Source organism: Dipodomys spectabilis, unplaced genomic scaffold, assembly GCF_019054845.1.
Source record: "Dipodomys spectabilis isolate Male_0828 unplaced genomic scaffold, ASM1905484v1 ptg000335l, whole genome shotgun sequence".
NCBI classification, from domain to species: Eukaryota; Metazoa; Chordata; class Mammalia; order Rodentia; family Heteromyidae; genus Dipodomys; species Dipodomys spectabilis.
The window spans coordinates 2,331,027-2,402,745 of record NW_024871012.1 but is presented as its reverse complement, the minus strand read 5'-3'; the positions used below and the strand labels follow the sequence as shown (position 1 = coordinate 2,402,745).

Below are 71,719 nucleotides of genomic sequence, written 5' to 3'. Positions count from 1 at the left end.
TAACTTGAAGTATTATTGGTGTCCTGTATCTTATAAGGATTTATGTGGCAAAGGCAGAGCAATTTATCTCAAATAATAATTTACAAAAAAAAAAAACTTTCCTCAGCCATAGAGAAGGCTGAATTTGCATGAGCTCACCCAGTAATGATGCTGAAAAGCATTAACCTCAGAGATACGGTGGGAAGAGGTTTTGGGGCTCGGCATCAGGGTCCTCAATCATAAAATTAAATATCCCTCTACAAACTCAGTTATATCCTACTCCATGATGCCCGTCTGCAGTATTCCATGGTCTGCAAGCAGGTTTGTGCCTTGAAAGGGCCTCGATTGCCCTGAATGCACTCTGCAGCAGAAAATCGCTTTACGGGAGACAGACACACACACACCATAGCACACTGCTGTCCAGGCCCTACTGGAGGCTCTTGGTGAGAAGTTGCTTTTCCCTACCGTGTAGTGAGATTCGCCCCACCGAGCACTGCGGCTGTACCCACGCACATACGAACAAGGCCCGTCCTCGACTGGGTTATCAGAGAAAGTGAGGGGTAAAAGGAACTCACCAGAGACGGCGAGGGTGTCAGGCAGCAGCTACCCAAGACAGTGTGCGTGCTGAGTGCTCGCAAACCCCAGCTCGCCCCTCTGACAGGGAGACACAGCTGAAGCCAGTACTCCTGTGGAGACGCGCCGCCTGGATTGCTTGTTTACAACGCCATCTCCCAAACCCCGAACACCTGGAGATGCGGGTCAGATGCGCTTCAGGTGATGTCTTCTCCCCTCCGCTCACCGGCCCACCTCCCATTTCTAGTTTCAGGCCTGGAGCGTGACGGGTGTGTTTAACTCTGCCTGTGAGCTAGTCCTGATAAACCTCACGGTATTGACAGCGTCACAACCATATTCCCTAGAGGAAAGAGGCGCACTGGCCACAGCGGCATCAGTCACTCTGGGTTGTCTTCAGCCTTAATAAGTGATTCGGGTGGTTCTTATTGTCCCGACCCGCAGGACTTCAACCAGGGCAGTGAACCTAAGCGAGAAGGAATGAAGGGACAAGAGACACGAAGAAGGACAGCAAGACAAGGATTCTGATCAAGCTGCCAATTTTTATTTTTCACACAAGGGTATTTATATGCTTGGACTTAGGGCGTGGTGCAAAGGTGGTCGTTAAGTAGATTTAGGGCAGGGTGAAAAGGTGGTCGTTAGTAGCTGCAGGGTGTTTACTTTAAGGCGTGGTGAAAAGGTGGGATTCTGTAAACTCAGGCTCAGGTTGTTCCAGTGAGATAGTTAAGCCTATCAAGTTTGAGGGACTTAACTTTTGGCTCCCAACATCTCCCCCTTTCTTATTTAGAAAATTGACCATCAGTTGTTGGTGCTCTTTTTGAGGGGGTGACAGAGGCTCTGTTCCTCTAAGGGCCCAGGGTTTTTCTCCGCTCCGAGCGAGCGTCCTCACTCGGGGAGGGGAATTTTACAGGCCTTGGCATGTTTTTTGAGGAGACGGCTTGTGGGTATGCATGCCAACCGTCATGCACCAGAGCTTGCCACTCAGGGGTCTTGGGTTTTGGGATCTCGCGGATCCATCCCCCTGCAGTCTTACCTGCACCCTTGATTAGAGCATTTTTTCTTCCTCCCATAGGTGCATCCTCCCCCAAGCGGAGGGGCCTATAGGAGGAGGGGCGAACCTATCCCTTATGGCAATAGGTCTTGCCCGTTGAATGGTCAGGAGTTAGGAATAAGGAGGGTTTTCTAAATAAGAAAAAAAAAGGGAGGGCTGTTTCCCACTGGAACAAGCTCATGGCAAAACACTAATTAAAAGCCTGGGGTCAATCCTAGATCTCGATGCTGCGGTCTGCCATATCAAGGCGTCTGCCATATCAAGGCGATGGTGATGAACCTGTATGGGCTTAGAAGCCAAGAGATTAATCTGTTATTTAATAAATTTAAACAGGATGGTCCATGTCTGGAGTTCTAGCTGCATCTGCAAGAGAAAAGGCATCATCCTCGGGGGGAAGGCTTCCCCTGGGTTGTGGTAAGCCATTCACCTGTTTTATCAGGCGTTCAGGCAGCCACCTTGGGGCCGCTTGTTCTTGATCTAAAATACAGGCTGAACCTCGCCCCCAGATAAGAACAGGATCTGGGCCCTTCCATTTGCCTGTAAGGGGGTCTCGCCACATGACAGACGGGCGGGCAGAACTGGAAGATGGGTGCCAATGCCTGTCAGCTGCCGAGTGGCCTTCATTGTCTAGAGTTAGAAAATTAAGGGCGAACAATGTATGACTAAGGCGATCCCTAGGAGTGGAAAATGAAAAGGCAGAGGCTTTGAGGCGAGTAAGCCAGGTTTTTAGGGTGTGGTGGGCTCGTTCTACAATGCCCTGACCTTGGGGGTTATAGGGAATCCCAGTAGTATGACAAATCTGGAAAATAGCACAAAACTGTTTAAACTTGGCACTGGTATAGGCTGGGCCATTGTCTGTCTTTATGTGGGCTGGTTTTCCCATTACAGAAAAGGCTAGAACAAGGTGAGAGAGAACATCTTTGGCAGTTTCTCCTGAGTGTGGTGAAGCAAAAACAAACCCGCTAAATGTGTCTATGGAGACATGTATATATCTTGTTTTTCCAAATTCAGGAAAATGGGTAACATCCATTTGCCAGATTTGATTGGGTAGCAGTCCACGGGGGTTAACACCCAGATGTTGTACAGGAAGGGAGACCACACAGGCAGGGCATGCCTTTACTATCTCCCGTGCTTGTTGTCTAGTAATTTTACAAAGCAATCGAAGGCTCTGGGAGTTTAGATGGTGGAGATTATGTAATTCTGTAGCCTTTTGGACAGACCCAACAAAAACCGGAAAAATGGAACGAGTGGCCGCATCAGCTTGAGCGTTACCCTGTGTAAGAGGGCCAGGGAGATCAGAATGTGCCCTAATGTGTCCCAGAAAAAACGGATGTCTCCTGGCCTGAATTAGCTGTTGAAGCTGAGTAAATAAAAATGCCGCATTGGAAGAAGTTTTAATTGCGGGCGAAATTTCTAGCAAGGGAACAGAATGAGCAATGTAAGCACTATCTGTATAAATATTAATAGGCTTATCGAAAAACGTCATAAAAACCTGTGTTATAGCAAATAACTCCACAAGCTGGGCTGATTGGTAAGGGGCATCAAAGGTGGTGGTATGGTTGTTAACAACAAAGGCTGCACGGCCATTGCTTGAGCCATCTGTAAAGACAGTGAGGGCTTGAGGAATGGGAGCCTTTTGAGTAACCTTGGGAAAAACAAATGGATGTAGCTGGGCGAAGTGTAAAAGGGGATCATTGGGGAGATGATTATCAATTAGTCCTAAAAATCCTGACAGGGCGATGCCCCATTCATCCCCAGTCTGAAGTAAAAATTGAGTCTGGTCTTTGGTGTATGGAATTAAAATGGTATCAGGGTCCTTGCCGAAATATTGTCGAGAAAGCAAGCGACCTTTGATAATGATAGAGGCTACCTGGGCAGGGTAAACAGCAATAACCTTGGGGGATGTGGTGGGTAAATGGACCCAAAGCAGGGGGCTGCCCTTATTATTGGAGTGGGGAATCTGTTGCCAAAACAATCCTGTGGGTGTATGAGGGGTATGTAAAATAATTAAGACCAGAGGAAGATTATAGGAAATCTGTGTAACAAACTGCTGGGCAATGGCCTCAGTAACTTGGGTTAAAGCATTTCGAGCATTGGGAGTAAGCTTGCGAAGAGAGGAGGGGTCAGAATCCCCTTTTAAAATCTCATTAAGAGGCAAAAGCACGCTGGTGGGCAACCTTAGGTATGGCCTAAGCCATTGAATATCTCCAAGCAGCTTTTGAAAATCATTAAGGGTGTGAAGATGGTCTAAACGAAGTTGAATTTGAGGAACCCGAATTTGATTATTTTGGAGTTCTAGACCCAAATAAGTATAGGGATCCTGTGTTTGAACTTTATCGGGGGCAACCTGTAGTCCCAGGGCAGTAAAGGCTTTATAAAGGTCTAAATAGCAGTTTCTAAGTTCGTGGGTGTCAGGTGCAGCAAGCAACAAGTCATCCATATAATGTAACATATAGACGCGCTGCCATCGTTTTCTCACAGGGTCCACTGCCTGGGCAACATATTTTTGACAAAGGCTAGGGCTATTAGCCATACCTTGAGGAAGTACCTTCCATTGAAATCTTTGCATGGGGCCTTGAAAGTTAATGCGAGGAAGGCTAAAGGCAAAATAGGGTCTGTCCTCAGGATGTAGGGGAATGGTAAAAAAACAATCTTTTAAATCAATAACCATTTTGTAATAATCCCTGGGAATAGCCACCGGTGTGGGAATGCCTGGCTGCAGCGCTCCCATTGGGCGCATAGCTTTATTAACAGCGCGTAGATCTTGTAAAAGGCGCCATTTGCCTGATTTTTTCTTTATAACAAAAATAGGAGTATTCCATGGTGAAGTAGAGGGCTCTATATGGCCTGCCACCAACTGTTCCTGTACTAACATGGAGGCTGCCTCCAATTTTTCTTGGCTAAGGGGCCACCCACACAGGGGTTTGGGATTCCCAAATGATTTTATCTGCATGGGGCACAGGAGGGTCAGGGGCCGATACTAAAAATCCGAATACCCAAACCCATGTTTATCTGTTTTTTGGGTAGCTTGGATGGGCTCAATGATTCCTTCTCCTGATTTTCCAAGACCCGTACCAGGGACAAAATCCATACGGAGCATTTGATGTGTAACCACAGAATTGGGACTAGCAAGGATAACTTTCATCTGGGTCAAGATATCGCGACCCCATAGGTTAACAGGGAGGTCAGGAACAACAAAAGGAGTAACAGTTCCCTTATTGCCCTCTTTGTCAGTCCAATTAAGAACCCTGGAGCTTACCAAAGGGTTTTTTGACTGCCCTATGCCTTTAAGGTCAGTTAGGGACGGGGTAAGAGGCCAACTTGGTGGCCAATATTTTTGGGAAATAATTGTGGCATCTGCACCAGTATCCAAAATTCCCTGAAACTCCTTTCCTTCAATTCGCAGGGTGAGGGTGGGTCTTTTTTGAGTGATAGGCTGAACCCAATACGCATCAGAAGACCCCAAAGAAGCAGTTCCTCGCGGTGTGGTCTGAGCAGTGGAAGAACCCCCTGAATTTAATGGGAGCAGTATCAATTGTGCAAGCCTAGTTCCAGCTGGAATAGCTGCAATCCCATTAATGGCCGTGGCCAAAATTTTTATTTCTCCTGTATAATCATTATCAATAATACCAGGAAAAACTTGGACACCTTGTAAGGTAGCAGAGGCTCTTCCAAGAATAAGGGCACACATATGAGACGGAGGGGGTCCCAGGGTCCCAGTGGGTATTATTTGAGGTCCTTGTATAGAGTCTAGTACTGTGTCGGTGGCGGCACAGAGGTCCAGTCCTGCACTGCCTGGGGTTGCCCGCTGGAGGGAGGCAATTGTGGAGAGAGGTGGGGGGCTTGTGTAGGACTGGGAGTTTGGGAGGGGACAAACCCTATTGCCCCTGGGCTTGTCTTGGGGATGGTCGGGGCCAGGGGCTGGCCCCGAGGGAAGTTTCCCGAAAACCGAGAGAGAATGGGCTGTCCAAGGGCATTTGTTTTGGATCTACATTCATTGGCCCAATGACGGCCCTTACCACATTTGGGACAAAGAGTGGCAGGGAGTGGTCTACCTGTAGCTTGGGAGGGCATTGCCCCTTGGCTTTGTTTGCCGAAGGGACATTCACGTGCAAAGTGACCAGGTTGTTTACAATTAAAGCAAGTATGCGAGCTGGGGACTGAACCTTGAAATGCCTTGGTAAAGGCAGCACCTATGGCGAGCCCCATGGTGTGAGCGGTTCCTACTCCAGCACAAAGCCTGACGAACTCAGAGAGGTCACCCTTGTTTTTATGTGGTCGGAGGACATCTTGACATGCCGGATTAGCATTTTCAAAGGCAAGATGTTTAACAAAGGCACTTTCACTTTCACTTGGCCCAAGAAGCCTTTCTGCAGCCAAGTTAAGCCGCGAGACAAAGTCACTGTAGGGTTCCTCTGGCCCCTGTCTAACCTTTGCCAGGGAAGTAGTAGCCGATCCCTTTTGAGGGAGACGCTTCCAAGCATAAAGGCCAGCGTTTTGAATTTGTGCCAAAAGTCCAGTAGGAAAGCGCGCCTGTTTAGCATTGGTATCAAAGGGCGCATTACCCAAAAGTTTAGTATAGGTCCAGGTTTTTGAAGATGTTTTAGCCAAATTTTTTTGCGCGGTCTCTCTACATTGTTCCTTAAAGTCCGCATTCCATAAAACAAAATCACCCCCACTAAGGGTGGCATGGGCCAGAAACTTCCAATCATTAGGGGTGAGCCAGCGCGCACTTTGGTTTTCTAACAAGGCTAACGTATAAGGGGCAGTCGGGCCATATTGGGCACATGCATTTTTAAGCTTTTCAACAAACCGGAGGCTAAGCCTCTTATACTCTTGTTGGCCTTTTCCCTGGGTGGGTTGTTCCTCTTCATCCCCAGTATCCTGCTCTTCATCCTCCTTTTCCTCCTCTTCTGATTCATCCTCCTCACCCTCTGAGGCCCTATCTGTCTGGCTCCGAGTTACTGGAAAGGCGAGAACTGATTGATGGCCTGATCTAACCTTAATTTTATCAGGCGTTTTTGGCGTATCGGCCAAGGCCAGTATGCGGAGTTCATAATCAAGGGACCGCAGTTCTTTTAAAAGTTGAAGGTGTTCTCGCCTATGTTGAAGAGTCTCGCGTAAAGGTGCCAGGTTAGGTAAAAGGGGGGGAGAAAAAACATCTGGAGGGGCAGTGGGCCCTTGAAAGGCCGGATTACAAAAGGAAGGGATTTTCAGTAAATTGACCAGCAGTTATATCTAATACAACTGATGGGCAAGCCGCGGGGGGGGGGGGGGGGGGTGGCGGGGGGGGGGGGGGCCGAGAGGCATTTTGGAGAACCTCCTCTCCTGTTTTTACAAGTTTTAAAATTCCACTATCAAATAGAGAACATTTTAAAATGTCATTAATCAAATTCCAATAGGAAAAGGCCGTAGCAGGAACCTTTTCTGAACCAAAGGTTTCATAATAATCTTTTAAACAATCTCCTACTCTTTGCCAGCTTTTTGCATCTATGATTCCTACAAGTCCTCTATGAATGAGAAAAATAATTCTAAATCCTTCTTCTTAACCCGCGTTCCTCGTGTCTTGAAGGCCTCCCTGAGGTCTGACAGAAATAGATCATGTGATGATATTGCTTGTCCCATAGTGGGTCACTCACCATGCGCCGTCCCCACTCTCCTCCTGGATCTGTCTCTCGGCGGGGTCTGTCGAGGCGATCTCGCGATCTCGGACTGTACTTGGCCAAGTTTTCCTGGAAGACGGCGTTCCTTCCTCAGTCAGAGGCTCGAGCCCCACGTTGGGCGCCAGTTGTCCCGACCCGCAGGACTTCAACCAGGGCAGTGAACCTAAGCGAGAAGGAATGAAGGGACAAGAGACACGAAGAAGGACAGCAAGACAAGGATTCTGATCAAGCTGCCAATTTTTATTTTTCACACAAGGGTATTTATATGCTTGGACTTAGGGCGTGGTGCAAAGGTGGTCGTTAAGTAGATTTAGGGCAGGGTGAAAAGGTGGTCGTTAGTAGCTGCAGGGTGTTTACTTTAAGGCGTGGTGAAAAGGTGGGATTCTGTAAACTCAGGCTCAGGTTGTTCCAGTGAGATAGTTAAGCCTATCAAGTTTGAGGGACTTAACTTTTGGCTCCCAACACTTATCACCAGGGAATTGTGGGAAAGGCCTCCACAGAGGTCCGCAGGGTAAAGGGCCAGAGAGTGGCTTCCATTTTGTGAGCCACAAGGTCTCTATCACGACTGCTCGACTTCCAGCCTGGAGCAGTTGGCAATGAGGGGCCTGGGTGTAATCCAGGACTTTATTCTGCAAAGCAAGTGGCTGAGGTCCTAGTGTGCCACGTTCAAGAAGACATCCCTGCTTGTTGGTCTCTCTCCATCAGTCAGCTGGTCTATATAAGCATCAAGGGATGAAGTCAAGGTGAGTCCTTCCTTCGCGCTTCAGGTAGCAACACTTTGGAAGTGAGATCCCTGTTTGTGAACTCCACAAGCCATCACACAACTGCACTGGGCCATTAGCAAGCCAGGCACAAGCTGAGGGACGCCAATGCACGATGGTGATGTGGATGGTGAGCACAGTTCTTCTGTTCTCGTTTTTGTACCTGCTCAGGGGTTTGACCTCTCAGGGCCTGGGACCTGTACCTCCATCCCTGAGCTCCTTTTGCTCTCGGCTAGAGCTTTACCACTAAAGCCACTGCTTGACTTCACTTTTCTTTTAGTACTTTATTAGAGACAAGATTCTCAGGGTGGGGGGGAGTGAGGGGAGGAAGGAAAGTAGGAGAAAAATGAGGGAGGGAGTAACAAGTTTGACAAGAAGTGTACTCTTACTACCTTATGTATGTAACTGGAACCCCTCTGTACATCATCTTGACATAAAATTTAAAAAAATAATAAAATCCATCAGATTAAAAAAAAACACTCACAGATATTCCTGCCCAGACTAGCTTTGAACCACAATCCTCAGATCTCAGCCTCCTTCGTAACTAGGATTATAGGGCACCCCACAGGTAATGAGAATCCTCAAATGTCCTCAGGATGACCTCCAACATGACCTTCCTAGTGCTGACCCATCTTCCTTCAATTAACCACTTAAAGTGATCACAATTGCTCGCTTAAACTTGGGTGTAGAGGTCAACAGACAAATCAGAGAGCAGCAAGTAGGAGTGAGAGTCAGTGTTGGTCTCTATTCAGAAGTCTCTCTTAGGGAGTTAGAATTAAAGACAGACTTGAGACAAGAAATGTGACTGACTGAGAAGTAATGAATGAATGCTGCCTCACCTGCTAAGTACGTGGCTATTTTCTGCAAGGAAAAGGCAAAGGAAAGCAGGCAGGCCTGGAGCTTTTAAAAAAATAGCTATCACAAAGGTGATGTACAGAGGAGCTGCAGTTATAGAAGTCAGGTAATCAGTGCATTTCTTTTTGAACAGTGCCATCTCCTCCCTCATTTTCCCCCAGTTTTTCCTTCCCAACACCCCTCTCTCCCACAGGTGTGTAGTTCATTGTCTCCAGTGAGTATCATGCTGAATTAGTTCATCCTTTGGCTCACTGTTTCTGTGTCTTCCCCTTCCCCTCCCCAAATCAGATAAACCTACTGGACAAAAGGTACAGAAATCAAAGACAGCCACAAAGAAGACAAAGAAAAGAAGATGCAAAATAACATAAACCCTCGTGTTTGCATTTCCTGGAACTCATTCCGTCTGCTCTCCGAAGTTAAGCGGGCTGGGCCTGCGGTAGGCTCAGGGACTGGCTGTCTGCCTTCGTACTGTAATAATGAAGTCCAAGACCGTTCTGGTTTTAATGGCGACAGATAGAGACAAAAGTACTCTCTGGGGCTGGGAAGGTGGCTCAGTGGTAGAGTGCTTGCCTTGAATGCCTGAGGCCCTGGGTTCGATTCCTCAGCACCACATAAGCAAAAAGAAAAAAGCCAGAAGTGGCACTGTGGCTCAAGTGGTAGAGCGCTAGCCTTGAGCTGAAGAGCTGAGGGACAGCGCCCAGGCCCCGAGTTCAGGCCCCACAACTGGACCCCAAAAAAAAAAATAATTAAAAAGAAGTACTCTCTGGTCCTTTACCCTGCTGACCTCTGTATGAGAACTTTCCCACAATCCCCTGGTGGTAAGAATCATCTGGATCATTTGTTAATGATAAAGCCAAATCAGAGTTACAAACAGAACTCTGGCCAGCACACATCCTTCCTTATAGGAGTGTGGTTATCAAGAATGAGGCTCCATTTTGACCACATCCCCTCCAGCAGCTGTTATTAGAGTTCTTGATTGTAGCTATTCTAACTGGGGTGAAGTGGTATCTCAATGTTGTTTTGATTTGCATTTCTTTTATGACTAGGGAGGTTGAGCATTTCTTCATATGTCTATTGGCCATCCTTCTTTCCTCTTCAGAGAAGTTTCTCTTTAAGTCTTTAGCCCACTTATTTATTGGGCAGTTGTTTCTTTGAGGATTTGTGGTTGGGGGATTTAATTTTTTGAGTTCCAGGTAGATTTTAGATATGAGACCCTTGTCTGTTGTATGGCTAGTGAAGATCTTCTCCCAATCCGTGGACTTTCTGTTGATCTTTCTAACTACATTCTTTGCCATGCAGAAGCTCTGCAATTTCATGCAGTCCCATTTGTCCAACCTTTCTTTGATTTGTTGTGTTTCTGGGTCTCTATTAAGAAAATTTCGGCCTGTGCCAAAATTTTGTTGGTGGGAGTGTAAACTTGCTCAACCACTTTGGAAAGTAGTATGGAGTTTCCTCAAAAGACTCCACATAGGGCTCCCCTATGACCCAACAATCCCACTTTTGGGCATTTACCCAAATAATCACAAACAAGGCCACACTAAAGCTACCAGCACAACTATGTTTATTGCAGCATTATTTACCATAGCTAAGATATAGAACCAACCCAGATGCCCCTCAGTAGATGAATGGATCAAGAAAATGTGGTATATATACACAATGGAATTCTATGCCTCCATCAGAAAGAATGACATTGCCCCATTTGTTAGGAAATGGAAAGACTGGGAAAAAATAATATTAAGTGAAGTAAGTTAGGCCCAGAGAAACATAGGTCCCATGGCTTCCCTTCTTTGCAATAACTAGTATATGTCTGAGACAAGCAAAAAAGGTCAGATAAGGTGATGTTAGGCGAAATGTACCCAAGATAAGGACACAAGTGGTTTTTTCTTTCTTGCTATTGTTTCTAATGTATTTATAAGGTACCATATAATTTTTTGTTTCTTTGTATGTTCCTCCCCCATGGTATAACCCCTGTTTTCACTGTATTTGATGTTGGTATACTTTGTGGAGGGGAAGGGAAAAAACAAAATGTTTAAATAGGGATACAGGTGGACCCATTGCAACAATGAGATGTACAAGACACTATGTCAAAAAACGAACTTTACAATTGGGGGGGGGGGGGAGTGTAGTTGTGGAGATGGGAGGGAAGGGATGATACGGGGGGGGGGGGGAAGGAATGAGGCTCCATCCAAGACCAACTTACAGGTTGGTGACAACACACAACAAAGCCTCAAAGTGGATTTTGGAGATGGACAGGCAAGAGGAGATGCTATCCGTCTCTGTGAAGAGAGACTAATACTGGAAATTTTAAGTGTAAGTACGATAATGGACACGTAAGGAGACAGTATCAGAGTTCAAAACACTGAGTAATTCATTCCAAACAAGGAAAGCTGAGCTAAGCGCTGCTGGCTCACCCTTGTAATCCCAGCTGTTTAGGAGGCTGAGATATAGAAGATGGAGGTTCAAAGCCGGCTCAGGCAGAAAAGTCCACGAGACTCCATCTCCAGTTACTCTGCAAAATGCTGAACTGGAGGGGTAGCTCGGTAGAGCACCAGCCATGGGCAAGAAAGCTGAGTGAGAACACAAAGCCCTGGAATCAGTGCACATGCGTACACATGAGTGCACACGCATGCATACACACACACACATTAATGAACCTTACCTGGGAGGATTCAGGAAATGGAAGCATGCAGAACCCTAAAAGTCAAGGAAGAGGTAACAAGTGGGAGCGTAGAGGGCTTCCAACTGCTCTCTCATTCCACAAACCCTCCAGGACTGAGCTTCCTGAACCCTGAGGATCTGTCATTCCGACCACCACGTACTCTTTTTGGGGGGGAGCAATGATCATACTCTTTGTGCCTCCCCCATGAAAATGGCTGGGGAATCTGGGTGGAACCCAGCAAAGCATCTGATTTGCCTGCTGTTCCCAGGGAATGTCACTTCTGAGCTCATCCAAAGCCACTCGGGGTGGAGTGCTGTGTGCAGCCAGGCCCTGGAGACGGACGTCACCTTCCAGTACGTCCAACAGCCATTGTGCCCCTAACGCTGTGGGAATTAGACCCTCCTCTGCCAAAGCGGTCTCCTGACATAGTGATGCCATTTTAAGGGTAGCAGCCACCGTCTTCCATGACACTATGCTAGTGAAGCCACATTCCGTTATAAGAATTGGTTTTTCTCAGGGCTAGAGGCGTGGTTCAAGTGGTAAAACGCCAGCTGAAGATGCATGGCTTTGCCATGTGGTATATATACACCATGGAATTTTACTCATCCATCAGAAAGAATAATAGACCATTTCCAAGGAAGTGGACGGACCTCGAACAAATCATGTTAAATGAGGTAAGCCAAGCTCAGAGACACAAATGGCCAGTGTTTTCTCTCATATATGGAAGCTAGGTCTAAAGTACAACTGGAGGGCTGGGAAGGTGGCTTAGTGGTAGAGTGCTTGCCCAGCATGCACAAAGCCCTTCTGCAGAAGTAAAAGCTCGCCTTTCTGAGTTCTTTTCCAGTTGGAACCCTAATTCTTATGTGACACCCCAATATCCTGAGCCATTTCCAACAATACCTTCTTCTTCTCCAGAGCAAGATACAGAGGTGGGAGGAGCTGGGGGAGACCGGCACTCAAGGGGTTAATGCCGCGGTATTTCTATCGACACCAGCTCCCCAGCAGCCTTTTAACAGAGATGTTTAATTGATCTTTATTGAGCAGAACCTTCCCTTCTGCTTATAAAAGAAACGATCGCTCATCGCTCCCCCCCCCCGCTCCCCCCAGCTTCTGTTGGGGGGAAGTTAATCACTTCAATTTCCTCTTATAGCAGGCAGAGATACTTAATGACCTGGAGGCTATCATAAAGAGAGTTTATTGTCCAAAATACAAGCCACATTCTAATCAGCTTCTGCCTTGTCTGTGGCTGTTGATGGTTCAAAGGATTTTTTCCCCCCAGCTGACAAGTCATGGTTCTTGCTACTCAGAATCTGCTGGCCAATTAGCAAATGCCTTTAGCAGATAATCTATAATCTGCTGCCAAAAACCCCTAAGGAGACCATAATCTATACCAATTTGATTCTCTGAGGCAGTAGCTCCCAGATGAGACCCAAGATTTGATCTATAATTGCTTGCAGGCAGCATGCAGGAGTAGTCTACACAATGAGTGGACACATTTCACATCTTTCAGGATCCAGAGACCCCTTCCCAATCAGCCCTGCTGGCTACCTAGGAAGAGTGGCTGAGAGAATGTTAATACCTTCCAACTTGCTCTCCTTGGTGGTTCAGGGGTTTCATTGATATGAGCATTACTTCATGCAATAACCTTCCAACACAGCCAGCAGGTATGAGCCGCTTCTCTTCACAGCCAGGAAATTTTGGATTGAGTGTGCCGAGGTGGAGAGTGGATCCTGTAGTGAACTCAGTCAGTACTCACGGCTACGGGAAGCGACTGGTTCGCAGACTTGTTCTAGAGTCGCAGACTTTCCTGCATCTCTTGGCTTCTGGCGTTGCCCACCTGTGACCTGCTAATCCTTTACCTGCTGCCCCCAACTGGCCCGCATAATCATGGTGACACCAGGGCTATGATTTCTAAAGGTAACGTTGGAAAGTACTTGAGAAATACACAAGGGTTCTTCGGTTAGACGGTGAGTCAAAGCTCTGAAACCATGATTGTCCAGAAAAATCTAGGGCATGTAATCAGCTCCTTCGTGTGGCGCTAAAAGACCCCAAGGGACTAGTAAGCGTGGGACGAGGGGCCTTCCACCCTTTACTGACACCAAGATACATCGGGGCAGGAGAAGGACCTGAGTCTCAGGTCTGAATTGATGCTGAAAAGTGGAAGAGAGTAGGGGAGGAATCTTCTTGAGATCCGAGGGTTTGTTTCACTTGGTGTCATGCTTGATATTGTTACCAAGTCTTATCAAGTGTTATAGACTGAATCCCCCAAAGTAGTTATATTAGCTTTTCTACTCAAGGCTGGCCCTCTACCACTTCATCCACATCTCCTCTTCAGCTTTTTGTTAATTAACTGAGATGAGCATCTCATGGTCTTTCCTGCCCTGGCTGGCTTTGAACCACAATCCCCAGATTTCTGCCTCGTGAGTACATAGGGTTACAGGCAAGAGCCACCAGCACTCGGCTTCCAGAAAGAGTCTTTTGAGTTTCCTTCCTGATGCCCTCTCTCCATCTGCCACATCACCAGCTCGTGAGGACAGCAGGGAAGTCAGTTCCCAGCCTCCAGCCAGGCCTACACTGTTATGATGTACAAGTATTAGCTTTAAAAAAAAAAATTCTTATAAGGGCTGGGAAGGTAGAGTGCTTGCCTTGCATGCATGAGGCCCTGGGTTCGATTCCTCAGCACCACAAAAGCAGAAAAAGCCAGAAGTGGGGCTGTGGCTCAAGTGGTCGAGTGCTAGCCTTGAGCTGAAGAGCTGAGGGACAGCGCCCAGGCCCACAGTTCAGGCCCCACAACCGACCAAAAAACAAACAAACAAACAAACAAAACTCTATAGATCTATGAAGCAGGTGCTGAAGAAAATGGATCATATGAAGAAGAAAATGGATCCAGTAGGGATTCGAACTCAGGTCTTTACAGCTTGGGCTAGGAATCCATGCATAGATCCATCACCTGACTGACATCGAGCCTGACCTTTGCTGCTCTCCTCTCCAGCAGCAACCTTCACTCCTCAGCAAGTATCAGAATGGCCTAGAAAGATCACTAGGTAGGCGAGGCTTCCCTTGAGTGTGCAAACCTCCCTCCTCAGCCTCCAGTGTGCCAGGATTCAGACAGCCTACCGCCATGCCCAGTCCCAGGTGACTTTTTGTTGTTTACATTTGTATTAATGTTTATCAGCCATACATATTAATGGAGTTCAGTGTGACATTTCAAACATGCATACCATGTACTCTGCTCATAATTACCCACACATTACACTCTTATCCCCCTCTTTTCTCTCCCTCTCTCCCTTCCCTATTACCTCCCTAGTAGCCCTCTTTGGGGGGCTGCAAAACAATTCTCATTGTTTTGTTTCCCCCTAGATTTCACAAGTGAGAGAAAATATGTGGTATTTCTCTTCCTGTCTGGCTTATTTCAATAACATTATGATCTCCAGTTCCACTCATTTTCCTGCAAGTGACAATTTCATTCTCCACGCCCCCCATCCTCCCTCCAATCGCTGGGATTTTTCTTTCAAAGCTGGCACTCTACCACTGGACCCACAGCTCCATTTCTAGCTTTTTGATGGTTAATTTTGGAGATAAGAGTCTTGTGGACTTTCCTGCCTGGGCTGGCTTTGATCTCAGCCTCCTGAGTAGCTAGGATTACAGGCGTGAGCCATCGATGGCTGACTTCATTCTTTTTTGTGGCTAAATAAAACACCTTTGTGTGTGTGTGTGTGTGTGTGTGTGTGTACATTTGCATATACACTCTATATATGTTTATATATATACATATGTATACATATATACATGTATGTGTGTATGTCTGTATATGTGTGTGTGTATATATATATATATCACATTTTCCTTATTCATTCCCTAGATAATATTTGGCAGGTTTTGTTGTTTTATTCTGTTTCTGGGATTAGGGTGTCTACTCAGTCTCACATTTGTCAGGCAAGCGCTTTATGACTTGAGCTATGCCTCCAGCCAGTTTGGGGTTTTGTTGGGTTCTTTTGGTTTTATGTTTTTTCTTTTTGCCTGACTTATATTTCAGATTGTTTTTGCTCAGAGCCAGCCTGAGACCTCCACTCCCTACCTATAGTCTGTGGGGTGGCAGAATTTCAGATGTATACCACCAGGCCTGGCTTGTTGGTTGAGATGGTGTCTCACTAACTTTTGGAACTTGGACTTCAACCCTCTCAATCTCTGCTTCCTGCAGAGCTTACACATGTGAGCCATGCACTTGGCTCATGGATGACTTCCTATGCAGGACCTGGACGCCCTTCCCCAGACTGAGATGTGGCCTGAGAAAGTACATTTGCACATCTCAGGGTGGACAATGACACCTCCAAGACAGGTCTGCCCTAGAAGAGCAACAAAAAGATAAGACACTTGCTCTGATCCGTCAGCAAGGTGCATGAATGACCACCTATGGTATCACTCAGCTGCCCTCAGGGAGACTTCTTGTACAGTGTACAATCTGCCCAACTGCACATGGCAGAACTTCTCAGCTTGACAAGAATGAAGCTAAGCCAGGCGCCCGTGGCTCATGCCTGTAATCCTAGCTACTCAGCAGGCTGAGACCTGAGGATCATAGGTCAAAGCCAGCCAGGAAAGGCTGTGTGACTCTTACCTGCAATCAACCACCAAATATAAAAGCCAGAAGTGAAGCTGTGGCTCAAGTGATAGTATGCCAACCTTAGGAAAAAAAAAAAAAGAATGAAGTTAATCTGCCCTACCTTCCCTTCTTTCTACTTTGTGAACTTTTGAGGTGCTAAAAGGAACTCAAGAGCGGACAACACCATCAAAATTCACACTTTCTGACTCCAGTGTGGGGTTGAGTTTGCAACATTCTCCCCCAGGAGGTGAACTCTGAGCAAACAAAACCCATGCTGACCTTCCGACTGTCTGACCTGGTCATTTGTGGTGACCGGCATGAGCTGCACTGTTATTTTCCCACTCTTTGCTGAAGCAATACATAAATGGCTCTCTTCCCCTAAACCTAAACCAGTCCTTCTTAACTGGGAAGCCACGCAGTAACAGGCTGTCTCAATGGGCTATGAATGCCTGCCATGGTTAGCAGCCAGAGGACAACCATTTCCAGTATTCTAATAGCCAATTCAGCTCCACCGGGAGTGGCCTCCTTTCTCTGGGAGAGGAGCTTTTACTATTTAAAAATAAAATCAGGAAAGTTCCAAGACAGAGGTCTGTTTCTGCTTTCGTGTTCATTGTTCTTACAAATAAAAGGGATTCTGTCCACAGAGAGGTGGGAACTAATCAAAGGCCAGTCCTGGAGGAACCCCAACTGACTTCCTGGCCCTTGAAGCCAGACTCTGATCTGTTAGCTAGAGGCACATCAACCCCAAGTGCGTTTCCGTCTTACTCCTCCACTCCCCGTAGGCGGCTTGCCTGTCCCAGCCCCAGGCTCAAGGCCGATGGTCTGGCTGTGGCCTGGTCTCCTGACCACACCTCTCTCATGAAGACAAGAACCGAGCCATCCTTCGGCTATAGTCATGCATCTATCATCTCAGTTAAACCCTGTGATGCTACCGATACCATGTGACCTCAAAAAGGCTCAGGTCCCCAGCTGGAGTATTATGGGAGGTTCTGGAAACTTTAGGTGAGAACTGGCATGCTCACGCCCTCTCTCCTGTCTTTCACTGTCTTTCTGTGAATATGTCTCTCTGTCTTTCTGTCTCTCTGTCTCTTTCTGTCTCACTGTTTCACTCTGTCTCTCTGCCTACTAGGTCTCTGTCCCTCTCTGTATCTCTGTCTCTCATTGTCTTTCACTGTCTCTTTCTCTTTCTCTGTGTGTCTCTCTCTCTTTTGTCCCCTCCCTGTTCACAATGAGGTGAGTAGCCTCTGCCACAATCTCCCGTTACCATGACATGATGTTTAGTTCCATCTCAGGCCCAGAATCAACATCAAGGTCTATGGAGTGAAAGCTGTGGAATCCTCACCCAAGATAAGCCCTTTTTCCCTTACGTGGTTTATGTTTGTTTTTTGGTGGTGGTGGAGGTGGCAGTGGCGGTAGTAATGTGTGTGTGTGCGTGTGCACCAGTACTGAGACTTAAACTCAAAACCTCTTGCTCTCACTTGGCTTTGTTGCTCATGGCCAACATTGTACTTAAGTCTTTCATACATCCAGCTTGACATTTTGCTGGTTAATTGAGATGGAGTCACACAAACTTTTCTGTCCAGGTTGACTTTGAACCTCCATCTTCCAGGTCTCATCCTCCAGAGTAGTGAAGATTACAGCCCAGGTGCCTGGTCTATGTCTGATGTTTTGCCACAGCAGGAATAAGAGCTAATACAATTCTTGCAGAAAACTCCCGAGGAAGGGACTGTTATTATTTCCATACAACTGAGGGAGAAACAGGCACAGAGACACTGAATAATGTACCCAAGCCAGGTGTGAGCCACGAAGTCAAGAGAAACAATTGTAATCATATTTTTTTTAATACTTGGGATTAACTAAGGAAGCAACAATGGATGCTGAATGAAGTCAAAGATAATGCAAATGAGAGGAGACACAGTCCCTGTTCATGGATTTAAAAGCACAATATGACTAAGATTTTCATAGCTCCCAAAGCCATCATAGCTTCAATGCAAAGCTTCAAGCCGGGCACTGGTGGCTCACGCCTGAAATACTAGCTACTCAGGAGGCTGAGCTCTGAGGATCACAGTTCAAAGCCAGCCCAGGCAGGAAAGTCTGTGAGACTCATCTCCAATTAACTACCAAAAAAGTGGAAGTGGAGCTGTGGCTCAAAGTGGCCGAGTACTAGCCTTGAGCAAAAAAGCTCAGAGACAGCACCTAGGCCCTGAGTTCAAGCCCCACAACTGACAAAAAAAAAAATAGATTCAATGCAGTCTCTATCAAAATCTTAATGGTTTTTCTTGTCAAAGCATGTTGCAGAGGGTGAGCATTTGAAAGAGGTGAGTGATGATAAATATGGTGGAAGTAGTTTATTTTCTTGGATGGAAATAGAACGAAACACTGTTGAATTTGTTTTAAGAGCAGGGGAGAGGAACAGTGATTCACCTGGGGGCAGGGGAAAAAGGAGGCTTTGTGAGGAGGAGATTTAGTAGAATACTTTTGTATTTGTGTAGAAATATCACAATAAAATCCTTCCTGAAAAATACAGCTTAATTTTTTAAAGGCATATTACAAAGCAATATAATTAAAACAGTATGGTACGCGGGAAGACAGATGTATAAACCAATGAGACAAAAACAGAGAGCCCAGCAATAAGCCATATATGACCTTCAACAAAAGTCCCAAACCCCACCATAAGGAAGGAGCAGACTATTCAACAAATGATATTGGGGAAACTGGCAAGAAAATAAACTTTGACCCTTACCTTAAAGGTCAAAAAGAATTAAGAACCTAAAGATAAGACTGATCGAAAGCGATAAAACTCCAAGGAGAAAACAGGGGAAGGGCTTTGTGCCATTAGATTTAACATGATTTGTTTAATATGACACTGAAAGAACAAAAGCAAAAATTGGTACAGGAGATTAGATAAACTTATAAAATTTCTGCCGTCAAAAGAAATCATCAGTAGAGCAAAAAAGTCAATCCACAAAATGAGGGAAATACTTGCAAATCACCTCTTTGGTAAAGGGCTAATATCTAGAAAATAAAAAGAAGAATAACTCAACACATACAAAACGAACTGTAGTGGGAAGTGGTGGTGAGACCACTCAGTCCTCCATGAAAATGTAAAAGATTTTATTGAGTAAAAAGTGCTGACGCGTCAGGACCGCACTTGGAGTCAGGATCCCAGGAAACAGCCCCGAGGGCCAGCCCACATCGGCTTTTAAGCATTTTGGGCTAGGGCGGGGAAAAGGGGAGGCTGGGTGTTGGTTTTAGCCAATGATTGTTACAAGAAATTCGAACCTTAAGTTTAAATTTCCCGCCAAGGTTTTGCTGGTGGGAGGCAGGGGACTAGAACAAAGGGTGGTGATGGTTCAGGTTGGGTTAGGGTTTGCATTGTTCAGAAAACAGAAGCAGAGTTACAGTTACAGAGTCATAGTTACTAGCTAAAATAGCCACTTAGCTACCAGGGAAGTCTTAAGCACACTTACATTTCTATCTTAAAATCATTCATTATCCATTTTACACAATCCAAGTCAAATATTATATTCCATCTTTACTTCCTCCACCCTATCAAAACAAAAAGGGGAAAGGACCCAAACAACCAGTTCAGAAGCAGGCAAATAGGCTGGGTATGGTGGATTGTGCTATCATCCCATCTTCTTGGGACACAGGTATGAGACTTACTTGAGCCCAGGAGTACAAGGTCAAATTTTGCAACATAACAATATCCACCTCTAGAAATTAATTAAATTACATATAATTTTTGTTATATATGTGTGTGTTTGTGTGTAAGCACCTTAAAATATAAATACTTCTCCAAAGAAGATATATACACAGTCCACAAGTGTATGAAAAGATACACCCTATCACCAATTAACAGGGAAATGCAAATCAACACCACAAGGATACCCATTAGGATATCCATTACCATCCCCCCTCTAAAAGAAAATCATCAAACAACAAGCATTGGGGAGAAAAGTAGAAAAACTGGAGCCCTGGTGCACCAATAACAGGAATGTCCGTACAGAGAGCTGCATACTGCCACCTCAAAACCTTAAAACCAGCCAGGTGCTGGTGGCTCACACCTGTAATCCTAGCTGCTCTGGAGGCTGAGATCTGAGGATCATGGTTCAAAGCCAGCCTGGGCAGGAAAGTCCATGAATGGAGCTGTGGGCTCAAGAGATACAATGCTAGCCTTGAGCACACAAAAAGGTAAGAATAAAAAAGCTTAGGGACAATGTCCAAACCCAGTACCAGTAAAAATAGATAGGTAGGTAGGTAGGTAGATAGATAGATAGATAGATAGATAGATCAGTGTGATCTACCAATTTCATATTTGGGTATAAAACCAAAACAATTGAGAGCAGAGGTAAAGATATAGTGGTACACCCATGCTTCTAACAACTTTAGCCACAATAATCAAGGGGTAGATGCAACCCAAAAGTCCATTAACAAATGATGGATAAACAATATGAATGAGGTCTGGACACTTGATGGAATATTACTCACCCTTAAAGGGGAAAGAAATCTAGCCCTATGTTATAACATGGATGAACCCTGAGTGGAATAAGCCAGCGCTACAAAGCTTCATGACTCATTCCACTTGGGCGAGTATCTAGAAACAGCGAGCACAGCTGTAGTGGATGGGCCGGGGTGGGGAGGGAGAAGGGCAGGGATTATTAAATAGGTGTAGAGCTTCGCTTTAGCAAAATGAAAATGTTTTGACAGACCAGCACTAGTGGCTCACACCTGTAATCTTAGTGTCTCAAGAGGCTGAGATTAGAGTATTTCAGTTCAGAGCCCACCCAGGCAGGAAAGTCCATGAGACTCTAATCTCCAGTTACCCATCAAAAAGCCAGAAGTTGAGCTGTGGCCCAAATGGTAGAGCACTAGCTTTGAGCAAAAAAAGTCTAGGGACAGTGCCCAGGCCCTGAGTTCTCCCCCAGGATTGGCACGAACACACACACACACACACACACACACACACACAGAGTTCTGGGGATCCTTGCATGGCACTGTGCATGCAATCAAGACTTCTGTAGAGTACGATTAAAACTAGTAAAGATGATGACTGATGACTACGTCTTATATATGCACTTGGGGAGGGGAAGGGGGAGGAGAATAACACTGAAACAAGGACACAGGATGACCCACTGTAATGACAGCCACAGACAATATATTGGAAATGAACTTTACAACTACGCCGGAGGGGGGCGGGGGGGGGGGGGAGTAACAAAGGATGAGGTAACCATGCTCGAGAGGAAATGTGCTCATTGCCTTACTCGCGAAACTAACCGCTCTGTATCACATCTTTACAATAAAATTAAATTAAAAAATAAAAAGATGATGCATTTATGTGTTTTGACCACAATACAAATGATGGGGAGGGGGGAGGGGACAGAAAGCAGGCGTAAGAAGCTGATTGGTGTCATGGGCTCTCTGAATTCAGTCTTTTCGGGACTGGTTCGAACCTGGCCAGAGTAAGGAGAGAGGGCATCTCAAGGTCCCCGGCAGGCTTCGCTTTTAATGCCTGTTTATTGAGAAGCGCGTGGTGCATTTGCTCAGTGCTCTATCAAGATGGAGTTCTCCACGCGCCCTAAAAGCTTATGATGTGAGCAGGCCAGAGGAGCTTCATCAGACGGGCAGGGCAGGGCTTGGATTCTAAGGCACTGGCTTTAAATTTAATATAGTGTCATGTCTTTATTTTGCTCCAAGTTTGCTTAAAAGATCATCTAAAGATTGTCTTCCATGGTAAGACTTTTATATGATATTTTTCTTAACACGGAAGACGGTACATTTACCCTTCATCCAACAGTTGCTTATAACTCGCCCGCTTTATTAAGAGCACCGAGAGGCTTCTGTGCCCCTGGCAATAAAAATGTATTTTCAGACCCATTCAAACCCACGGAAACCTGAGTCTTCAGAGCACAAGATAATGAAAATGCTCTAGATCGGTGTCTTTTACTACTTTTAATCTGGTAACAGAGCTGGAGAGGCTCCGATGAAAGGTAGCCAAGTGTGAATGGCGGGCGGTAATAGCATCCCATCCAGGTGACTCGATTATTCCAATTTCTCACAAATTTGGACACTTTTACTGCCGCTATAGCGTCCCTAGGGGGTGAGAGAGAGAAGTCCCGGGCAATTTATTTCTCAGAATATAATTGCACCGAGATACCACAAAACTTTATAAATAATGGATGAGGAGGAACAGCGTGCCAGAGATAAAGCTACTCATTGAGAAAGACAACGCTTGTCACAGAAAACAGATGGAGAACGTTCCAGACCAACACACCAAAGACAGAAGCATCAAGGAATCTGAGATATCTAAAAAGCCAAAAGGGCCAGGCACCAGTGGCTCCCGCCTATCATCCCAGCTACTCAGGAGACTGAGATCTGAGGACCGCGGTTCAAAGCCAGCCCAGGCAGGAAAGTCCACGCATGAGACGCTTATCTCCAATTAACGGTCAGACAACTGGAAATGAAGCTATGGCTCAAAGTGGTAGAGCGCTGGCATTGAACAAAAAAAAAAAAAGCTGAAGGACAGCACTCAGGTTGAGTTCAAGCCCCATAAAGGGCACAAAATAAATAAATAAAAATGTTGTAACAACCTCGAGTGAAGTAGAGTTCCCTTCCAATGCAATGAGGGCTGGGAAGGTGGCTCAATGGTAGAGCGCTTGCCTTGCATTCATGAGGCCCTGGGTTCGATTCCTCAGCACCACATAAGCAGAAAAAGACAGAAGTGGCGCTGTGGCTCAAATGGTAGAGTGGTAGCTTGAGCTGAAGAGCTGAGGGACAGCGCCCAGGCCTAGAGTTCAGGCCCCACAACTGACAGAAAAAAACAAACAAACAAAAAACAAAATGCAGTGAGTCCCCAGCCAGCCCTGCCCCGTGTCACCGTTTAAGTAACATCAGACAGCTCCTCTCATCAAGAGAGGTGGCGTACCAGCCCTTCCATCCCAATTGTCTCTGACTTGCTTTGGCCAAAGAATGGAGAAGAAATTATGTGGGCCCCTCCGGAGTATCCCCATTAGTCTCCCCTTCGGGGCTCAGGTTTAACAGAAGCACAACCCCCTGGGGACAGCTGGAGGGTGACAGGCATACAGCCACTCAGCCCCTCTGCCACGCTGAGAGCCAGCCCTCCGCTCACCCTACAGCCTGAGGAGCAACTCCCAGAGCAGGAGGGGTGTCTGCTTGCCTGCTCACCCGTTTACTTGTTTCTGCTGATGCCAAGGTTTAAATCCGGGGCTTCAAGCTTGCTCAGCTTGCTTGCACAGGGCTGGTACTCTACCACTTGAACCACGCCTCCAGCTCTGCTTTCTACTGAGAAAGTCATGATGAAGTGGCAGGGCCTTTTCTCCTCAGGCTGGCTTCCAACCTTGGTCTTCAGCTCTCAGCCTCTTGAGTAGCTAGCAGGCTGGGATCCAACAAGGAACTAAGCCCCGGGAGCATAAGACCAATGCTGCTGAGAAGATGCTACTGCTTCTCAAAGCTGGGCACCGGCAGCTCATGCCTGTATGCCTAGCTACACAGGAGGCTGAGGTCTGAGGATCACGATTTGAAGGTAGCCCAGGCAGAAAAGTCCATGAGATTTTTTACCTCCAATTGACCAGCAGAACGCTGGAAGTGGAGCTGTGACTCAAGTGGTAAAATGCTAGCCTTGAGCAAAAAATGCTCAAGAACAGTGCCCAGGTCCAAGTTCAGGCTCAGAGCCAGCACCAGAAAACAGAAAACAAAGAAAAACACACACAAAAAAAAACCCTCAGTCCAACAGTGACTGGAGAGGAAAAAAATTGAAATTGAAAGTAAACACATTAATACATCCAAAATCATAGCATCTTTAATACACAGTGCTTGACTTAACCATGATTCCACTTAGAAGGGATTTTTCTGTTTACCTAGTTCAAAAGCAATACAAATTCAGGAGACATTGTACTTCAACCATTGACTCTGACTGTGTTGGGGGGGGGGGGAGTATCTGTCCTGGGGCTTGAACTCAGGACCTCAGCACTGTCCTTGAACTTTGTTGCTCAGAGCTAGTGCTCTATCACTTGAGCTATATAGCTCCACTTCTCATTTTCTGGTATTTAATTGGAGATAAGAGTCTCAGACTTTCCTGCCCAGGCTGGCTTCGAACCGTGATCCTCAGATGTATCTAGAATCATAGTCCACTGGCACCCAGCTAACTTTGATATTTTGTGTTTTTGTCACAGGGGTCATCAGTCAGTATCCTTTGACGTGCTGCGTTGCTGAGCTATGGCACTGGCTACGTCAGGTCACTAACTGTATTTCAGACAACACTTTCAACCTGCAAGGAGTGGAGCTGACATACCACTGTCATAAATCAACGTCTGGGGAAACACAGGCTTAGATAGTTCAAGACAGCACAGTCAGTGAGCGGCTCTACTTGGAGGTTGAGTCTCTGCATCGCGTTGCTCACACACGCACCGCACAATAAGCTCATTGGAGGTTGAGTCTCTGCATTGAGTTGCTCACACACGCACCGTAGGATCTGCTCACTGGAGGTTGAGTCTCGCATCGCATTGCTCACACATGCACCGCACGATCTGCTCACTGGAAGTTGAGTCTCTGCATCGCGTTGCTCACACATGCACCGCACAGTAAGCTCACTGGAGGTTGAGTCTCGCATCGCATTGCTCACACACGCACTGTAGGATCTGCTCACTGGAGGTTGAGTCTCTGCATCGAGTTGCTCACACACGCACCGTAGGATCTGCTCATTGGAGGTTGAGTCTCTGCATCGCGTTGCTCACACACGCACCATAGGATCTGCTCACTGGAGGTTGAGTCTCGCATCGCGTTGCTCACACACGCACCGCACGATCTACTCACTGGAGGTTGAGTCTCCGCATCGCGTTGCTCACACATGCACCACACGATCTGCTCACTGGAGGTTGAGTCTCGCATCGTGTTGCTCACACACGCACCACATGATCTGCTCACAGCTGAAGGGAGCCAAGCTCTCAGGCTGTCAGTCAGGAAACAGCAGAGGGAACTCCTACCGCCAACCTCGCCCTCCTGCGGCCGCTCTCTCAAACTGCAGTCTCTCAAGGGACCATGGCGGGACGTAGACTATTTTGAGTTATCCACACTAACGTCTCCCCAGGATGTCTATGCTGCCCTTGTCTCCTTCTTAAGCCCCACTTTACTACCTCCAGCACCGTCATTCAGCTCTCGGCTTGAAGGTCGCTTCCTAACTGGTGCCCTTGGACACACGGTGTCACTGCTCTGTGTTCCTTTCCGAGGTATGGTGCAAGCTTCGCTCAAGTCCTTTACTGTTGAGGTCCCTACTTAGGCAGCCTGAGGGAAAGGGACAGCAGAAACGGTTGCTAGTTTGTTTTGAGACAGTCTTACCGTGTTAGCCCTGCATAGCCTCAAACTCCCAATCCTCTGACCACAGCCTCCCTAGTGCTGGGATTAAAGCTATGCATAACCACACTGCTCTAACACACACGTTTTGTTTTTTTGTTTGTTTGGGGTTTTTTTGCAAACCACCCAGGTTTCTATATAAAAGCATCATATAGTTTAGAGGGGCTGACCCAGCACACAGCTCCAAGGGTGGGCCTTGATTTATTCCAGCCAATCAGCATATCCCTCCTTATTTGCTCGGGAGTGAGAACTGGAGATAATATGGCCCAATCAGAACATGCCCCGGCCCCCACAGGAAGGCTGAGATACAGACCTGTTTGCTCATCTGGGAAACCTGAGCCATTGGGAGGCTGCGGGGAGCCCTGGAAGGCCGACCACCAAGAACTCCGGGTCAGGAAGGGAGCACCTCTGGAGCAAGCCACGCCAGACATGGGATTTGCCTTTGGATCTATCATATCTACCACCAACCTCCTCATTTTCAATTTTTTGTTGTTGTTGTTTTCTGCCATTTCTGGGTCTTGAACTCAGGGCCTGGTGCTGTCCCTGAGCCTCTCTGTACTCAAGGTGAGCGCTCTACCACTTGAGCCATAAGCACTACTTCTGGCTTTTTCTGCTAATGTGGTGCTGAGGAATGGAACCCAGGGCCTCATGCATACGAGGCAAGCGCTCTACCACTGAGCCACCTTCCCAGCCCCAACTTCCTGATTTTCTGCTGCTTTTGCCAGTTGGTATCGCTTCCTGTCTACCTTGATCATCAAAACCCTAATATGAAATCTTATTTGTTTTGTTCCTTGCAGTATAGTATTACTCACAGAAGACACCGAATACCTGCTTAATGGAGATGAGAGTCTATAGGAGCACCAATTCTATTTCCTAAATATATATATATATATATATATATGTATATATATATATATATATATGATAACTGCTCTAGATTGAAATGTATCTGAAATGCAAAGCATTTTCTCCAGCATGCCTTGTAGCAGGATTGTTACTTGAGGCTAGCAACCTGCTTACCTGTCATTTCTCAAGGACTCCTTAAGATTTCTGCATCAGACTTTGGGTATTCTCTACCTTTTGCCCACTAAGCCTGGTGGCTGTTGGCCTAGGTTTCTAATGCATCCAACACCAACTGGCATCTTTAATTTGGGGGAACAGAAGGGCTAGAAGGTCAGACTTCCCCCATCCCAGCTCCTTGATTGGGTCTTGGTCTATCCAGGCCCTTTGGGGCTCCTTTTACAGACTCACCAAGATGCCATCAAAAGGCATCACACACTGGGCACTGGTAGCTCATGCCTGTCATCTTAGCTACTCTGGAAGATGAGATGTGGAGGATCACAGTTCCAAGCCAGCCTGGGCAGGAAAGTGTGTGAGACTTTTATCCTTTTATCCTCAAGGAACCATCAGAGAACAAGAAGTGGCCCTGTGGCTCAAGTGGTAGAGTGCCAGCCATGAGAAAAGAGCTAAGGGACAGCGCTCACGGCCAACAACAACAAGGAGAGGCATTACATGTTGGCTTTTGGGATTGGCATGGGCCAAATAGAATTGGAATTTTGAAGTGCTCCAAGATAAAGATGTACCTCCTTTAGTTCCACGCTCCTCCATCTCATCTCCCCTCCTGGCCTTGGCCTGGCTTTGGGTCAGGATGGCCCTGGTTGGACCGGAGGACTCCAAGTAGGAAGATCCCAGAGCAATCGCCCTGCCTCCTTCCACCCTGCTCACCCTGCTGCTTTTGCTCTTTGCCATAGACCTTCTTCCTGGAATCCATCCGTGAGGTCATCACCACCAACATAGTGGTGAGTGGTGGGTCCGGCGTAACTAGGGGCAGTCAGAGGTGGAAGTGGGTCTGGGACTAGGAGCTTCCACTTTGGGTGTTGGCTGAGGCCAGGGCTGACCTTTAATTCATCCTGAGATTTGCAGGGGTGGGGAGACAGTGTAGACTCCACATTGAGTCAGGTAAGATCAGAATCTGGAGGACCACTTGTCGGGGGGAGGCTGTGGGGCTCAGGGGGCCACTGTTCTTGGTAGTCCTCTCTCGGGACTCCCCTCTCCTGCTCTCATCCCACAATGGTAGAAGAGAAACTTCAACTAAGGGTGTCGAAGAGGGGACAGGAGAGAATGTATGTGTGAACTAGACCTGTGCTTCATATTCCTCCAAGCCCCCACTTCCTGTTTATCTGAGGAAAGGATATATGGAGTTGGGCATGAGGGATCATCCCAGCTGAGAATGTGGCTCAGTGGTTGAGGGGTGGCCTAGAATGTCTGAAGCCCTGGGTTCGATTCCACACAGAGGTGAGGCTCAACTGGTAGAGCACCAGCCTTGATCAAAAAGAGCTCAGGGACAGTGGCCAGGCCCTGAGTTCAAGCCACAGGACTGGAAGCACAAATCTTGGTGGAGGCTTGCTTTCCCTTTGAAAACAATTTATTCTTTATGATAAGCATAACATGGTGCTCGTCCCTGGCCACCAATGGGCCATTAGATGTCCCTTGAATTTGGGTCACATCTCGGCAAGCTCTGCCCTGCCCAACCCGCAGTTTACCCTTCCCGTCACCCAACACATGGAGGCCTGAGAGAAGGCCACCTGGCCACCTTCTTGTGGCCACCTCTCCTAGGCTTAGGAGAGTTAGTATGTCAGAAAGAGAGTCATCATCTGCATCAGTCTACAGAAGAAAGGGAGGGAGCTCTCTGAGCCCGAGCCCAGGAGCTGTGGTCGGCTCTGCTTGTGGGGCATCTGCAGCAAGACATGCTCCTTGGGGCAGTCCTCTATGGGGTTCAGAACTCCGACCTCTCCTCCGGCAGGTTCCACACCGCATTGAAGTGGCAATTCTTCAAAACCTTCCTGCTCCTCCCTCATTTGGACAACCCCGGGACCTGAGGCATCTGAAGCTGTGGGGGTGACAGGAGGCTCAGCCTGTGCTGGCGTCTGGAGCCCACTCTCTGCGCCTTCCCCTGCGAGGAGTGACAGCAGCTCCTGCAGCTCTCTCCTCTTCTCCAGCTTCTCCTGGGACAGCCGGCGCCCGTGCTCAGCTTTCTCCCGACAAAGCACATCCAGGATGTGCATCTGTTCTTTACACTTCAGGAGGGAATCCTCGATGGTCTGGATGTGTGCTGACAGCTGGCTGTATCGATGGTGTAGCTCCTCCAGTGGACTCTGGAAGTCCATCTCATCAGGCAGATGGTAGATGAAGCAGAATTTCTTCTTGGATGCCCACGTGTCCTGCTTCCCATCCGCACACAGGCTGTGTTGGCAGATGGCCTGTGGCTCCAGATTTATCTGGCATTGAGCTGCCAGGTGGCCTGAGCGTCCCAAGCGGGCCTGCAGCTTCTGTGGCAGGAGCTTCCACCTGTGGATTTCAGCCACCGAGAGTGCTTGCAGATCCAGGACCCTCTCGGTCTGGGGGTTGTCTCCATCCCCTGCGATGGTCACGTCAGGGGGACTCACGTCCTCACCTTTTGCTTCTCCAGGGCTCTCACCTTCCCCTTCCGCAGGAAAAGCCAGGGTGCTCAGCTGGGCCGGCAGGCGCTCCTCCTGTGGTCTGGTCGCTTCCAGGCCCTTGAGAGTGTCCTGCCACTTTTGGGGCACCTCCTGGTCCCCCCAGTTGGTCGGGGCCTGCACTTGCTTCAACTGCTCCAGCAGCTGGGTCTGCCTCTGCAGGTGCTGCTGCAGGGCGTCCTTCTCGGAGCTCAGCCGCTCATTGGAAGTGATGTGCAGCTCACAGGTGGATCTGAGCTCCTGCAGCGGGGTCAGGGACTGCTCCTGCCACTCCTGCAGCTCCTGAGCCTTTTGGCTCTCTCTCTCAGCCACCTCTTTCCATTCCTCTCTCTTCTCCTCTGCATGGTCCAGCTGTTCCCGCAGATGTTTCTTCACCTGCAGCTCAGAGTCCAGGATGCTGGTGAGCCCCTCCTTCTCACCGCTCACCCTGTGGAGAGAGTCCTGCAGCAGGGTCAACTGTTCCTCTGGCTGTGGGTCACACACACATGTGAATCCTGGGATCTCTGGGATCTCCTGCCGATCCTTGGCCTTCTCCTCCAGTCTCCGCAGTTGCTCCCGCTGCTCCGCATTCTGGAGACGGAGCCTCTGGTTTTCCTGGACCTGGATGTGAAGTTGTTCCTTCAGGTTTTTTAACTCCATCTGTGTGCGGTAGGCCTGGGCCTGCAGCTGCCGCTCTGCCTGAGACGGTCGTGTGGGGGGCCTTGACTCTGCCCGCTTCCTTCTCAGTTCGCCCAGCTCATTCTGTAGGGCTAGCACCTGCCTTGACACTTGCTCCTTCTCCTCTGTCAGTTCGTTCACCCTCTGGGTCAGCTGCTGGGCCTCCTCCTTCCGCGCGGACCTCTCAATGCTCAGGTCTTCTGCGAAGGTGTCTCTTTCAAGATTCGCTGCGTTCACCATCCACCTCAGATTGTCCAGTCGTCTCTTCAGGAGCTCACGCCCTGCCAGGGCTTGTTGGAACTTGCAGATTCTCTTCTTCATGTTGTTTCTCTGGGTCCAGAGAGCTTCCAGCTTCTCCTGCAACTCTGTATTCACTTGTTCCAGGTCATTGAAGCTTCTGGTCTTTTCCTCGAGCTGAAGTGTTACATCATTCAGCTGTTTGAAGAACATTTCAGCCTCCTTCTGTGCAGCAGTGACCGCAGAAGCCGCCATCTCCAGCTCCACCACGCGCCGCTCTGCGGCCTGTAGGCGGTTGGTGAGAGTTTCATGCTCCATTTCTCTGTCATTGGCTACCTGCTGCATGTAGGCTGGTGCACATTGTAAATTGCTTTCTGCCAAATGCAACCTCTGTATGGGTGGCTTGTGGATCTCTAGGTCTGTTTTCAGTGCTTCATGCACCTGGGATATCTTCTCCCTCTCTTTCTCCCGTCGATCCCGCAGGTCTGTCTTTTCATGCTTCAATGGGTGGATCTTGGCACAGTGCACCTTATTTCTTCTTTTGCTGCAGTCCAGGGCAGGTACCATGTGTGGATAGCACCTCTGCACATCCTTGGTGGTATTGGGACCCTTGATTCTCTGGACTCTGGTGGTTGTGACTTTTTCCAAAGGCAGGGGAGTCCCGTGGTAAGCATCACCTTTGCCCAGACCTGAATCACACTCCCCAGTGGTGTTCGGCTTGGGGATCCCTCCCTTTTCTGTGTTCTTTGTTTTCTTGAATGTTGCAGGTCTGATGGGAGGATTCTTCTGCCGGTGTTCTGGCAGTAGTTTCTTGCCCACAGCTCTCTCATGGAGTCTTCTTGTTTCAGACATCTGAGCGCTGGGACAGGAAAGATGGGCTGGCCACGTTCCCAGGCTCTTGGCAATCCTCTATTCTCCCACTCACTGACTAGGAGGTCAATTTCCTCCTCTACACCAAAGTCGCCTCGAGTCTCTTGCTCACCACTCAGCCACCTCTACCTTCCTCAACTGCTGGTAGTGGTGTCAACCAACAGAAGTAATCCTGGTGCTACCAGGCAGCATGGAATGTGGGCGTGGCCTCCATTCTTGTATCCCATTGGTCAGAAAAAAACATGGAAGAATGGGGTGTGGCCGGAATCCTGTGATGCAGGCAGCATGGGCAGAGTCAAGATGACAGCAGCTCCCCCAGCCCCTTTCCCAGGGAATTCTGTCCAATCCGGTTGGGAACAATAAGGTGACCTGCTTTAGCCAGATGGCTGCACAGATTGTTGTGTATGTCTGTTTGTTGCCAGTCCCAGACCTTGAACTCTGGATTTGGACACAGTCTGTGAGCTGCTTTTGCTCATAGCTAGCCTTTTATCACTGAAATTCTCTATCCTCAGGTTGAAGTGGTGGGAGCTGGAGCCCACAATTGGAATCCTGGTCCTGCCACCTCCAAATGGCAGGAGATCCTAAGAAACTCATTCCTATCCATATGAATACCAATGGAATGTGATGTATGTCATGATTGAATGAGCAGTTCTTGGATGATTCTAGGATAAAATTATACACAATTATTTTATAGAACACGGATCAATTTTAATGAATAATTTATGAAGCATTGAAACAATTACTTTCATTAAATGGAGGCAGAATGAAATACCTAAGAATTGGGTGTCACATAGTATAGAGATGCCATTTTTTCTGCCAGGACCAGGATTGGAACTCATGGTCAGGCTAACTCTGTTGCACTGAGAGGGAAGGGGAAGCTTAACTCCCTGGAGTCAAGAAATTCAAGTCTGTCCTCCACTTTGAAAATCAGTATGGAGGTTCCTCAAGACTCCACATAGAGCTCCCCTATGACCCAGCAATCCCACTTTTGGGCATTTACCCTAATGTTCACAAACAAGCCACACTAAAGCTACCAGCACGACTATGTTTACTGCAGCATTATTTATCATAGCTAAGATATAGAACCAACCCAGCTGTCCCTCAGAAGATGAATGGATCAAGAAAATGTGATATATATATATACAATGGAATTCTATGCCTCCATCAGAAAGGATGACATTGCCCCATTTGTCAAGAAATGGAAAAACTTGCAAAAAATTCTATTAAGTGAAGTTAGCCAGGCCCAAAGAAACATAGGTCCCATGATTTCCCTTATTTACAATAACTAGTATATGTCTGAGTCAAGCAGAAAAGGTCAGATAAGTTGATGTTAGGGAAATGAACCCAAGATATGTGTTCAAATGTTTTTTTTTTTCTTTCATGGGATCATTTCAAACACATTTATAAGATGATTTCCTTCTTGCTTTGTATGTCCCTCTCTCCCAGGGTATAACCCCTGCTTTCACTGTTTTTGATGTCAGTATAATTTGTGGAGGGGAAGGGAAAAAATCGTTTAAATAAGGATACATGTTACCTATTTCAACAATGAGATATATAAGTTGTTATGCTGAAAATGAACTTTACATCTTTGGTGGGGGGGCGGGGAGGAGGACTGGGTGAGAGGTAGGAGAAGGATGGGAAGGGAAAAAAAAGGAGGAGGCTACAATGCTTGATAAGAAATGTATTCATTTTCTTGCCCATGTAATTGTAAACCCTCTGTATAGTATTTTCACAATAAAAAAAAAAAAGAAAAAAAAAGATTTCTGCATCAACCCTGTAGGGGGAGGGAGCAGAAAGGAGCAATTCAGTCTCTAGCTGCCTTTTACTCTGTTGGATCACACACACACACACACACACACACACACACACACACACACACACACACACACACACACTCCCTCTCCCCTCCCCACCACTTACCATTACACTTCCAAGTCTCATTTCTCAGACACTGAAGACATCTGCTTTCCACACTGGCTAGATGAAAGCCAAGGCTTTGTTTTGCTATTGGGAACAATTCTGCCAAGTTGGGATTATCAGAGACAACTTTGACCTTAGGTTGTCCTGTGACATCTTTCAAAGGACAATCAGACCGTGTGGCTCATGAGCGAGCTGTTAAAAGATTGTGACTGAAAACTATTGAGACCTAAGCAAACTTGTCTGGACAAGGAAGGAAAGTTCTCCAAGCTGAATTGCCTGTACCCTTTTCGCCTTTTTCCCAGTTCACTAAAAGCACGCCTGCCCACTGTGTCAGTTTCAGCACTGTGACGAAAAAAAAAATTGTTTATTTTGACTCAGTTTCAAAAGGTTTTATTTATTTTTCTGTGTCAGGGCCTGGGCGGTGTCTTTGAGACTTTATGCTCAAGGCTAGCTTGCTAGCACGTGAGCCACAGTGCCACTTCTGGCTTTTTGAGTGGTTAACTAGAGCTAAGAGTCTCACTGTGGTAGACAGAATGGACCTCTAAATCCATACGTAAACACGTATGGGGGCAGTATGCAAGGGGCGCCAAATGAACTAACTGAACTATAACTGATTCTATGGAGAGCTCAAACAGTATCATCTTGTAGAAAGACTAGGTCACAGCCCAACATAATCAACAGCAGGAGGAGGCTGCGGGGGGAGGGGGGGGGGCATGGAGCCTAGAGGAGAGGGGCAGATAAACCGAGGGGGCAGGAGAAGAATGCAGTCAAGAATTCACTGTAAATACTACAAAATTAAGATAGGGAAGGGGAGGGGCTGGAAGGGCTGAGAATGTTAAAGGAGCAACTCTGATCAAGACGCAGGGTGTTCATGAATGGCTCTGTTGTATGACACTTCACTTGTACAACTACTTAAAGAGCATTTTAAAAAGGAACTTAAGTCTCACCGCTATTCTTGCTCAGGCGGGCTTTGAAATGCGATCTTCCGGTCTTATGTTCCTGAGTTGGGATTCGAGGTGTGAGCCACAGGTGCCTGGCTCTTTCGAAAGTGTTAATCCATGGTCGTAAGTTTTCACCTATCCACGGGCTCAGCAGTCTCTGGGTCCGCGTTGGGACAGAATCTCCCGGCCGGGAACCGTTGCCTTAGGAAGCAAAGCTGCTCATCTGTGCAGCCAAGAAGCACATCCTCCGTAGCCCACATGCTCCAATGAGGCCCCACCTTCCCAACCATCCGCCTCTCCCAGCAGCCCACGAGGCGCCATTCCATCAGTGATGAGGGCGGAGCCCGGGGAGCCCACCTGCCTGTCCAAGGTCCCACCTCTGCACACTGCCCTGCTGGAGACCACGCTTCCCACCCCTGTGCGAGAAGATGGTGCTTCAGAGCTCAGCGCTCACGCCACACTGCTCCTGGTCTCAGCTTCCTCTTACATTTTCAGATAGGTGGTTGTTTTGAAGAATATAAACAGAAGTCCTAAATCATTTCATTTTCTCCATCAATAACTCCACCTATGCGATCCTTTTCGTTATACCTAAAACTTATGGAACAAAGAACAGGGTCTTTACAGGTCTCAAAATATCTCATAATAGGTAACATTATATACCGAATATAATATTACATGATCTAAAGCAGGAATTTTTCACTGATGCCTTTAATATTATAGTATTATATATTGTACACTAACCACATTGATTCACATGTTAAATTACACATTCATTACATATGAAGTTGCACTATATAACTATATAACTAAATATATAACACTATATACAGAATATATAACACTATATCACTAAATATATATGTAGTTTAATTACTCATTGCAAAGAGACCAGTAAAGCAATAAGTGGACAGCGGGGAAGCCTCAGACCTCACCCAGCCTCTAAGATGGCAGCATCAAGAGCCACCTGCCCACATGCTCTGAGGAATGTCCCACCTGCACAGAGTCCCTGCCGACAATGCGGTCCTGACAGGTCACAGGAAACAGACCTGAACACACACAAATCAAGAGCAAATCTTCCCCACAACTGACCTGCAGAGACTTTCCCAAACTGTCAAAAACTCAAACATAAAGAGGCTGAAGAAGCCAGGCTCACGCTGGTGGCTCACACCTATAATCCTAGCTACTCAGGTGGCTGAGACCTGAGGATCGTAGTTCGAAGCCAGCCTGGGAAGGAAAGTCTGTGAGAGTCTGATTGCCAGTTGATCACAGAAACCAGAAGTGTTGCTGTGGCTCTAGAGGTAGAGTGTTAGCTTTTCAGGAAAAGTGCTCAGGCCCTGAGTTCAAGCTCCAGGACTGACACACCCAAAAGGCTAAAGAACTGGCTCGTGTCTCAACGAAGACAAGGAAATGGGCAGCACAGGACTGTGGTGTGGACACGGGGCTGAGCAACAGCGGCCAAGGCTGCGCCCACAGTGCTGGCACACGTTGAGAGGGGCTGTAGAGGAGGTAAAGGCATCCGTGATGAGGTTTCTGCCTTAGACCGTGTCAGGGAACATCCTTCGGACTTAGGAAGTAAACACTGGGCAGCAGACACAGGGCACAGTGCCTCAAACGCATCCTCAACAGTGCAGAAAAGATCTATTTCCACGGAAAGGGCAAATCCCAAGCCTATGATGCCAAGCATGAGTAATGGTGACTCTAGGTAAAACAGGCACAAGCTCTCCCTACCAAGCTAACAAATCTTCTACCAAAAGAACTCTATCTACATTTATATACACACACACACACACACACACACACACACACACACACACACACACACATATACACACATATATACATATATATATTGATAGAGACACTATGAGTAATATAGATTTATAAAACAAACATAGACATTCTAAACAAACCTATGGCCCACAGAAGAGACCTCAAGTCCAGCCTGCTCATCAGTTACCTCGAGGCCTACATACAGAATCAACAGCTAGACACCAACAGACATGGGACCAGTGGAGTTATTCATCTTGGTCCTATTTCCATTATTATTATTATTGCAGTCCTGGGAATTGAACTCAGAGCCTCAAGATTGCTAGGAACGTGTTCAACCTGTTAGCCTCCCCACCCCACCCCCAAATCCCTTTGCTTTTCGTTCGTCGGATAAGGTTTCACACGCTTACCCAGGCTGACCTGTGATCCTCCTATCTCCAGCTCCTGAGTAGTAGGGATTAGATATGAGTCACCATACCAGGTCCTTATCTGTCTATATTTCTATTAACTAATTTTTTCACTTGGAATAAAACATTTCAGACTTCCTTAAACCTGGTGCAGGCTCTCTTGTTCAAAACCTCAACATACAAATTCTCATCTCCCGAGGCCCAAAGCTATGGTTACTCGTGTTCTAACTAATAACCATATAACATAAAGAGTAGATTGAGGTTCCTACTTTCTTAGAAAATCCAATTTATATCTCCAGGATTTCAAAGACAAAAGCTACTGTTCTTGTCACATCAAATGGATTGTTTTTATTCTTAAGCTTATTTAAAAAAAATAAAATTCGTAAATCTTTGCTCGCTGCTGGTTTTCTCTCTCAATTATCTCTTTCATCAAAATTTTCCATCCACTCTGGAAGAATCCAGAGGTAATTAGAACTTCTTACCTGTTTTAGCCCAAAAGGAACCAATTTATCAAAAACTGTCAGGGATTTCAGTGTTAAATTACCAAGAGCCCAATTACCGACACAAGCGAAGAATCTTCTTTCCAATTAAAGTGATTGATTTCTTAGCAGACTCAGTGGCATTTCACTTTTTTTTTTTTAAGGATGCTCATTCCAATCAAATGTGAGGAAATGTTCTGTCCCTCAAAGGACACAACACAAAAAACAGGAAGCAAGGCCAGATTCGGCCACACCTTTGGCAGACTTGGACTTGTAACCTATCGATGATCATGTCCATTTTTATGGTCTCAGTGGCTGCTTTGCTCTGAAGAAGAGAGGTAGAATAATGACGTTACCCTGCCTACTTCATCCCAGACAGTCCATGACACCTGAGCAGACTCCAGGCATATCAGTAAACGGTCTAGCAAGGGACAAAGCGCTGGGGACAGGGCCCAACTTTGTTTTTTGTGCGGACAAGCAGAATGTCAGTACTACAGACAAACCCACGTGGAGGTAAGGAACACTGGAACAAATTTCTAAGTTGCTGTTTTTTTTCCTCTTTGGGATGATATTAGAATGAGGATGTCATAAATCACGTGGAGAAGCCCTGTGCTGGTGGTTCACATCTGTAATCCTGGTTCTGCAGAAGGCTGAGATCTGAGGATCATGGCTTGAAGCCAGCCTGGACAAGAGAGTGCATGAGATTCTTATCTCTGAGCAACCACCAAAAAGCTGGAAGTGACGCTGTGGCTCAAGTGGAAGAGCACCAGTCCTGCGGAAAAAGAAATGCTACAGGACAGTTCCCTAAACCCCGAATTCAAGCCCTACTCCCAGCATAAAAAAGCAATGAAGAATTCTGAGAGAGAAAACTTCAAATTCAACATGGGAGAAGAGACAGTTTAGAGAAGCCCAAGACATATCAGGCAAGTCATAATCCGATTGGCTAAGGTAGAAAGGATGGACAGGGGACAGAGAGGAGGCTGCTGATGGAATCTAGCCAGGGCTGACACAGTAGAGCTGCCCAGGCTGAGACTCAAGCAGTGTGGCCTGATTGCAGACATCAGTTCACAAGAGGGAAGGCCAGACCCCAAGCACTGAATGTGGACACAGGGCTGGAGCCCCCACCAGCTGCCTCTGGCTACTTTGCGGCTTCCTAGTGGTCATTCCTTATATCCTGCATCCAGCCCTGTGGTGTGCGGGGAAGTCAGTTCAATCTTCCTTTTACAATTGAGAACCAAGTCTAAAAGGCTGAAACCTGTCCTGGGGACACAACAACGCAGAGACCTGGAGAAAAGGAATCAGTGCTTCGTTATTACACAATCAAATGGCACAGAAGAGCTCAACGCCATCCTGCTAGCACGCTTCTAGGGCAAAGGGACGGAGATGACAGAACTTCAGGCTATGAGCCGAACTGTAAAATGGTTTGCTGATGGTGTCCATTCCAAAAGCCAATGACAAGCTACCACGGTGGTTCAAACTTTCAAAACATGCTTGCACAAGATCTAAATCTGACTCTCACAACGGGCTATTTTTAGACTCATCTCCCCATGGTAGAAGTTAGACTATTAAGCGGTTGTATGACATCTGAAGGGCACCTCCCTCTCACAGAAGAGCTGTTTCAATTCAGTCACGTCCTGTTATAGCTATTAGCGTTTTAGGGGCTGGAGGCATGAATCAAGTGCTAAGAGTACCAGCTGAGTAAGAGTTGTTTTTCCTGACAAGTTGTGGCCAGATATCCGTTTGGCTGATTGCTCAGAAACTTTTGACCCCCTTCAAACCAGCCAATCACACAGGACTGTGAACCTAAGTTCTGGCCAATCAGAACAAAGCTGTGCACACTGCCCACCCGGCACACTCGCTTACTCGGCTTCCTGTGGGTAGGACGGTCCTTCTGCAGAAGTAAACGTTGCCTTTCCAAGTTCTCTCTGAGTTGCTGTGCGACACCCCACTATCCTGAGACACCCCCAACACAGTCTAACACTTAGCAAGGAGCACTGGTCTGAAAGGGGGGTGGAAGAACTCACTGACAACGGCTTCAATGATTTAGAACTTTAATGTTCTTCACATAGTCAACATGAAATACCAACACCAGATACACAACGGGGGAAAGACTGTAAAATGGCAATACTGTCAAACTCTACATAGAAACCAGTCGGTCCAACACAGTTCAGTGTCAAGGCAAAACCGGAAAACAAGGAACAAACCCATTTCTTCCACCTACTAAAAGGAGAAGGTGTAGCTTGTGGACTGTCTATGAAGCAGCTGAGAAGGTGGAGGTGGCAGGACCCACACCTGATGTTAGTAGAAGCTATGATGTCGATGTCAAGGGCTGTAACAAACTCGGAAGCCTCCACGTTCATCACTGAGAATGGCTTTATAAGAAATACAAAGGTTGAGACATATAAACTGGGATTTTAAAAAGACCTCATCCTATCAACATTTATGTAGCAAATCATTTTTATCTCTTTATGAGTGTAACAGTAAAAAGATCGACCCTTTTCCCTTTGTCTGGAACCCTAAAACACCCACAAATGGTCAACACCAACCTCAACCAATAGCTGGGATGCTCTCTCCCCCCACAATAGTTGGGGAGACCCACTGCGGTCTATGTTCAGCACCTTGAGAGCCCCACCCTTCATGTGGTGAGTTCGTGTGACTCGAACTGCAGCTAACTGCACCTGGCAGTAAATTTAGCTTGGGCAAGTTCAAAGACTGAGATCTAGCTAGAAAAAGAAGTGCCAGCAAAGCAGAACAGCCTGGAATTGGTTAAAAAAGCAACAAGAAGGCTTTTTTCTGAAATGCTTCCAGTTCAAGTTAGAATGAAGGTAGTCATTGGCTAGTGGTCCCATGAGCTGGTTATTTTGCTGTTATTCTTTGAAAAGGAGACTCTATCACAAGTACGTTCATTCAGAGAAAAACAAACCACTGTGCCAGTAGAGTTGCTGTAGCCATTCCCAAATTACTCTAAACTCTGTACGTTGGTCAAAGGCTGATTCCGCGTATTCATAGCTGATGCATCTCCAAGAAGTTTTTCATGAAGGTGGCCAGCTTCTCGACATCTTCAACCGTCACAGCGTTATACAGAGAAGCCCGGATGCCACCCACTGACCTGGAATGACCAAGAGCCAGTGTGAGGAACAACAGCAAGTTGGAGGCAGTGGTGCATGCCTGTAATCCGAGCACGTGAGAAGCCGAGGCAGGAGGATGGTTAGTTCTAAGTTTATACGGCATAACTCCAGCCATATAGTCTGGCTGGGCTGTAGGGAACAACTCTCGTCTCTACACTCCTCCCCTTGCCTCCTCCCCGCCAAAAAAGCCTAGGCAAAGAGCCATTCATGCCTGTAATCCTAGGCACTCAGGACTCAGGAGGCGGAATTACAGAACAACTGTGGTTCAAGATCACTCTGAGCAAAACCTCAATCAGTACAATGAGTACAGTGGTACACGGCTGAGATGGCAGCTATGCAGGAGTGGCAGGACCATTGTTGAGATAGACTAGCCCTGGAAAAATGCAAACGCTAGCTGAAAAATAACCATAGCAAAAAAAAAAGGCTGGGAATGTAGCCCAACTGGTAGAGCACCTGCCTAGGGAATCCTAGTTCAAGTCTGGGGAAGAGAAAGAGAGGGAAGGGGAAGGGGAGGAAGGCAGGCATGCAAAGCACGCACTGGACCAGGATGTAGGTCGGTGACAGAGCGCTTGCCTCACCCGAGTGAGGCCGTGGGTCCTGACTTCACAGTACCGCTCCTTAGAGGAGCAGCACCATGACCACAGTGGCCACGCTCCCACCTGGAAACCCACAGGAGGCACACCTTATGATTCTATGCATTCATGCAAACTCTTCACTTAGGACAAAGACAATCGTTACATGAGGTGGAGAGGAAGTAAACTGGACAGAGAGGGACAACAAGGACCTGGACGGCGGGGACCTGGACCACAAGGGACCTGGACCACGGGGACCTGGACCACGGGGACCTGGACGGCAGGGACCTGGACCACGGGGACCTGGACCACAGGGACCTGGACGGCGGGGACCTGGACCACAGGGACCTGGACCGCAGGGACCTGGACCACAAAGGACCTGGACCACAGGGACCTGGACCACAAGGGACCTGGACCACAAGGGACCTGGACCGCGGGGACCTGGACCACAAGGGACCTGAACCACAAGGGACCTGGACCACGGGGACCTGGACCGCGGGGACCTGGACCGCGGGGACCTGGACAGCGGGGACCTGGACAGCGGGGACCTGGACCACAAGGGACCTGGACCGCGGGGACCTGGACCACAAGGGACCTGGACCACAAGGGACCTGGACCACAAGGGACCTGGACCACGGGGACCTGGACGGCGGGGACCTGGACGGCGGGGACCTGGACGGCGGGGACCTGGACCACAAGGGACCTGGACCACAGGGACCTGGACGGCGGGGACCTGGACGGCGGGGACCTGGACCACAAGGGACCTGGACGGTGGGGACCTGGACCACAGGGACCTGGACGGCGGGGACCTGGACGGTGGGGACCTGGACCACGGGGACCATGCAGCTTGCTGCTGCTGGTCTTGGCTGTGAGCACTGTGCTACACTGGCACTATGCGACGTGTGCTGGAAACAGGGAAGACGCATCCCATGGCAACGGTGCCCCGCAGGCTTGCCCGCAACCTGAGCGGGCCGCAGTGGTCCCACTCTGCATCTGGAAAGAGCTGGGAAGCCTGAGACTACAGGTAGGCTCACCTGTGCCCTTTCAAGGAGATCATGTTGAGTTCAAGTGCTTTATCCAGAAACCGCTTCTCCAACGCGTCATCTCCTTTGGCGTTGCCAATACGAAAAGGAATATTCATCTTGCTTCTACTTCGAGGCTCCACTGGACATCTGAAAAAAACATGTTTGTCACTACAGATACTTCCCCAAGGGCATGGGCTGTCCTTAATAAATCTAGGGGCTTTTAACTTTTCTCCTAGATGGTAAGAGGAGATTCAATTTGAAAACCAAAGAACTTCCCCAGGCTATTTACACAGGAAAGCCAGGCCAGGGAACGCTTGCACTGAGCTTGTCAGCCTCAACCATTCATCTGGATAGCAGGCGTAGCGCTCAGTGTCACTAGAGGTAATGGTTCAGAGCCGGAGCTTGGAGGAAGCCTCCCGTGCGCAGCAGCCCTCCTCTGCGAGGCTGGCTCTCACCATGCTGTGAACGCTTAAGAGCGACCGAGACACATCACTGTGTATTCTTCTACTGTCCCAAGCCACGTGACCTTGAAGAACTTACTTAACCTCTCTCATCTACACAGTGGGAATACCGACAGAACCAACTTCAAGAGATGCTACACACTAGTCTGTGTGGCGGGGAACCTGTCATCCCAGCTGATGTGGGCACATCTCAGTGTGACCTCGTTCAAAAACAAAAAGCAAGCAAGCGTCTCTAGTGTCAATACCGATAAAGGATCTGGAGGAGGCCACACTGAAGAATGTGGAAGCCTGAGCTAGCAACCAACACCAGCACCAGGCACGTGCAAGCACGCCAAAGCATCGGCCTCTACTGGATCCTCAGGCGACCCAGCTGAACGAGAGGCCAGAGCCCAGAAGCAGCTCCCAGCTGAGCTCTGCCAGGACACAGGAAAGCGATCAGTAAGTGCTGGGCACTCCACGCCGCAGAGCTAGGTAACTAATGGAGCTGACACCACTCCAAACTGCCAGAGCTGCAGAAACAGCTCTGTGGGAGAACATTTACTCACTCAGCAGGACAAAGCTCTGGATTCATCCCTAGCACCGCAAAAATAACCAGAAAATCATAAAATCACAGAAAACAATAAAATTAAAATAAATGCAACAAGACCTAGAACATATTAAATGCTGCATCCATCTCTTTTTTTTTTTGGGTGTGTCTGTGTGTGTGTGTGTCTATGTGTGTCTGTGTGTGTGTGTCTATGTGTGTCTATGTGTGTGTGCATGCACGCACCAGTCCTGGGGCTCGAACTCCGGGCCTGTCACTGTCCTTGAGCTTCTTCTGCTCAAGGCTAGCACTCTACCACGTGAGCCACAGCATGAGCCACCGACTCAAGGCTGCTATATCCATTGTTAATTCCAAACCCCTTGCATAAGGAACACGGAGACTATCAGAAATAAATGACCAATGTATTTCTGTCTAGGAAAGGTTAGTAGTTGGCAGATTTGGAGAAAAAGCAGACAAATGATCCTCCAGCAACAAGCAAAGGAGACAAACAGAATAAAAAGAAGTCCAACATGTAATTCTGTTCTGTCTCTTTCTTAATTCTTTCTTGTTTTCCCCAGGGGGCTTGAACTCAGGGCTTGAGTGCTGTTCTGAGCTCTTTTGCTCAAGGCTAGCACTCCACCACTTTGAGCCAAAGTACCACTTCCAGTTTTCTAGCAGTTAATTGAAGGGAAGAATCTCACGGACTTTCCTGCCTGAGCTGGCCTTGAACTGCAATCCTCAGATCTCAACCTTCTGAGTAACTAGGATGACAGGGCAAGAGCCACCAGCACCAGCCCTTTCTCAATTCTAAAATTCTTATACTCCTACAGGGAGTCACTCAACAAAGGCAGAGCTAGAAGCACCCTGAGCACACACATCCCTAATTCCTGGGAGTCAGGTGCCGCCGAGTATCTGGAAGAGACTGAGCTTGAGTCCCAGCCCCTTTCTTTCACGGGCAGCAGGCTTCACGGCTGACATTGAAATTAAACGTTTAGCAGCAACCTCTCAATACCCTGCCGCCAAGAGCTCCCAGCGTGAGGGTCTAGGCATAGAAGTGCTGCACTAATACGCACACTTAAGAACAAAAAGCCAGATGCCAGTGGCTCATACCTGTAATTGTCACTATGTAGGAGTCTGAGATCTGAGGATTGTGGTTTGAAGCCAGCCTGACAGGAAAACCTGTGAGGCTCCAATCTCCACTTAAGTACAGAAAGAAGAAGGCTGGAAATGGAGCTGTGCTCAAGTGGTAGAATGCTGAGCAAAAAGAAGCTCAAGGATAAGTGCTCAAGCCTTAAACTCAAGCCCCAGGACAGACACACAGACACAGACACACACAGCCGAAGCCGGGCACCAGTGGCTCACAGATACAATTCTAACTACCCAGGAGGCTGATATCTGAGGGTTACGGTTCAAAGCCAGCCCAAGCAAAAAAAAAAAATTCCATGAGACTCTTATCTCCAATTAACCACTCAAAACACAGAAGCACAATAAGCAAAAGGAAAGAAACATGTGTGTCACCCGATGTGGAAGAAATAGTTGTACTGTCAAAGTTTATAGATTTGACAAACTTTATAGACCATGATAATGACAATTTGCCTTGTGAAGGTTAAAATGTGTTTGTGACTTTAACTAAGTATCACTATCCCACAAGAAATCTGTGAGATTTATGTAATTACTTAATCTCAATTTAAAAAGATATTTAAAAAAAAACAAACGGAAGTAGAGCTGTGGTTCAAATGGTAGAACACTAGCCTTGAGCAAAGGAGCTCAAGGATAGTACCCAGGCCCTGAGTTCAAGCCCACAACCAAGGACAGAGAGCGAGGGGGGAGGGAGAGCTCTGTGTGCCCGTGGCTTGTGCCCATAATCCTTAGATACTCAGGAGGCTGAGATCTGATGATGGCAGTTCAAAGCCAGCCTGGGAAAGAAAATCCATGAGAATCTTTATTTCCAATAAGCTACCAAAAATGCCAGAAATGAGATGTGGCTCAACTGGTAGACTGCCACCCTTGAGCAAAAAAGATAAGGGGAGTACTCATGCCCTGAGTGCAAGGCCAAGACTGGCCCACAAAGAAAAGTAAAAGGAGGAAGAATTAAGAACCTGGACCATGTTAACCACACCCCCACCCCCCCCATAATTAACTCATCCTAGTGTGGAACTAAAAATACCACACACAAATGATCATGTCATAAAAACTAGAAAGTGAGGATTAAATTACCACGCAACAGGTATTTACACAGAACAATGACCCTGTGTCTCCGCTAACAGGGGAGGAAAAAGAAAAACAATCCAAGAGCAGAAGGCTCCCAAGCAAGCAGGGGCAGCCCTGAAGGGAGTCTCAGGGCCGCTAACTGGACAGGATTTTAGGGTGTCAGCCCTAAAGGGATCTCAGGGCCGCTAACTGGACAAGGATATAGGGTGTAGGCCCTGAAGGGAGTCTCAGGGCCACTAACTGTACAGGGCTATAGGGTGTTAGCCGGTGCTGACTCACAACTCTGACAGGCTTCAGAGGGAGGATATGTGGGCAGACAGGGCCAGAAGTAGGAGGAAAGATATACCACAGAGGGACAGAAGCTTCTGACTTAGCCGCTGTGTTGGCTTCTGGCCAGAGGTGGCTGGGAGAGGCGGGACCTGACCCATGGCAGGCCCTGTGGACAAGCTCTGCGGGGAACCCAGCTGAACCTCTGGCCAATGAGAGGCCATGACTTGAAGACACAGGGAATCTAACTATGGCACACGAGAGAGACTTGGAGAAAGACTTACGAGGCTGCTGGGAAGCTCTTGTTAAGAACTTCCTTGGTCAAAAGAAACACGGCCAATGCAAGTGGCTCATGTCTATAATCCTAGCAACTCAGGAGGTTGAGTTCTGAGGATCACAGTTCAAAGCCAGCCCAGGCAGGAAAGGCTTATCTTCAATGAACCACCAGAAAACGGGAAGTAGAGCTGTGGTTCAAAGTGATAAGAGCACTAGCACAAAAGCTCAGGAACAGTGTCCAGGTCCTGAGTTCAAGCCCCACAACTACCACCACCAACAACAAAAAGAACCAAGGCCTGTCCCAAGACACAGCACTGGGAATTTCAAGCATGGAGAACAAACTCCAGTGCCCAGTGCTTCTATGAATAACCACTGCCAGCCTTGGTTGTGTGTATCCTGCATGGATGACTGGTCTTTACTTCCTGAAAAAGGTAAGCTCCCGTCTTTTGTCAAAACACAAGCCCCACCTCTAATCCCAGCCTCTCGGGAAGGACAGGATTCTATGCCAACCCTCATAAGAAACTCCACGAGACTCTTCTCTCGAGTTAGCCAACAAAAATGGAGCTGTGGCTCAAAGTGGTAGAGTGCCAGCTTTCAGTGGAAATGCCAAGCAAAGATGCAAGGTCTTGAGTTCAAGTCCCAGTACTGGCACCAACAAACAAACAAACAAAAAAACCCAAACAACAGAAGCACAGGTCACACAATGTCTCTGGCCCAGCTTCAGAGACACACAGGTTAAGAAGTAAGAAATCGGAATTCCTAAGTCCCTCCCCAAATCCCAACCTTGGCTCAAACGTGTTCTGAATAGTAAGCGCAGGCCGGCAGGCAGCACTGTGGGCTCGTCAGCCACTGCGCCCCCGCCAGGCTTACCATGAAACTTCAGGAGGGGGTTACTTTTAACTGGCTAAAGGGCTATGGGAGAAACAAGAGCCAAAACTGACTGCAAGGCTGGTGTGGGTCCCAAGCTGGGACCCTTCCATACAGAAGGGATCTGTCACCTGGACATCTTTACAACGAAACAGTACACTCTATGTCCTCAACGCTGTGTTCAGCAGCCTCCAAAGCGCTTTATACAACGACAGCCACAAAGAGTTAACAATGAGAAATGCTACTCAGCGGCACTGAGCTCACTCTCTTCACCCTTAGGTGTTAATCGCACATTTCCACTCCATCCTCACAACCATCCCAGGAGCCAATCTGTGACCTCCGCTGTACAGATGAAAACCCAGGCTTAGGAATCAGACCACGTGCTCAAGGTGAGGCCCGCTTTTAAGGCCCAGAATGCTCTGCTCCCCCGGGATGGCCCGTGGGCTCAGCTCCCGCTCACCAGTGCTCAGGCTGTGAAATGAACGTGTCACCTTCCTGGGTTGTCTGGTCTCAGACTTCTCTACTGGGGATTAGTGACAGGGCTGCTGGAGGCCTAGCAACCAGCTAGAACCTGTGTAGGAGGTGCAGGAGGGGGTAGACATCAGAAACAAAACCCAAGAAGCACAGGCAGTAAGTAGGATGTCATTAACTAATGGAGGCCTCAGCGCCCCCTCCACAACTGCCCATCCCCCTGTGGGGGCTTTGTTGAAAAAGAAACAAAAGTGAAGAACTTCCTGAGAACTCAGCTGTGAACAGAGGGAGACTAACATTTGCTCCTGACGCTGGTAATGAGATTTTCTAGGCAGGCAGCCAACAGGGCGACAGGAGTTCCCAGATAGAGGCTGATTGTGAAGAGGCGGCGGGGGAGGTCGGGCTGCTCCTGCTCCTGCGTGAGGGAGGAGCTCTGGGTCTGAGGGTGACCCGATTCCCCAACCCCCACAGAGGAGGGCCGGCCGACTTCAGCAGATCCCCAGCCTTCTCTCTACCCTTCTTGTGTTTCAAGTTCCCCAGATTTTTCTCCGGAGGTAACCATCCCTCCATCCTCTTAATTTTGTGTCTAATTCACCTTCTGAGAAATACATGGAAGCCCACCAACAGTAAAAACCGGTCTCTTCTACAATAACCACCAGGTGCTTTACTTACTCTCGGGTTCTGGGTACTCTGGGGGGGGGAGCCATGGACAACTATTATTCTCGGAGCCCCGGGAGTCTAGAACAAGGCTAGCCCAGAGTGGGTGCTCAGGAGCCATTTGTTGACTGGGTGGCTGACAGGGCGGATGAACAGATGGATGGATGGATAGATAGATGGATGGATGGATGGACAGACGGACGGACGGGTGTAAGTGGGTGCTCTCCATACCTTCCTTCCAATGCTAGCATCCACCACCCACACCAGGCAACACGCTGTCTGCTCTCCAAACACACTGCGCTTTCTTCTCTCTAGGCCTATGTGGGGCTGTCCCTGCCTTCTGAGAAGTGCCCAGAAGTATTCCTGCCCTCTCATTCTTCTCACACCAAAGGGACTTCCAAAAGCCTTCCCTTGCCTTCTAACTAAATAGCAACAGCCCATTTCAAGGCCATGTCACATTTTTTAGCACTTGGCTCTGATCCTTGGACCAACTACTCCTAATCTTACATGTTAAAATGGTTCCAATAGATGTGGTGCCTATTCACAATGGAATTTTACAGCCATTAGAAAGAATAATAGCATGTCATCTAGGGGAAATGGATGGACCTAGACCAAATCATGCTACGTGAGGTAAGCCAAGCTCAGAGATGCAAATGGTGCATGTTTTCTCTCATATGTGGAAGCTAAAGCCAATACTCTAGAACATGGTGAATTATACAGGATTCTAGACAGTCACACACAATGAGACCAAAGGGGAATACTCTTAGGAGAGGAGCACAAAGGTTCAATGCCTATGTTCATCTGAGCATATAAAATAATCTTTATCAAAATGAACTCCAGGAAATGGAAACAAGAGCTTTTTCCTTTGTTGCTGTTTTTGCTTTCTTTTTGTCTTGTTTGTTCTTGTTTGTCCACAGGGAGGCATCATAGAAAGGGAGGGACAAAGGGGAACAAAGGCAGCAGCAGTACTCACGAGACGCCATGCTGAAAACAAACTACACAATTTATGGGTGGGGATGGGAGGGAAAAACAGAGAGCAAGGGAAGGGGTGAACTGTCCAAAAAGGTACTTAGGTAACTGCAGCCCCTCTGTACATACCTTTATAATAACAATTAGAAAATGAACGGTCCCAGCAAGCAACGGTGGGGTTTCCACGACTCCTCTTAGAGTGGCATCGGAGCCAGGGTGAAAACTTCCTTCAACCACCCGTCCCACCCCCCCAGCTGGCACATCCCTCCACTGCACAGCACAGACAGAAATGTGCAGTGAGCACCCTTCCCCCAGCTGGCATGTGGAGAGGAAGCCAAAGGCCAGGGCTTCGAGCCAAGCCCATTCCCTCAGGGCCTGGGGCTGCAGTCACTGCAGGCCAGGCACTCACCAAAGCAGCCAAAGTGATGGCAGCAGCTGCTGGCGGTCCAAGGAGTACACCCCCCATGAGGGAGCCAGAGGCATGCTTCGCAAGGAGTACACCCCCCATGAGGGAGCCAGAGGCATGCTTCGCAAGGAGTACACCCCCCATGAGGGAGCCAGAGGCATGCTTCGCAAGGAGTACACCCCCCATGAGGGAGCCAGAGGCATGCTTCGCAAGGAGTACACCCCCCATGAGGGAGCCAGAAGCATGCTTCGCAAGGAGTACACCCCCCCATGAGGGAGCCAGAGGCATGCTTAGAAGACTGGCCTTAAAAATTCCAAGTTAGGAGCAAGGCTTCATTTTCTTCTATTCTCTACGGTGCATGGGATTCTCAAAGGGAACCCAATTCCCTTCATTGCTGTTGGGCAGATATGTCTACCATAACAGAGTAGACCTCCAAGTATACTGAACACTCAGAATGAAGAGTCCTGGCTTAGTAACTGAGAACACACGTATGTGTGTAATTATATATATATATATATATATATATATATATATATGGAAAAAATTCTATTTGCAGATATAATTACCAAAAGGATCCTGGGCCATCTTGGGGTGTGGGGAGCCTCTAAATCAAATGATCTGTCCTTGTAAGAGACAGAAAACCAGACAGAGCTGGAAGGAGAAGGTTATGACAACAGTCAGAAGACTGCCACCAGCCAGGACCACCTAGGGATACCAGAAGCTGGAACAGGCAAGAAATGGCTTCTTCCTTGGGATCCTTGGAGGGGAACAAGCCCTAGGGATACCTTGATTCTCAACTTCCAGCCCCCAGAAGGATAACAATTCCTGTTGCTCTAAGCTGCCAAGTTTGAGATACTCTATTACACCACAGCAACCCTAGGAAATTAACGCGTGATACGTACATTCTCTATATGGATCTTGGGCAAGTCAAGACACATTCACTAATCATTTTTGTCCTATAAACATTGAACCAGCCACCAGCTCTCCCATAAGCAACTCCATTCAGAGTATCAGGTCGGAATGAGAAGCAATAAACTCTTTTGTAAAGGAAAGGGGCCAGAGGTGGGGGTGCTTATACCCAAAGAGGCCGTAGATAAATAAAGTCAACAACTCCCAGCCCAGGTTCTTTTACCCTAATGACAAGCAAACATCTCTACTCCAGGGAGAAAATGAATTCTTCCCAGGGAATTTGTTTGGGGTTAGAAATGTCACTACCTTTCCCTGCCCCCTCAAGACATGGGTCCTAAAACCTGGACTTCCTGAGAGGGGGAAGAAGGGCAGAACTCAGTGCCATCACCCCTGCCACCGGGTACAGGACCACAGCACTCACAACGGTGCCCTAGGGAAAGGACAAGAGGCAAAATGTGAGCTAGAAAGCCAGGGACTTACACGTAGAAGCCTTGAGAGTTGTCGATGATCTCGTAGATCATTTGAGATTTGATGGCGCTCAGCTTCTCCATGGCGGCCGCCCCGCCGTTGTTCTTGATCCACTCCAGGACCACGCCCATGACATAGATGCTGAAAGGGGTCACAAGAAAAACCCAGCTGAGTTCACAGCCAACTGCTCCAGCGGCCTCCAGACAGGACTTGAAGACATGGTTAGAAGCAGGTGAGCTAAAAGGCTGTAAACAAGAAGGGCAGGAAACGGGGCCCATCAACGCGATTCGGTCTTCCTTTGCTCGTCACTGTTTGGCAAACAGGTCTCACCAGGCCACGCTGGCCTCCGATTGGCAATCCTCCTGCCTCGGCCTGCCCGTGCTGGGATTATAGGTATGTCACTACACCCAGCTGGGTCATCCCAATTCTAGGCCCACCAGGGCCCATGGAAAAGAGGACTAACGAGGACACTCAATGCATGCTACAGTTGTCCCGCTAAACCCCACGCAAACATGATACACACATGTAGCACCCTTCCCTACCCTGAGGCAGAATTACCCTTTCGCTCTGGGCTTCCTGAACCCCCTTACCCGTTCTATCATGTGTTCCTTTATTTTATTCTTCTGTGTACTTATAGCTCTGGAAGGCGAGAAGCTCCCATTGTTCACCTTGTCTATCCCATGGTCCACGCTCAGTACCTTCCATGGGCAGAGACAGCCTGGCCTGACGGTGGAGGCAGGCTGGTTGTGATGGTGGCCCCCATCACCGCATTATGGCAGGAAGTATAAAACAGGAGGATCACTGCGCAGGACAGGCCAGGCAAAAAGCAAGAGCACATCTCAGAACTAACCAGAGAAGACGCACACTGGGTTCATGCTTATACTCCTAACTACTCGGAAGACTGAGAGCCAAAGATTTCAACCAGAACAGATAAATCTGAGACTCTTATCCAATTAACAGCAAAAAGCCAAAACTGGAGGCATGATTCAATTGGTCGAGCTAAGGAAAGCCTAAAGCCCTGAGTTCACGATCCAGAATTCACACACACACACACACACACACACACACACACACACACACACACACACACACACACACACACACGAGTAGTGAGCTTTCTGACAGTCACTGTGGTCTGTTTCTGAGGATAATACCTGAGAGCCAGCTGAAGTGGGAGATAAAGTCAGGATTCTACTATGCAGGTCGCAAGTCTAGCCCACTGCTATTGGGGGCAGTCAACAAGCATCACAATCAGAGAGGCCAAGCCAGCCACTCCGGGAGCACAGAGCACACTTGCAGCAAAATATACATGCGTGAGTTCTAGAAATGCTGCTGCCTGCCCTCGTTCCAAAACAACACTCTGTAGTGTCCCGTTCAACCCCAAACTGTTCCTCCACTACACCCACAAACCACACACCAGCCGTGCGTGCCACAGATCCAAGCAGAGCTGCGCTCACACTCGCCCACTTGCATCACGGGATCGGAACGGGCAGAATCGGCAGAAAGCATGCCCACTGTCACGGGCTGCCCGCAGGCAGCCCTCAACCCTCACCCTCCGAGCGAGCAGTGGCTAGAGCTGAAGGAAGCAGGCTGCCCTTCAGGGAAAAGATGACCCTGGAATGGAAGCTCCTGATCCTTACTACCCAGCTGGACAGTGGTCCAGCACTGACCTCCGGACTCCGTGGCTCCACTCACAGAAGCCCTGGGGTTGGCAATCCCTACTCCTTTACGCTGTACTTCCTCCTGCCGAAATCTTACAACACAGGAGTCTCATGCCTACTTTCTCCATTCTTGCCACCATCCACGCATCACCATTCACAGAGTCACAGCTTCACTTCTGAAAGAGCCAACTGCAAATACATGGATGTATCATCTAAGCCTGCCTGTTCAGTTTTGAAATCAGTGAGTCTGATTCTGCAAAATACCACACAGCATTACAAGAACAAACAGCTAAGGTAGGAATTTGCACCAGGGCATATTCCTGGGTGGAAGGAAAAAAAAAAGAATTCATACAGTCTGAATTGTTCAGCTCACATTCCATTTCCATGATTAAATATGACTGCGTTCACTCACTGTCTGCAGGTTCAGCATCCATAAAACCTGGTACCAGCTGTGAGCTGATGGCTCACAATTGTCATCCTAGCTACTCAGGAGGCTGAGATCTGAGGATCATGGTTCAAAGCCACCCCAGTCAGGAAACTCCATGAGACTTTTATCTCCACTGAACCACTAGAAAACCGGAAATGGCACTGTGGCTCAAGCAGTAGAGTGCTCGCCTTGAGCTGAAGAGCTGAGGGCCAGCACCCAGGCCCAGAGTTCAAGCCTCACAACTGACAAAAAAAGAAACACATGGTACCAAAACCACTTGGAGGAAATTAGGGAAAAGAGTCTATAATGAACATGGACATACTTGTTCTTGCTCCTGCTCCTTACGCAATAGAGTAACAACCACTACATGGTTTACATTCCACTAGATGTCATTAAGTAATCTTGACATGATTGGAGCGTATCCCGGGCATCTCTAATTACTATGCTATATTATATAAGGGAGTTGACGGAGAATTCTGGTAGCCATGGGGATGGCTAGACTCGCAGATGTCCAGGAAGGGTCTTTGAGAATCCACAGCAAGCAGCTACACTAGTTTGCCCTGGTTACTTTGCTTCCTTCAATTTTTTTTCTTTCTCTGAGCCAGACCTGGGGCTTGAACTTAGGGTCTGTTCCTGAGTTGTTGGGTGTTTTTTTTGCTCAAGGTCAGAGCTCTACCTCTTGAGCCACAGCTCCACTTCTGGCATTTTAGTGCGTAGAGATAGGAGTCTCACACTTTCTTGCCCAAGCTGATTTTGACTCGTGCTGCTCAGATCTCAGCTGCCGAGTAGCCAGGATGACAGCCGAGAGCCACTGCGCCCAGCTTCACTTGGAAACTTTGGCTAAGACTATGTTACTTTTATAAACTTTCTCAAGCAATACAAATGGCTGCATGTGTAAGGGCTTAGAAAAGCACCCTGGACAGCAGCCAGGACATCTTCCTGGCTGATCAGAAGCTTCTGGCTGGAGGCTGATGAATTACTTTCTGGGAAGCAGGTGTCAGTCACAGAGCCGAGCACAGAGGACAGCTGGAGAGCTGGTCTCCCCACACCCCCCTTCCCCCCGGCACTCCTTGTGTGTACACTCAGGCTTCACTCCTCCCACGCTGGAGAAGGCAGCCGGCCAGACAGGGTGAGCGCACGGGGCACACTAAGCCTTCTGCACAAGCTCGGGAGGGGCGGGGGGGGGGTGGTTTGCACCATCTCCCCCCAGTCCAGTAAGAACAGCAGACTGATCAGTACATCCTTCGCCTCTAATTCTTATTGAACTAAAAGTAACGGAATCAGAAGTGTATTATCTTTCTTCATATTGCAGCTACAACAAATTCACGATCAGGGCTTCAGTCAGACGTAAGTGGGGAAAATGGGTTGAAGTCAGGGCTTGGGCGCTATCCCTGAGCCTCTCTGTGCTCAAGGCTAGAGCTCTACCACTTGAGCCATAGCATCACTTCACACACACACGTTTTGGGGGGCTATCAGGGGTATTTAGGCATCTTTATCTCTACCCACTAACTGGTCCAGGGTGTTCTACCACAGGGCTGAGGAGAGTCGCACTGCGACCCTTTATTCCAACCCAGTTCACTTCTCAGGGCAGCAGAGCGGCTATCTGTGGCGCAGCTGATCCAGCAGAGTTAAACAAAGACGCGAGGAAGGGCCCTAGGCCTCCCAGCTCTCACCACGCCAAACAAAACACACAAGAATTAAAACACCTGACTGCATCTTTCCAACACCAAACCGAACAGAAGAGAAAAAGAACACCACAGCGTCTCTTCAGAGAGGGCCTTCCCCTGCTTGGTGGGCAGGACACAGGCAGGGCTCTGGGTTCCTGCGGGCCTTACAGTCCAGCGCAGAGGAGGGACAGGACTTTGTTCACCTGCCCGTGAGACAGGTTTCACCGAACCACTGTCAACCCTGCTGAGCTCAAAAGACTTCAAGAGGGCACCAGCCTGTATCACTCAGAACTCGGTCTGGGTGCGAGAAGCATCAGAGCAAATGAGCACCAGGATCCCCTTCCCTGGGAAAGACGGGGCACAAAATCAGGACAAAATCAGGCATCACAAGGGCTGCACAAAACCAAGAGGAAACGTCCATCACCCTTCTGACCTTGAAAACGATTTTTCTCCTTCCTTCCTTCTTCCTTTTTTCTGCCAGAACTAGGGCTTGAACTCAGAACCTCAGGCTCTTGTTCAGCTTTTTCACTCAAGGCTGGCATGCTACCACTGAGCCACATCTTCACTTCCAGCATCTGGTGGTTAATTACAGATAAGTGTCTCATGGATTTTTCTGCTTGGGCTGGCTTTGAACCTAGATCCTCAATCAGCCTCCTGGGTAGCTATGATTATAGTTATGAGCTACTAGTGCCTACCTAGCCCTTTGTTTCCTAAATGGTGTGGGAGACATTTTCCTTCACAGAAAGGGAGCTCTAACAAAGTCCTGAGAGAGGTGAAATCACTGCTGCACCAGCACCTGATAATTTTGATCAAGAAAGCTGCACTGCATTATTTACCATAGCTAAGTCATGGAACCAACCCAGATGCCCCTCAGTAGATGAATGGATCAAGAAGATGTGGTATATATACACAATGGAATTCTATGCCTCCATCAGAAAGAATGACATTGCCCCATTTGTTAGGAAATGGAAAGGCTTGGAAAAAATTATATTAAGTGAAGTAAGCCAGGCCCAAAGAAACATAGGTCCCATGGTTTCCCTTATTTGCAATATCTAGTATAGGTATGAGTCAAGCGGAAAAAGTCAGATAATGTGATGTTAGGAAAATGAACCCTTTAATATGTATTTTAATGTTTTTGTTTCTTTCATGCATGTATTTCTAACGCATTTATAAGATTATTTCTTTGTTGCTTTGTATGTCCCTCCCCCACAGTGTAACCCCCGCTTTCACTATATTTGATGTTAGTATAACCTGTGGAGGAGATGGGGACAAACAAGTCGTTTAAGGATTCAGGTGGACCTGTTGCAACAATGAGAAGTACAAAATGTCATGTCAAAACCAGCTTTACAATGTCGGTGGGGGGGTATGATTGGGTGGGAAGGAGGGGGGAGGCTGGGAAGGGAGGTGAAGGGTAAACAAAGGAGGAGGCTGCAATGCTTGGTAAGAAATGTATGCATTATCCTGCCCATGTAACTGTAACCCCTCTGTACAGTATGTTCTCAAATAAAATAAAATAAAATTTAAAAAAAAAAAAAAAAAAAAAAAGAAAGCTGCACTGCTGGCTCCAAACTTTTGGGAACACACACACACACACACACACACACACACACACACAGAGCTAGGGATCAAACCACATTCTCTACTGATGAACTACATCCCCGACCCTGAACTATTTCACACACACACACACACACACACACTCACACACACACACGTGCACACACAGAGCTAGGGATCAAACCACATTCTCTACTGGTGAACTACATCTCACACATACACACACATACACACACACACACACACACACACACACACAGAGCTAGGGATCAAACCACATTCTCTACTGGTGAACTACATCCCCGACCCTGAACTATTTGTTTGAAAAGCAGCACACAGGACCTCATCTACAGAGAGCCTTGGGTTAATGGTTGAACGGCCAGGTCACGGATTACCAGGATCAAACAAAAAATAATACAAGGCAACAAGAATTGAGCAGAGTGTGGGACACGGAGTCAAGCTAAGAGGTGAGCCGCGCAGCGGATGCTACCGGGCCGCTGGAAGCTGCTGGGGGCCTTCCACCCAGGAGGGAAATCCGCTACATCCCAGGGTTACCTGAAGCACGGAGGCGTGTTGTACAGTGAGCTGTTACCAGCCTGCACTTTGTATTCCAGGACCGAGGGGCACTCTTTGAGGGAGAACCCCAGCAGGTCATCCCGGATGATCACCACCGTGACTCCGGCCGAGCCAACGTTCTTCTGAGCACCAGCAAAAATCACACCAAACTTTAAGAAGAAAGAAAGACATGCTACTTTAGAATCACTTGTAGTCATTCATGAGCCGTGGAAGGCAAGTTCTCAACCGCTTTCCCAGGCACGGTGTTCTATGGAGAAGAGGCCCAACTCCTAGGCTTCTCTAGGATCCTGGAACCGCAAGCCAAGCCCAGCAATGGAAAGGCCTTATACATGTCCATGGTGCACCTCATTCTACATCCAAACCAACCTGTAAAATGGTCCCTCTAGGCTGTGGGTGTAGCTCAGTGGTGCAGTATCTGCTTAGCACATGAAAGGTCTTGGATTTGGTCCCCAGCACCACAAAGTAAAACAGAAACACTAGGCGTGGGGGTACACCCCTCAGGAGACCGAGGCAGGAGATCTCCACTTCAAAGCCACGCTATTATACGTAGTGAGGCCCTATCTCAAAAACCAAGAATAAACTCACAAAATGAGGCTTCCAGGTATTCTTGGCAACCAAGGAAAAACCTACAGAAGCTAACAGAAAGCCTATTTGTACAATTTATACCATTTTTAATATCTTTATCTTTTGTCATTAGAAAGGTGATGTAGAGGGGCCACAGTTCCGTGAGTCAGGTGAAGGGTGCGTTTCTCTGTTTCTCTGTGGACAATGTCACTCCTTCCCTTGCTCTCCCCCAGTTTTCCCACCTACAAAGTGTATGATTCACTTTGAACACAGTGTCTCCAGAGGCCACTGTGGCATTTGTTCACCCTTTGTCCCTCCATTTCTGGGCCTATTTTTAACTCTTCAGTGATAAAAGGTTTTAATTACTTCGGTCATCTCTATCGATCCCTGGAGATCACTTTCCCCTGAGGACTGGGAGGGGAAGGCAATCACGTCTACAAGGCAGGTCCATCAGCCTGTTCCCTGGCTTTGCCTTGGCCTCAGGGATTCTGCCAGCCCCCCACTCCCTTGGCCTGTCCTGTATTGGTAGACTAATACCCCTTGGATAAACCGAGTCCCTGGTACCCCTCCCACCCAGCCCTCTTTGATACAGCACCTTGGAAACATCCACTGGTTTGGACAGGAAGTTAGAAGACATGTCGCAGACCAGCACTGCCCCCTTGACGTCAGGGATGAAGTTGAATTCCACGCCGTGCACCGTCTCGTTGGCGCAGAAATAGACATAGGACGCGTCGGGGTTAAGGTTCCAGGTAGTCGGGTCGGGAATTTCTATCACAAGAAATCAAGTTGGAGACACTGAAATTCAGAACTGATGCTGCTGGTCAGGGAAAGGTGAGTCCAGACACTTCACACTGACAGATTCATCGCCATCGCTACCCACACCCCAGCACCAGCCAGTCCCCCACTTAGAATGGGGGGGGGCATCAAAGATGATATGCAGGATACAGATGGGGTCTTCCTCTGTGACCCAGCATCCATCTATCCCACGTGAGTCTTCTGTCTAGAAACATCTTCCCGGCCCCCAGCTCTCTCCCACACTCAGCCCATGTGGTTCCCAGGGAGCCAGAGGCAGGATGTGACTCCAGCACGGACAGGGCCCGATTCAGACTGGGGGACGGGGCAGAAGGTTGCTGGGAACGTTCTGGCAAAGGTCTTAGAACTTGAGAGATAAAAGGTCAGGACAGCAGCTGCAGCCAGAAAGGAGACCGCCTGCCTTCCTAACCATGAAGCCACAGCGGAGGATAAACAGAGACTCGAACCCGGCTTCTCTGGTGGAAGCCCCGGGCTTTCCTGCTAAATGAGCCAGCCTCGGGGTACTCTTCCCACAGAAGCAAGTCCGCACCTCCCCATCTAGAGGGGAGAGGTCACAGACGTGCAGGCCAGGGTGACCTCCATCAGCACTCACCCTCAGCTCGGCCCCCCCCAAGACTTACTTGTGTAACTCCCAAGTTTGGGGTGGACGATATTCACAGTCCCAAACTTCTTGGCCTCCTCAGCGGCCTTGGCCGACCAGGCTCCGGTCACCACGTAGTCGGCACACCGTCCGGCTTTCAGGCCGATCAGGTTTAAGGGGACAGCACTGAACTGGCCAGACCCGCCTCCCTGCACAAAGATCACCTTGTAGTTGTCGGGAACGGCTCTGGGCAGAAGCACAGAGGACAATAAATACACAAGTGCATGCAGTGAAGATGCTCCTGGTCGTGGTTTGCTGTAGATCTAGCACCAGAAACACAGAACAGTCCCCGACCCGCTCCGTCTCCCCACACCGCTCCGTCTTCCCACACCGTCCTTCCTGGGACAGCCCTGGCGGGGGAGGGGGGGCTACCACTCCTGTGAACAGAAGCACTTCCTCCTGTGGCAGGCAACACCCTGCCGCTGCTGTAAGGAATCATCCTTTTGCTGCTCAGTCACAGAATTCAACTGTAGCCAACCCCAGGTGCTGGGAGATGAGCACCTGACCCAAGCTGGCCAATGGGGTTCAGTTCTGAGACCTTGGCTCCAAGGCCTCTTCTGAAGAAGAGTTTTTTCTATTCCTGTAGGAGCTCATCCTATAAAACCTGTTGGCTGTGTGGCAAACCTTTTGTGTGTGTGTGTTCTGGGATTTGAGCTCAGGGCACTGGGCTTGCTAAGAAAGCATGCTTCTAGTTGAGCCCATCTCTAGCCCCCTTTTTTTTTTTTTCCGGTCCAGTCCGCCTGAACTGTGGGCCTGGGCTGTCCCTCAGCTCTTCAGCTCAAGGCTGGCACTCTACCACTTGAGCTACAGCACCACTTCCAGTTTTGTTTTTCCTTTTTTGCTTATGTGGTACTGAGGAATCGAATCCAGGGCCTCATGCATGCAAAGCAAGCACTCTACCACTGAGCCACCTTCCCAGCCCCTCTAGCCCTTTTAAATGGTATTTAGTTATGTTTCAGGTAGTCTATCACCCATAATCCAACCTCACCCCATGATCCTACACATTCCTACATATGGCCTTCTACACAGCTGGAACCGCAGATATGTACCACCACACTTAGCTTACTAAGGTCAAAGTCTTGATAACTTTTTGACCAAGATGCTCTTGAATCTCAATCCTCCCCAATCTCTACCTCCAGAGTAGCTGGACTTAACAGACATGAGCCACTATACTAAGATCTAAGAAAGCAGAATGGACTGGGGACAATTGAGCACAGACATATAAATAAAATAATTAAGGAAGGGCAGAGCAAGGTGGTAACGTGTTGGGAATTAAGTTTTTGTGAAGATATCTTGCTCTGAACTGTGCCTGGCCTATGACTTGTGCTCAGAAAAACAGCAAAGCATCCAGGCAGGACTTACAGGATTCCCACCGTGAGATTCTTAGCAGCTGAAGGACCAGAGGGCAAGGCTATGATCTGTCATTCAGATGCTAGGCCCTTCAAGTCCTGGGACTTGAACTCCCTGGCCTGGGCGCTGTCCCTGCGTTCTTTTGCTCAAGGCTAGCATTCTACCACTTAAACCACAGCTCCACTTCTGGAGTTTTTTCTGGTTAACTTGATATAAAAGTCTCACGGGCTTTCCTGCCCAGGCTGACTTCAAACCATGATTCTCAGCCTTCTGAGTAACTGTGATTACAGGTGTGAGCCACTGGCACCTGCCTGAACTTCTTCATCTCTACCCTCAACCAAGTGACTAACAGATGACAGAAGGCCATATTTAAGCCCCCAGAGTTAGATAAGAACTCCCCTGCCACGTCACAGAGAACGACTTTCTACACACAATGGTTCAGCACCTTTAGGAATACAACTTACAATGAAAATGACAACACACAAATGCAGGCTGGGACCCAAGTCTAAGAGTTTCTGTACTAACAGTGAATTTGGAGAGGCGCCAAGAGATGGTTTTTAATTATAGAATATTCTGGACAAACAGGAGAGCACAGCAAACAAGGGAACAAACATTCAGATTTATGGTGCACTGGACCAAAATAATAGAATTTTTTTTTAAAACTTACAACAATTCCCGCACAAGATTCTCTGTGTTGTTAATGATTTTAGCGAAATCTGATGACCTGTGGCTCATTTCTGTACAAAGAAAGAAACAAATTTTTTAAAGTTTAGTCCAATACCAAACATCTATGCAATTTACAAAGATATAACATAAAAAAAAGTCAAATTTTTTGGGCCCACCCTGGCTTGGTGTAAGGGTCAGTCAAACTGATTCTCAGATTATGAACGCTTTAGTCTTATAGTCATTGCAGAATGAGCTTTCAAGTATCACATTCAATTAACAAGCCACTTATTAACTCATTTTCAAGTTCTCATCACTCTTCACAAGATATCTTTCTCACAAACCTGAATCCAAGCACAAACGCGGACTCGGGGACAGAGCACCCAACTCCACATGATGATTTCACTTCACGGAAATCTAAGTATATGCGAGACATGGTAGCACACACCTACAATCCCAGCACCCAGGAGGGTGAGGCAGCAAGATCTGTAGGTTAAGGACAGCCTGGATCCGCTCCGACCCCCCCCCAAAAGAGCCAGGTGCCTGTAACCCTAGCTACTCAGGAGGATCTGAGGATCACAGTTCAAAGCCAACCCAGGCAGATAAGCCCCCATGAGACTCGTATCTCTAATTAACCACTCAAAAGCCAAAAGTGGCACTGCGGCTTAAGTGGTAGAGCACTTGCCTTGAGCACAAAGAGGCTCAGTAACAGCACCCCGGCCCTGGAGTTCAAGCCCAACAACCTACGAGGAGAGGGAGAGGGAGAGGGAGAGGGAGAGGGAGAGGGAGAGGGAGAGGGAGAGGGAGAGGGAGAGGGAGAGGGAGAGGGAGAGGGAGAGGCAGAGGGAGAGGGAGAGGGAGAGGGAGAGGGAGAGGGCTGATGCCAGTGGCTCATGCCTGCTCAGGAGGTTGGTATCTAAGGATTGTTGTTCAAAGCCAACCTCAACAGGAAAGTCCATGAGACTCTTACCTCCAATTAACCACCGGAAAACCAGAAGTGGTGCTGTGGCTCAAAGTGGTAGAGCCCTAGCCTTGAATGAAAGAGCTCAGAGACCACCCTGGATTGAAGCCCCACAACAGATGGACGGAAGGAAGGAAGGAAGGGCGGGAGGGAGGGAGGGGGGGAGGAGAATGGAGGGAAGAGGATGGATGGGGAGGGAAGGAAAAGATAAAGGAAAAAGAAATCTAAGTATATGCCCCCAAACCTTCAAAAACAGAAGTTAATACAAATGAGCAATATAACTATCCCTACAGTCCCATGATACCACACAACCTTTGCAACTTTCAAGAAAAGAAGCAAATAGACTGGATACTGGTAGCTCATATCTGTAATTCTAGCTACTCAGGAGGCTGAGATCTGAGGATCACAGTTCAAAGCCAGCCAGGCAGGAAAGTCTGTGAGACTTTCCTCCAATTGACCAGCAGAAAACTGGAAGTGGAGCTGTGGCTCAGTGGTAGAGCACTAGCCTTGACTGAAAGAGCTGAGGGACAGTGCTCAGGCCCTGAGTTCAAACCCCACAACAATTTTTTTAAAGAATTATAAGAAGAAAGTGAACTTCAGAATGCATAGGTTCTGTTCCTCAACAATTCAGGGGAAAGTTAGCAATGAAATTATTAATGTGCAAGGGCTTCATAGAAGCTTAGTGTATATTTTAACCTTTAGTTACTTTTTTTTTTTTTTACACAGAGCTTGAACTCAGGGCATGGAAGCTGTCCCTGGACTTTTTTTGCTCAAGGCTAGTGCTCTACCACTTTGAGATCAGCCACTTTCAATTTTCTGGTGGTTAATTGGAGTCTCATAGACTTTCCTGCCCGCCCAGTCCTCAGATCTCAGCCTCCTTACTGTGTAACCAGGATTGCAGACATAAGTTACCAGCACCCTGCATTAGTTAAATTTCTATATAATCATAATAAAAACTAGCAGTTACACTGATGCTGGTGGACACTGAAATCTGAGGATGGTGGTTCAAATCCACCCTGGGCAAGAGCCTCTGAGACTCTTATCTCCAGCTAACAGGCAAAAAGCTGGAAATGGAGCTATGACTCAAGTGGTAGAACATAGCTTTGAGCAAAAAAGCTAAGGAACAACACCCAGGTCCTGAGTTCAAGTCCCACTACTAACATGTATGCATGCACACGCGCCTGCGTGCACACACACACCTATCAGATGTGAAGCAATACATGCCTAATGGCATTATGATACAAACGTGTAGTATCTTCTGCTCTCAGATCCTATGCACAGAAGAAACAATCATGAAATCCTCTGAAGTCAGTTGTAGTTTGTACGGCCCTCTGAAGGCAGAGGTAAGGAGATTCTGAGTTTGAGGGTAGCTTTGGCTGAATCATAAAGCTTCACAAAAACAAAAACCAGAAAAAAGTTTCTTGCAAACATGTAACTGAAGTTACTAAAGATTAAAAATGTTTCTACAAAGTCCAACAGGAAGACTCTGTAGAAATTCTAGACTGGATGCATTTAAATTAGTTGACTTTGAAACCAGGACATTCAAGAATCAAAAGCAAATCTTACCAAGGACGCTAATGCCAACTCCTTTGTAGTCTAATAATTCTTTCTGTATCTCTAACAACACCTAAAAAAAAGAAAAGAAAGAAGTTGGCTTCAATGCACTGTGCACAGGTTTCTCTTTAAACACTGGAGGTTGGCAAGGACTGGGGGAGGGAAGTCCCAAATACAGTCCCCACCCCAGCCAGCCCCCTTCCCCTTCCCACAAAACTCCTTCCCCTTCACCAAGACAACCTACACAAAAGCTGAGCCTGAACTTAGACAACATAACTTAGACTTGTTCCAAAGGCGTGAATTTGCTGATTCCCTAGAAAATGTCTCCTCCACAAATCTCATTGTAAACTTGCTTAAAGCTAAAAGTACAGGATGCGTACACTTCCTAGTTCAGTGAACAACAAAAACCAATAGGCTCCTGTTATACAGGAAAATCAACTTTCTGGTCTTTTTTGATGGAAAGTGCTAGATCTGAACAGGTGGAGAGGGAGAAGAGAAAACCTGCTATGAGTTAATATGCATTTCAAGTCAGAGCTAGTGCGGCAAGCCAGTAATTCCCAGCACGCGGGCAGATGAGACAGGAAGATCACAGTTTGAGGCCAGCATGGACTACATAAACTCTGTCTCAAAAAATGTGTGAAAGATTAATGCCAGAGCCTGGGGCTCTAAGTACAGCTGAATAGTAGAGCATTTGCTCAGCATGCAAGAAACTCTGGGCTTAATAACACTATGAAAGAAATTAAATTAAAAAAGGCTGGATACCAATGGCTCACACCTATAATCCTAGCTACTCAGGAGGCTAAGATCTGAGGTGCATGGTTCAAAGCCAGCCTGGACAGGAAAGTCCAGGAGACTCTTACCTCCAATTAATTACCAGAAAACGGGAGTGGAGCTGTGTCTTAAAGTGGTAGAGCACTAGCCTTGAGCAAAAAAGCTCAGAGACAGTGCCCAGGCCCAGTGTTCAAACTCATGACAAAAAAAGGGGGGAGGAGGAGGAAGAAAGGAAGGAGCAAAAGAATGAAAAGCAAGAAATCAAGAAATCAAGAAAGATCCCAGGATGCTTAAATAACACTGGCATCATGTTGATAGAGTCTGACAGGTTCCCGAAGGCTCATTACATAACTCTTCCTACCTTTGTGAATTCAGAATTCCCACAATTAGAAAAAAAAAAAAGAAAGAAAGAAAGAAAATCTCTAAGCCAGGAACATTTGGCTCAAGCCTCTAATCTTAGCTACTCAGGAGGCTGAGATCTAAGGATCAAGCCAGCCCAGGCAGGAAACTCCATGAGACTTTTATCTCCCATTAATCAAGAAAGAAAGAAAGAAGGGAGGGAGGGAGGGAGGGAGGGAGGGAGGGAGGGATTGTTTGGACGACTGAGCTCAAAAACATGTCACTGTTGAACTGCTGGATGCTGTCAGCACTGGCTGATCTTCCGTGGTGCAGGCTGTGCAGGCGGTGAGCTGTGTTGAGGAATCCCATAAATACATGCAAGTGTCACACACCAATCAAAAATTTAAAAAGAAAAGTAAGCATGGTGCACTGGTGAATCTGTTCTTGTGATCAAAGAAACCATGATAGAATCTTTTTTTTTCTTTCTTTCTTCCAGGCAGACAGGAAGGAAAGGGAGGGAACTGAGTACTAAACCCAGGGCCTGGAATTGCAAATGCTAGGCAGGAGCTCCACTGCCAAGCTAAGCCCCAGTCCCACACAGCATCCAAACCGCTTTTAGGACTATATTTTTTCATACAGACAACATTCCTTGAAAAGCACCTAAAAATTTCTAACTAAAAAACACTGCATTTTTAAAAAAAGATTTCTAGCTTAAAACCACAGCCCCTTTAATAATCCAGTGGGTTTCGTGTTGTTTTGTTTGGGGGGTGGATTTTTCTTTACCCCAAACTACAGAAAGGAACTGCTTTTGTGGGCCACAAGTAATCTGCCTAACAAAACAGAACAGACTGGAGGAGACTAGAATACAAAACAGTGCATGCCATCCAGAATTAAACTAAAGCTGCATTTCCTCAGGATTTCATACCCATTATGACAGTATGTTTGTACCTCATCATTCTGTAAGACGCATTTCCCACTGGAGTTGACAGTCAAGAAAACCTTTGTGAAAGTCTCCCTAAATCTTTGGGATGCAACCAAGTCAGATACCTAAAAAGCAGCAACACCCATCCACCCCCCAGCCAGCTTCCTTCACAAGGCAACCAAAGGCAAAACCAAAAAACCTCCCAGGGAGAAAAATAATATACTTGTATTATTGGTGTCAGCTATCATCATAATTCACTACAGTGAGGAGGGAAGGGGCGTTGCAGGAACAGCTTCCATGGTGGTAGCAAAACAAGCCCTGTCCTCTGCTGCCGGAGGCCTGGCCCTAAAAGGTGAGCAGTCCCTTCCCTCTCCAGGATCAAGAGCCGCGTCCACCCCCTCCCCCCTCCCCCCCCCCCCCCCCCCCGTCCCCAGGCCCCCATCCCCCCTCCTCTTCTTCCTCCCCCTCCTCCCCCCCCAGGAGGCCGCATCCCGGGGAGATCTCCCCTGCAGGACAATAGACAGTTGTACAGCTCTTGGCTCAGCCCTGGGTCTTCCCCGCTGGTGGCAGCAGCTGCTCGCTGGGCCCCTGGGACCCCAGAAGCTGGCCCCAGGTCCCCTGGCAGGAGGGGGTCTGGGGGAGCTGAGCGTGGAGGAGGGGGGAGCCGGGCATGTGCTTGCTCTGTGTGTGGCCCAGAGAAGAACCTTATCTTCGTTCCAGAACCAATTGGAAGAGAACTTGGCCTCCGCCGGAGGCCGGTAATTCTGGTAATTCTATTATCACGGGCTACTCTCCTGATCACGGTTCAAACCCAGCCTGGGCCGCCAGAGGGAACGTCAAGTCTGGAGAACTCTCATCTCCAACTCACCACCCAAAAGGCCGGGGTGGAGCTGCGGCTCAAGGGGGCAGAGTGCCGACCCCGAGTTGGGGGGGGGGGAGGGCACAGTGCTCGGGCCTGAGTGGGGGAAGAGTGGGGGCACAGTGCTCGGGCCTGAGTGGGGGGAGAGTGGGGGCACAGTGCTCGGGCCTGAGTGGGGGGAGAGTGGGGGAGGGCACAGTGCTCGGGCCTGAGTGGGGGGGGAGGGGGAGGGCACAGTGCTCGGGCCTGAGTGGGGGAGAGTGGGGGAGGGCACAGTGCTCGGGCCTGAGTGGGGGGGAGGGGGAGGGCACAGTGCTCGGGCCTGAGTAGGGGGAGGGGGAGGGCACAGTGCTCGGGCCTGAGTGGGGGGAGAGTGGGGGCACAGTGCTCGGGCCTGAGTGGGGGGGGAGGGGGAGGGCACAGTGCTCGGGCCTGAGTGGGGGGGGAGGGGGAGGGCACAGTGGTCGGGCCTGAGTGGGGGGGGAGGGGGAGGGCACAGTGCTCGGGCCTGAGTGGGGGAGAGTGGGGGCACAGTGCTCGGGCCTGAGTGGGGGGGAGGGGGGGGCACAGTGCTCGGGCCTGAGTGGGGGGGAGGGCGAGGGAACAGTGCTCGGGCCTGAGTGGGGGGGGAGGGGGAGGGCACAGTGCTCGGGCCTGAGTGGGGGGGGAGGGGGAGGGCACAGTGCTCGGGCCTGAGTGGGGGGGAGGGCGAGGGAACAGTGCTCGGGCCTGAGTGGGGGGGAGGGGGGAGGGCACAGTGCTCGGGCCTGAGTGGGGGGGAGGGGGAGGGCACAGTGCTCGGGCCTGAGTGGGGGGGGGGAGGGGGAGGGCACAGTGCTCGGGCCTGAGTGGGGGGAGAGTGGGGGCACAGTGCTCGGGCCCTGGGCTCAAGCTCCACCCCTTCCGCCCTCCTCTCCCTCGCCCCCAAAAGCAGCAAACTTGGCTTTGGGACCGAGGCCTTCACAGTGCGGATCCCCGCCAGCCTAGGGGGGGCGGGCGGCCCGGCAGAGCTTCCCAGTGTGGACTGCGGGCCAGCGGCGTCCCAGACCCGGCGGACCCCGGGGGCCTCCCGCGGCAGCGCCCCCCAGCCGGACTCACGAGGCGCGCCTCCCCCCGGGGCGCCGTCCCCCGCACGCGACCCCCGCCCGCGCCCCCCGCACGCGCCCCCCGCCCGCGACCCCCCGCCAGCGCCCCCCGCCCGCGACCCCCGGCCCGCGACCCCCGGCCCGCGACCCCCCGCCCGCGACCCCCGCCCGCGACCCCCGGCCCGCGCCCCCCCGCCCGCGACCCCCGCCCGCGACCCCCGGCCCGCGACCCCCCGCCCGCGACCCCCCGCCCGCGACCCCCCGCCCGCGACCCCCGGCCCGCGACCCCCCGCCCGCGACCCCCGCCCGCGACCCCCGCCCGCGCCCCGCCCGCGCCCCCCGCACGCGCGCCCCGGCCCGCGCCCCCCGCACGCGGCCCCCCGCACGCGACCCCCCGGCCCGCGCCCCCCGCCCGCGCCCCCCCGCCCGCGACCCCCCGCCCGCGCCCCCCGCCCGCGACCCCCCGCACGCGGCCCCCCGCACGCGACCCCCCGGCCCGCGCCCCCCGCACGCGCGCCCCGCTGCCCCGGCCCGCGTCCCCCGCACGCGCCCCCCGCACGCGCGCCCCCCCCGCGCCCGGCCCGCGCCCCCCGCACGCGCGCCCCGCCGCCCCGGCCTGCCGTCCCCCTCACGCGACCCCCCGCACGCGCGCCCCGCCGCCCCGCCGCCCCGGCCTGCCGTCCCCCCCCACGCGACCCCCGCACGCGCGCCCCGCCGCCCCGCCGCCCCGCCGCCCCGCCGCCCCGCCGCCGGGCTCCCTTCTCCGGCCGGGGTCCCGGCAGCCCAGCCGAGCGGGATGCGAGCCCGCCGTGCCCATGCCGCCGCCGGGCCCCGGGGACTCACCGAGCGCGGAAGCTTGGCGGGCCCCGGCCCGAAGTTGACCACCTGCTTCAGGACGTCCATGGCGGGGCGGCGCGGCGCGGACGCGGACAGCCGGCGAGGGAGGACGAGCGCGTGGCGGCCCGCGTCCCCCGCGGCGGAGCGAGGCCCGGCCGGCTCCGCCCCCCCCGCCCCTCCCAGCGCCCAGCCGGCGCCCTATTGGCCCACCCCGCGGGCCCGGCAGTGATTGGGTGTCATCACGGGGCTCGCTTTTCCCATTGGTCGTGCTTACGGGCTCGCTTCCCCATTGGTCGTGCTCACGAGGTGCCGGGAGCAGTCGCGGCTCCCGAGGCTCTGGGTTCAGCCCGCCTTTTCCATCCACGCAAGGCACGCGGGCGGTTGCACCAGCCGCTGGTCCCGGGTGGCTGAGCGCCCGGCGGGGGATCGTGGGCCGCAGGGAGAGGCCGCTCGGGCCCCAGTGAAAGGTCCGGTTCCCCCCACACCAACCCGGCCTCCGAGCCCCTGTGTCGTATGACAACGTGCGCATCAGTGACTTCCCATCCACCAGCCTCTCCAACCAGCGGCGATGGGCGTGCGTGCGTGTGCGTGCGTGCGTGTGAGAGCTCCAGAACAAGCAGTCGTTCGTGCATTCATTCACACACAGCCGGCATCACACACGACAGTGGCTGGAACACCCGGGGGGGTGGGGGGGGAGGATGGCTGAGTGGACGGGACAGCACCACGTCTGAAATGCCGCCACTCTGGATCATGAGTTCGAGGCCAACGGGGTCCATACGGCAAGATCCTGGCCCAAAAAGAAAGTCTAGAAACACAAAGCAAAAAGGTTCTTTGTACTTATTACCCAGCCCCCAGCCCGAGCCCCCCTCCCCCAGTCCCCAGCCCGAGCCCCCCTCCCCCAGCCCGAGCCCCCCTCCCCCAGCCCGAGCCCCCCTCCCCCAGCCCCCAGCCCGAGCCCCACGCTGAAACCTCCCGGGAGGCAGCGCCCGCGTGCACACGCATGGAGTTTGGAAACGTGAGGATCCGTGAGCGGGAACATGAGACGGGGCGAAGCTGCAGCCCCAGCCGCAGGAACGTGACCCCCCCCCCCCAGACAAGGTGGGCACAGGGCCAGATCAGACAGGCTCTAACCTCCCCGCACAAGTTCCCTTCTCGAAAGAACTCCAGCAGAGGCCCCCAAGGGTGCTGAACGGGAGACGCCCTCCTCCCCTCTCCTGCAAGACGGGGTCCTTTGAGATCTGGATGTGATTCTGCTTTCTGCTGCACAGTTGAACCCCATCTCTTTTACTATGAAAGTACTTTCTCAGGTCTGGGTATGCTGGCGAGGTGTACTGGAGAGCATAACACCAGCCGCAGGCAACGCAGCCGGGGAGGGAAGGCTGTCCAAAATGCCTTTGGGGTTGGGGCTGTGTTTGCTGGCTGTGGTTACATGGGTGGAACAGAGGCCGGAAAGCGAAAGTGTTGCTTTGGGTTTGGAAGTTGCAGGGCCACGTTTCTAGAAAAGCCTGAAGTGAATAAAGTCATTGTCTTCTTTGGTTACTTCATTTAGAAGATTGTAGCTGGTGACCAGTTTCTCACACTAGCTACTCAGGGCAATCCTGGCTACGTAGGAGCGTGAGAACTGGAGGATCACTGTTCAAGGCCAGCCTGAGTAGAAAAGTTCAGTAGTCTCCATCTCCAAAATAAACCAGCAAAAATCAGACCTGGAGGTGTGGTTCATGTGGTAGAATACCAAGCAGGAAACCCTGAGTTCAAACTCCAGATTCGAAGAAAGAAAGGGGGGGGCAGGGGGGGGAGGTTGAGCGAGGGAAGGAGAGAAAGAAGGGAAGGAAGGAAAGAAGGAAGGAAGGGAAATTACAATGAATGGAGAGTTTGATTCTCAGCCCATAAACTATAGTATGTAAAGATTGTGGTACATCTAGTATTTTATCTAATAATTCACACACACACACACACACACACAGAGCTACTAATATACTGGGAGCAGTAAGAGTTGACCTTCATCCTTAGAGTTTTGAACCTGAGGAATTTACATTGTTCCAGGGAGTAGTTAAGAAAAAGGGATTACACACTCATTTGGTCCTCTGTCCTCAGAGAACATGGCAGAGTTATCTCCATTGTCCAGTTGTCGAGGACTGCCATCCTTGTCTCTAGAGAGACAAAGAGTTCTCATGGGATGGGACAGAGGTATCCACCGTCTCATTGGCTAAGACATGGCCTGTAGCCATTCCACAACCTGGGGTCCTGCTGAGAAGCTGGTCACACGCCCCCTCTACCTCAGAACCCACTGATCATCCAGCCCAATACAGCTCTGTGTGTGTGTGTGTGTGTGTGTGTGTGTGTGTGTGTGTGTGAGTGCGCGCGCGCTAGTCCTGGGGCTGGGCGCTGTCTCTAAGCTTTGGAACTCAAGGCTAGCACTCTACCGCTTGAACCACAGCTCCACTTCCAGCTTTTGGTGCTTAATTGGAGATAAGCGTCTCACTGACACTGACTTTCCTGCCCGGGCTGTCTTTGAACCGTGATCTTCAGATCTCAGCCTCTTGAGTAGCTAGAATTACAGGTGTGAGCCTGGTTGATCTCTTTTTATCATAGAGAAAATCTCTTTCATTGTATCTTCTTCAAGATCTACCCACAAGACCCCTTAGACCACCAACATATCTAAAGGCCACTCTGGGATAAGAAAGATAGGTAGAGACTGTGGTAAACTGAGTGCACATGCCTATGTGTGGCAGAGCTCATGGAGCTATCATACATTTGTGTTCCCACAATGCACGCAATAGAATCATCATCCTGAAGTGGCTGCCCAGGCTGGTTTGGTATATCCCAGCAACCCCTGCTCCCTGGCAGCCATGTGTCTGGATTCCACCAATAGGATGTGAGCGGACGGTAGGTTTGACACTTTCAAGCCAACATGGTGGAGACATCAATGTGTTCTTCCATGGCCTTTTTATTTTCCATTCTGAAAATGGCTGGTTGAAAACAGTAAGGAAGAACATGTGAGTCTCCCAACGGCCTTCTTGGTCTTATGCCTCTGACATTGAAAGGCTATGTTATTCTAATTGACCCACTGCTCTAAATCCAAGGAAAGTTCCAATTCAGCTGATTGCTGCCAGGTAGAAGAGACATTGTGAGAACACATTTTGAAAGAAAAACCAGAACCCTGGGCTTTTATGTCAGGTCTCCCTCACATTACACAACTGTAGACATAAGCTTCAGACAAGCACTGTACAGATCAATATTATGAGAGGTGCTGGATGGTTTATTTACAGGGTTAATGGTCACTGGCTTTCCTAAGAGCTCTAGTACAGTGCTTTGCATGCTAGTGCTCACATAGCAGCTTGTGCTGCTAACTGCTTAAAGAAAGGAAAGGAAAGGCGGGGTACTGGTGGCTCTCACCTGTAATCTTAGCTACTCAGGAAACAGGTCTGAGGATCTCAGCTCAAAGCCACCCAGGCAGGAAAATCCGTGAGACTTATCTCCAATTAACCACCAGAAAACCGAAAGTGGATCTGTGACTCAAAGTAGTAGAGCTCTAGCAAATGAGCTCAGGGAAGTGCCCAGGCCCTAAGTTCAAGCCCATTGACCAACAACAACAACAACAATCAATCAATCAATAATAACAAATAAAGGAAGGAAAGAAGGAGGGAGGGAAGTTAGGAAAGAAGGAAGGAAGGAAGGGAAGCAGAAAAGGAAAACCATTGGAGGAAATAAAACTTATTATTATTATTATCTTATTATTATTCTGTCACCTTTGTCTACTGGACAGTATAAATGCATGAAGACAGCTAGACCAGGAAGCCCCTGCATTTCAGCGGGGGCCCTCCTCCTTCTAGAGTCTGGTTTAGATCTTAGAAAGGAGCTTCTTTGGGGCTGGGAAGGTGGCTCAGTGGTAGAGCGCTTGCCTTGCATGCCTGAGGCCCTGGGTTTGATTCCTCAGCACCACATGAGCAGAAAAAAAAAAGCCGGAAGTGGCGCTGTGGCTCAAGTGAGCTGAAGAGCTGAGGGACAGTGCCCAGGGCAGAGTTCAGGCCCCACGACCAGACCCAAAAAATAAAAAGGAAAGGAGCTTCTTTATAAGATACATATCTTATTAAAAGGCAGGATTTTAATTTTCAAAAGCGATGATGCACTGATTATTAAACACATACACATGAGAAAGGTAGGCTCTCCTGCACTTCTTCTGAGATTTGTCTATCCAGGGAAGCGATGAATAAGAAGGGTAGTCAATTCAAGCAGGGAGGGAAACTGATTTGGAGTGAAACCAGATTATTTCTGCTTCCCTTTCTGTAGTTTGTCATCTGTATTCCTGGAGAAAATGAGGGAGAGGAGACAAAGTAATCATACTGTACTTAACAAAGAGAAACAAAAAGTCCAATTCTTTATATTCTATTACGTGTGTGCGCATGTGCGTGTGCACACACACACATGCACTTGTGCCAGTATTGAAGCTTGAACTCATAGCCTGAGTGCTGTCCCTTAGCCTTTTTGCTCAAGACTGGTGCTCTACCACTTTAATCACAACTCCACTTTGGCTTTTTTTGCTGGTTAATTGGAGAAAAAAAGTCTCACAGACTTTCCTGCCCCAACTGGCTTTGACCTGAGATCCTGATATCTCAGGACATCTCAGCCTCCTGAATAGGTAGAATTATAGGTGTGTGCCATTTTTATTCCAGCCCCTACAGACAAAAACCTTCTCTCCTGCTCATGTTACTAAGATTACTTTATTTTTTTTTTTTTACTAAGTTTACTATATTTTTTATTGTGACAAACCTACCTAACATAAAGTTTACCATGTTAACCTTATTTTTTTCCAGTAAAATTCAGTGGTATCAAGTTCCTTTACATTATTGTGTGACTGTCTCTACCATCTTTCTTCAGGACTTTTTTATCCGCCCCTATCAAAACCATATCCACTAAACAATAACCCCCTATGCCTCCTGCCTTCCCAGTCTGCTGTGTGTCGGTGAGTTCGCGGCCTAAG

At 48.9% G+C, this 71,719-nt stretch overlaps 1 protein-coding gene across 1 annotated transcript; it reads right to left on the bottom strand.

The window, feature by feature from the left end:
- Nucleotides 1–38,316: 38,316 nt before the first annotated feature.
- Psat1 (phosphoserine aminotransferase 1) lies at nucleotides 38,317–66,869 on the bottom strand. The gene is made up of 9 exons (XM_042665604.1): nucleotides 66,745–66,869; nucleotides 61,938–61,998; nucleotides 59,415–59,484; nucleotides 57,378–57,583; nucleotides 56,540–56,712; nucleotides 55,360–55,529; nucleotides 49,505–49,633; nucleotides 41,017–41,154; nucleotides 38,317–39,391 (listed from the first exon to the last, which is right to left on the bottom strand). Exons 1-9 carry the CDS (start codon nucleotides 66,802–66,804, stop codon nucleotides 39,286–39,288), a joined length of 1,113 nt encoding a protein of 370 aa, XP_042521538.1. The 5' UTR covers nucleotides 66,805–66,869; the 3' UTR covers nucleotides 38,317–39,285.
- Nucleotides 66,870–71,719: the final 4,850 nt, after the last annotated feature.

Coding starts and splice junctions, on each gene's coding strand:
- Psat1 (XM_042665604.1), bottom strand. CDS start 66,804: ATGGACGTCCTGAAGCAGGTGGTCAACTTCGGGCCGGGGCCCGCCAAG. Junction 59,485..61,937: donor AGTTGGCATTAGCGTCCTTG/GTAAGATTTGCT, acceptor TTCTTTGTACAG/AAATGAGCCACAGGTCATCA. Junction 49,634..55,359: donor AACACGCCTCCGTGCTTCAG/GTAACCCTGGGA, acceptor GACCCCTTTCAG/CATCTATGTCATGGGCGTGG.